At 39.3% G+C, this 72,089-nt stretch overlaps 1 protein-coding gene across 1 annotated transcript; it reads right to left on the reverse strand.

The window, feature by feature from the left end:
• Nucleotides 1–23,438: 23,438 nt before the first annotated feature.
• On the reverse strand, nt 23,439–32,372 carry NFKBIZ (NFKB inhibitor zeta). The gene is made up of 12 exons (XM_053707545.1): nt 32,000–32,372; nt 30,212–30,339; nt 30,080–30,116; nt 29,750–29,850; nt 28,939–29,651; nt 28,712–28,817; nt 28,234–28,380; nt 27,397–27,460; nt 26,755–26,915; nt 26,410–26,520; nt 25,123–25,290; nt 23,439–24,232 (listed from the first exon to the last, which is right to left on the reverse strand). Exons 1-12 carry the CDS (start codon nt 32,232–32,234, stop codon nt 24,185–24,187), a joined length of 2,019 nt encoding a protein of 672 aa, XP_053563520.1. The 5' UTR covers nt 32,235–32,372; the 3' UTR covers nt 23,439–24,184.
• Between the last annotated feature and the right edge of the window lie 39,717 nt (nt 32,373–72,089).

Genomic DNA, 72,089 nt, shown 5'->3' on the forward strand with positions numbered 1-72,089 from the left:
GGCACAGGTTGCAAATGACATCGCTGTTGTCAGAGGCAGACACACAAAAAAAATGCCACACTGCTGAGCTCTGCAATGACGGCATTCTGGTGGTGGCAACAGCATGCGTTGATTGGCGTGCTGTCTGGCTGACCCCGGGTGCTGATGCATGCTGTCTGACTGTGCCACTAGCTCCTTGCGACGACCTCCCCCTCCTTCCAACTCGTCTCCTCCTCCTCTCTGTCTCCCCATCTGAACTTTCCCCCTCTTCTTCTTCTCTTCTAGCTGGCACCCACGTGACATCCACGGACGCATCATCATCATTAACCGCTTCACTTGTATCTGACAACTCAGCAAAGGAAGCAGCAGCGGGTACAACATCATCATCATCATCACAACGTACGTCCATGTGTGTAATGCTTCCTGACTGAAACATATCCCTGTTATCTACATCCTCTGTCAATAATGGTTGCGCATCACTATCACTCATTTCTTCCAACTGATGTGTAAATAACTCCTCTGACAGATCAAGTGAAGCAGCTGTGGTGCTAGTGTTGGTGGTGGCGGCAGGTGGGCGAGTGGTAACTTGAGAGGTGCCCGAAGCTAAGCTGGAGGAGGATGGTGCGTCAAGGTTCCGAGCAGAAGCTGTAGAAGATTGGGTGTCCTGTGTTAGCCAGTCAACTATGTCCTCAGAACTGTTCGAGTTCAGGGTACGTGGCCTCTGAACACTGGCCATTATTCTAGGGCCAAAGGGAATCACAGCACCACGACCACGACGGCCCCTGTGGGGTGGCCTGCCTCTGCCTGCCATTTTTTTGTCGATTAATGGTACTATGCGTGCAAGCTACTGTGACAACAGATATGAGTGGCACTGTGCACTGGCAGAAGTTGGCAGAGTAGACGCTGTAGGCCCGACACACACGCTTGCAGACAACTAACTGCTATTCAATCTATTACAGTCAAAATTGTATATTTTTTTTTAATGTACACTACTGTTACACCAGATATGAGTTGCACTGGTGTGACACTGTGCCCTGGCAGGCCCTGAAACGCACATGCGTGAAGGAAACTGACTTATTATTTCACAGTCAAAAAAGTGTTGTTTTTTTTAAATGTACACTACTGTTACATCAGATATGAGTTGCACTGGGGTGACACTGTGCCCTGGCAGGCAGGCAGTTAAACGCACACGTGTGAAGGAAACTGACTTAACACAGTCAAAAAAGTGTTGTTTTTTTTAAATCTACACTACTGTTACACCACATATGAGTGGTGGCACTGGGCAAGTGGGCACAGTATACGCTGTGAGCCTGACACACACGCTGGCAGGCAGGCAGGCAACTGCAATTAGATTACAAAGGAAAAAAAAAAAGCAGATGTTCTAGCCCTAAAAAGGGCTTTTTGGGGTGCTGTCCTTACAGCAGAGATCAGATGAGTCCTTCAGAACTGTAGTGGACACTGAATACACTAGCCTAGCTATAGATTTCCCTATTCAATCAGCAGCAGCTACACTGTCCCTCCTCTCACTAACAATGCAGCTTCCAAATGAATCTAAAATGGATGCTGTCCAGGAGGTAGGAGGGTATGCTGCTGATTGGCTGGAATGTGCCTGCTGACTGTGAGGTACAGGGTCAAAGTATTACTCAATGATGACGAATAGGGGGCGGATCGAACATCGCATCGAACATGCTATGTTCGCCGGGACCTATTCGCCGGCGAACTATTCGCAACATCACTAATTATTAACCCCTAATCTGCCGGCCCTAACATTTACACCACCTACCTACATTTATTAACCGCCCCCAACGTCGCTGCCACTACATTAAAGTTATTAACCCCTAAACCTAAGTCTAACCCTAAACCTAACACCCCCTAACTTAAATATAATTAAAAGAAATCTAAATAAAATTACTATAATTAACTAAATTATTCCTATTTAAAACTAAATACTTACCTGTAAAAAAAAGCCTAAGCTAGCTACAATATAACTAATAGTTACATTGTTGCTATCTTAGGGTTTGTTTTTATTTTACAGGCAAGTTTGTATTTATTTTAACTAGGTAGAATAGTTACTAAATAGTTAATAACTATTTACTAACTACCTAGCTAAAATAAATACAAATTTACCTGTAAAATAAAACCTAACCGATTGGCTGATAGAATTCTATCAGCCAATCGGAATTGAAGGGACGACATCACTTAAAGGTACCTTCATTCTGTGTTAGCCCTGGATTGAAGAGGATGCTCTGCGTCGGATGTCTTGAAGATGGACCCGCTCCGCGCCAGATGGATGAAGATAGAAGATGCCGTTTGTTAGGGGGATTAGATTAGGTGTAATTAGTTTAAAAATCTTGTAATTTGTTTATTATTTTCTGTAATTTAGTGTTTGTTTGTTTTTGTACTTTAGATAATTTTATATAATTGTATTTAATTTAGGGAATGAATTTAATTATAGTGTAGTGTTAGGTATAATTGTAACTTAGGTTAGGTTTTATTTTACATGTAACTATGTATTTATTTTAGCTAGGTAGTTATTAAATAGTTAATAACTATTTAGTAACTATTCTACCTAGTTAAAATAAATACAAACTTGCCTGTAAAATAAAAATAAACCCTAAGCTAGCTACAATGTAACTATTAGTTATATTGTAGCTATCTTAGGGTTTATTTTATAGGTAAGTATTTAGTTTTAAATAGGAATAATTTAGTTAATGATAGTAATTTTATTTAGATTTATTTAAATTATATTTAAGTTAGGGGGGGTTAGGGTTAGAGTTAGACTTAGATTTAGGGGTTAATAACTTTAGTATAGTGGCAGCGACGTTGGGGCGGCAGATTAGGGGTTAATAAATGTAGGTAGGTATCGGCGATGTTAGGGACGGCAGATTAGGGGTCAATAATATTTAACTAATCCTTGTGAGGCGGGAGTGCGGCGGTTTAGGGGTTAATATATTTATTATAGTGGCGGCGATGTCCGGAGCGGCAGATTAGGGGTTAATATTGTTATTATAGTGTTTGCGATGCGGGAGGGCCTCAGTTTAGGGGTTAATAGGTAGTTTATGGGTGTTAGTGTACTTTTTAGCACTTTAGTTAAGAGTTTTATTCTACGGCGTTGTAGTGTAAAACTCTTAACTACTGACTTTAAAATGCAGTACCAGTGTTGACAGGAGAGGGTGTACCGCTCACTTTTTGGCAGACTCGTAATACCGGTGCTATGCAAGTCCCATTGAGAAAAAGAGGATACGCAATTGACGTAAGTGGATTTGCGGTATTTCCAAGTCTGGCCAAAAAAGTGAGCGGTACACCTGTACCTGCAAGACTCGTAATACCAGCGTGCGTTAAAAAGCAGCGTTGGGACCGACCAACCCTGCTTTTTAAGCCTAACGCACAACTCGTAATCTAGCCGATTGTTAATAGAAGGACTAGGCTCCTAAAAGTTAAAAATAACAATTTTTCCTTAACAAAGAACAAAGAATGTTTAAATGAAAAATAAGGAGAATTTTTAACAAAACTGTCTCTGATACAGGATCCTTTGAACCAAAGAAAACCTTCATCAGTAGAATAAACTTAAGTATGCTGTTGGTCAGAACAAAATTAATTAAAGGAACAGTATACACACTCATTTTCATATAACTGCATGTAATAGACACTACTATAAAGAATAAGATGCACAGATACTGATATAAAAATCCAGTATAAAACAGTTTAAAAACATACTTAGAAGCTCTCAGTTTAGCTCTGTTGAAAAGGCAGCTGGAAAGCCTACTGCAAGTGGGAAATAAGACACTCCCCCCTCCCCTTCTTTTGCATATGAAAAGACCCTTTACACAAACAGGAGCAAGCTGGAGAAGGTAGCTCACGGTATTCTCATAAAACTTTAAGGCTTGGTTAGGAGACTGAAAATTAGAGCAATGTTATTTAAAAATAAGCAAAACTATACATTTTTTAAAAAAAAAAACTTTATGGGCTATATAAATAGATCATCTACAAAACATTTGTGCAAAGAAAAAAATGTGTATAATGCTCTTTAAATCTTAAAAATTTTGAAAAGACATAATAGCAGTCATAACCTTTTATGATATAAACAATAACATGTGATGTTTGCAGATGAAATCAAGTACATTAACTGAATAAGTAAAAACAGCAAATGTCATTGTACATGTAGAAACATTACTAGCATAACATATAATAAATAAATGCCACATAATTGAGCTGAATAAATAACATAATGAAAAGAACACACTTCGCTTTGTAGAATTGTGTTTCAGGGCATCATAGTTTCTACAGTAATATCAGAGTCAGGATCAGAATGAGACATCTCGCAAAATGTAACAGAAAAAGAAAAATAACATTAGGCAAAACATTAAATTTCCACAGTTTCAGTAGATAGAAAAATAAAGATAGTATATTGTTTCAAACAAAAAATAAATAAAAAAGCAGGCATAATAGCTTTCAAAATTCATGAAAACAGCGAGCAATAGAGGGAGAGGGGTAAAATAACTAAATTTTGGCGCCAAGAATGACGCATTACGCAAAAGGAAGTTAAAAACTTTTGGTGCAAAACTAACACCAGAAAATGACAACTCGCGATTTCACGCCATAACAACTAGCGTCAACAAAGACGCATGAAATGACAAAATTTGCCCCATAAAAGGTGCAACTTCGCGCCAAAAAATTGTGCGCCAAGAATGACGCAATAAAAAACATAATTTTGCGTCCTTGCGAGCCTAGATTTGCCAGTGAAAAAAATTAAAAACAAGTCAAATTAGAAAAAGACTGAACCACAGGTAAGAAAAAAGATTAAATAAACTTCCCAAACATGATTCCTATACTGAAACTGTTTAGACTGCAAAGGGAAATATACATAGACCTGACTCATGGCAAATATAAGTAAAAACATAATTTATGTAAGAACTTACCTGATAAATTCATTTCTTTCCTATTAGCAAGAGTCCATGAGCTAGTGACGTATGGGATATACATTCCTACCAGGAGGGGCAAAGTTTCCCAAACCTCAAAATGCCTATAAATACACCCCTCACCACACCCACAATTCAGTTTAACGAATAGCCAAGAAGTGGGGTGATAAAAAAGTGCGAAAGCATATAAAATAAGGAATTGGAATAATTGTGCTTTATACAAAAATCATAACCACCACAAAAAAAGGGCGGGCCTCATGGACTCTTGCTAATATGAAAGAAATGAATTTATCAGGTAAGTTCTTACATAAATTATGTTTTCTTTCATGTAATTAGCAAGAGTCCATGAGCTAGTGACGTATGGGATAATGATTACCCAAGATGTGGATCTTTCCACACAAGAGTCACTAGAGAGGGAGGGATAAAATAAAGACAGCCAATTCCTGCTGAAAATAATCCACACCCAAAATTAATGAAAAACATAAACAGAAGATTCAAACTGAAACCGCTGCCTGAAGTACTTTTCTACCAAAAACTGCTTCAGAAGAAGAAAATACATCAAAATGGTAGAATTTAGTAAAAGTATGCAAAGAGGACCAAGTTGCTGCTTTGCAAATCTGATCAATCGAAGCTTCATTCCTAAACGCCCAGGAAGTAGAAACTGACCTAGTAGAATGAGCTGTAATCCTCTGAGGCGGGGTTTTACCCGACTCAACATAGGCAAGATGAATTAAAGATTTCAACCAAGATGCCAAAGAAATGGCAGAAGCTTTCTGGCCTTTTCTAGAACCAGAAAAGATAACAAATAGACTAGAAGTCTTTCGGAAAGACTTAGTAGCTTCAACATAATATTTCAAAGCTCTAACAATATCCAAAGAATGCAATGATTTCTCCTTAGAATTCTTAGGATTAGGACATAATGAAGGAACCACAATTTCTCTACTAATGTTGTTGGAATTCACAACTTTAGGTAAAAATTCAAAAGAAGCTCGCAACACCGCCTTATCCTGATGAAAAATCAGAAAAGGAGACTCACAAGAAAGAGCAGATAATTCAGAAACTCTTCTGGCAGAAGAGATTGCCAAAAGGAACAAAACTTTCCAAGAAAGTAATGTAATGTCCAATGAATGCATAGGTTCAAACGGAGGAGCTTGAAGAGCCCCCAGAACCAAATTCAAACTCCAAGGAGGAGAAATTGACTTAATGACAGGTTTTATACGAACCAAAGCTTGTACAAAACAATGAATATCAGGAAGAATAGCAATCTTTCTGTGAAAAAGAACAGAAAGAGCAGAGATTTGACCTTCCAAGGAACTTGCGGACAAACCCTTATCTAAACCAACCTGAAGAAACTGTAAAATTCTCGGTATTCTAAAAGAATGCCAAGAAAAATGATGAGAAAGACACCAAGAAATATAAGTCTTCCAGACTCTATAATATATCTCTCTAGATACAGATTTACGCGCCTGTAACATAGTATTAATCACAGAGTCAGAGAAACCTCTTTGACCAAGAATCAAGCGTTCAATCTCCATACCTTTAAATTTAAGGATTTCAGATCCTGATGGAAAAAAGGACCTTGTGACAGAAGGTCTGATCTTAACGGAAGAGTCCACGGTTGGCAAGAGGCCATCCGGACCAGATCCGCATACCAAAACCTGTGAGGCCATGCCGGAGCTACCAGCAGAACAAACGAGCATTCCTTCAGAATCTTGGAGATTACTCTTGGAAGAAGAACTAGAGGCGGAAAGATATAGGCAGGATGATACTTCCAAGGAAGTGATAATGCATCCACTGCCTCCGCCTGAGGATCCCGGGATCTGGACAGATACCTGGGAAGTTTCTTGTTTAGATGAGACGCCATCAGATCTATTTCTGGAAGTTCCCACATTTGAACAATCTGAAGAAATACCTCTGGGTGAAGAGACCATTCGCCCGGATGCAACGTTTGGCGACTGAGATAATCCGCTTCCCAATTGTCTATACCTGGGATATGAACCGCAGAGATTAGACAGGAGCTGGATTCCGCCCAAACCAAAATTCGAGATACTTCTTTCATAGCCAGAGGACTGTGAGTCCCTCCTTGATGATTGATGTATGCCACAGTTGTGACATTGTCTGTCTGAAAACAAATGAACGATTCTCTCTTCAGAAGAGGCCAAAACTGAAGAGCTCTGAAAATTGCACGGAGTTCCAAAATATTGATCGGTAATCTCACCTCCTGAGATTCCCAAACTCCTTGTGCCGTCAGAGATCCCCACACAGCTCCCCAACCCGTGAGACTTGCATCTGTTGAAATTACAGTCCAGGTCGGAAGCACAAAAGAAGCCCCCTGAATTAAACGATGGTGATCTGTCCACCACGTTAGAGAGTGTCGTACAATCGGTTTTAAAGATATTAATTGAGATATCTTTGTGTAATCCTTGCACCATTGATTCAGCATACAGAGCTGAAGAGGTTGCATGTGAAAACGAGCAAAGGGGATCGCGTCCGATGCAGCAGTCATAAGACCTAGAATTTCCATGCATAAGGCTACCGAAGGGAATGATTGTGACTGAAGGTTTTGACAAGCTGAAATCAATTTTAGACGTCTCTTGTCTGTTAAAGACAGAGTCATGGACACTGAATCTATCTGGAAACCCAGAAAGGTCACCCTTGTCTGAGGAATCAATGAACTTTTTGGTAAATTGATCCTCCAACCATGATCTTGAAGAAACAACACAAGTCGATTCGTATGAGATTCTGCTAAATGTAAAGACTGAGCAAGTACCAAGATATCGTCCAAATAAGGAAATACCACAATACCCTGTTCTCTGATTACAGACAGAAGGGCACCGAGAACCTTTGTAAAAATTCTTGGAGCTGTAGCTAGGCTAAACGACAGAGCCACAAACTGGTAATGCTTGTCCAGAAAAGAGAATCTCAGGAACTGATAATGATCTGGATGAATCGGAATATGCAGATATGCATCCTGTAAATCTATTGTGGACATATAATGCCCTTGCTGAACAAAAGGCAAGATAGTCCTTACAGTTACCATTTTGAACGTTGGTATCCTTACATAACGATTCAATATTTTTAGATCCAGAACTGGTCTGAAGGAATTCTCCTTCTTTGGTACAATGAAGAGATTTGAATAAAACCCCATCCCCTGTTCCGGAACTGGAACTGGCATAATTACTCCAGCCAACTCTAGATCTGAAACACAATTCAGAAATGCTTGAGCTTTCACTGGATTTACTGGGACACGGGAAAGAAAAAATCTCTTTGCAGGAGGTCTCATCTTGAAACCAATTCTGTACCCTTCTGAAACAATGTTCTGAATCCAAAGATTGTGAACAGAATTGATCCAAATTTCTTTGAAAAAACGTAACCTGCCCCCTACCAGCTGAGCTGGAATGAGGGCCGCACCTTCATGTGGACTTAGAAGCAGGCTTTGCCTTTCTAGCAGGCTTGGATTTATTCCAGACTGGAGATGGTTTCCAAACTGAAACTGCTCCTGAGGATGAAGGATTAGGCTTTTGTTCTTTGTTGAAACGAAAGGAACGAAAACGATTATTAGCCCTGTTTTTACCCTTAGATTTTTTATCCTGTGGTAAAAAAGTTCCTTTCCCACCAGTAACAGTTGAGATAATAGAATCCAACTGAGAACCAAATAATTTGTTACCCTGGAAAGAAATGGAAAGTAGAGTTGATTTAGAAGCCATATCAGCATTCCAAGTCTTAAGCCATAAAGCTCTTCTAGCTAAAATAGCTAGAGACATAAACCTGACATCAACTCTGATAATATCAAAAATGGCATCACAGATAAAATTATTAGCATTCTGAAGAAGAATAATAATATTATGAGAATCATGATCTGTTACTTGTTGCGCTAAAGTTTCCAACCAAAAAGTTGAAGCTGCAGCAACATCAGCCAATGATATAGCAGGTCTAAGAAGATTACCTGAACACAGATAAGCTTTTCTTAGAAAGGATTCAATTTTCCTATCTAAAGGATCCTTAAACGAAGTACCATCTGACGTAGGAATAGTAGTACGTTTAGCAAGGGTAGAAATAGCCCCATCAACTCTAGGGATTTTGTCCCAAAATTCTAATCTGTCAGACGGCACAGGATATAATTGCTTAAAACGTTTAGAAGGAATAAATGAATTACCCAATTTATCCCATTCTTTGGAAATTACTTCAGAAATAGCATTAGGAACAGGAAAAACTTCTGGAATAACCACAGGAGATTTAAATACCTTATCTAAACGTTTAGAATTAGTATCAAGAGGACCAGAATCCTCTATTTCTAAAGCAATTAGTACTTCTTTAAGTAAAGAACGAATAAATTCCATTTTAAATAAATATGAAGATTTATCAGCATCAATCTCTGAGACAGAATCCTCTGAACCAGAAGAGTCATCAGAATCAGAATGATGATGTTCATTTAAAAATTCATCTGTAGGGAGAGAAGTTTTAAAAGATTTTTTATGTTTACTAGAAGGAGAAATAACAGACATAGCCTTCTTGATGGATTCAGAAACAAAATCTCTTATGTTATCAGGAACATTCTGCACCTTAGATGTTGAAGGAACTGCAACAGGCAATGGTACTTTACTAAAGGAAATATTATCTGCATTAACAAGTTTGTCATGACAATTAATACAAACAACAGCCGGAGGAATAGCTACCAAAAGTTTACAGCAGATACACTTAGCTTTGGTAGATCCAGCACTAGACAGCGATTTTCCTGAAGTATCTTCTGACTCAGATGCAACGTGAGACATCTTGCAATATGTAAGAGAAAAAACAACATATAAAACAAAATTGATCAAATTCCTTAAATGACAGTTTCAGGAATGGGAAAAAATGCCAAAGAACAAGCTTCTAGCAACCAGAAGCAATGAAAAATGAGACTTAAATAATGTGGAGACAAAAGCGACGCCCATATTTTTTTAGCGCCAAATAAGACGCCCACATTATTTGGCGCCTAAATGCTTTTGGAGCCAAAAATGACGCCACATCCGGAACGCCGACATTTTTGGCGCAAAATAACGTAAAAAAATGACGCAACTTCCGGCGACACGTATGACGCCGGAAACGGAAAAGATTTTTTGCGCCAAAAAAGTCCGCGCCAAGAATGACGCAATAAAATGAAGCATTTTCAGCCCCCGCGAACCTAACAGCCCACAGGGAAAAAAGAGTCAAATTTTTGAAGGTAAGAAAAAATGATTAATTCAAATGCATTATCCCAAATATGAAACTGACTGTCTGAAAAATAAGAAATGTTGAACATTCTGAGTCAAGGCAAATAAATGTTTGAATACATATATTTAGAACTTTATAAACAAAGTGCCCAACCATAGCTTAGAGTGTCACAGAAAATAAGATTTACTTACCCCAGGACACTCATCTACATGTTTGTAGAAAGCCAAACCAGTACTGAAACGAGAATCAGCAGAGGTAATGGTATATAAATAAGAGTATATCGTCGATCTGAAAAGGGAGGTAAGAGATGAATCTCTACGACCGATAACAGAGAACCTATGAAATAGACCCCGTAGAAGGAGATCACTGCATTCAAATAGGCAATACTCTCCTCACATCCCTCTGACATTCACTGCACGCTGAGAGGAAAACCGGGCTCCAACTTGCTGCGGAGCGCATATCAACGTAGAATCTAGCACAAACTTACTTCACCACCTCCATAGGAGGCAAAGTTTGTAAAACTGAATTGTGGGTGTGGTGAGGGGTGTATTTATAGGCATTTTGAGGTTTGGGAAACTTTGCCCCTCCTGGTAGGAATGTATATCCATACGTCACTAGCTCATGGACTCTTGCTAATTACATGAAAGAAATACATATATTTAAAACTTTATATTAATACATAAAGCGCCAAACCATAGCTGAGAGTGTCTTAAATAATGATACATTCTTACCAAAAGACACCCATCCACATATAGCAGATAGTCAAACCAGTACTGAAAACTATCAGCAGAGGTAATGGTATATAAGAGTATATTGTCAATCTGAAAAGGGAGGTAGGAGATGAACCCCTACGACCGATAACAGAGAACCCTTGAAAAGATTTCCTGTGAGAGAAAACATAAAATTAATAGGCGATACTCTCTTCACATCCCTCTGACAAACACTGTACTCAGAGGAATAGGGTTTCAGAATGCTTAGACGCGCTTATCATAGAAGAAATCATAAAAAACAAGCACAAACTTACTTCACCACCTCCATAGGAGGCAAAGTTTGTAAAACTGAGTTGTGGGTGTGGTATATATAACTGGGAATATAGATAACTGGGAATGTAGCTGTGTTCAGAATTAAGCAATCACATTCAAAATCATGTTAAATAGGAGTCAGCATACACCTACCATCATTTAAAGTGCCTCTGATTAACCCCAAATAAAGTTCAGCTGCTCTAGTTGGTATTTCCTAAAATGTTCTTAGTCGCATCCCACAGCAAAAGCCATGGTCCGCAGAGAGCTTCCAAAGCGTCAGAGGAATCTCATTCTTAAAAGGTATCAGTCAGGAGAAGGGTCCAAAAGAATTTCCAAGGCATTAGATATACCATGGAACACAGTGAAGACAGTCATAATCAAGTGGAGAAAATATGGCACAACAGTGACATTACCAGGAACTGGACGTCCCTCCAAAATTGATGAAAAGACGAGAAGAAAACTGGTCTGGGAGGCTACCAAGAGGCCTACAGCCAAATTAAAGGAGCTGCAGGAATATTTGGCAAGTACTGGCTGTGTGATACATGTGACAACAATCTCCCGTATTCTTCATATGTCTGGGCTATGGGGTAGAGTGGCAAGATGAAAGCCTTTTCTTATGAAGAAAAACATCCAAACCAGGCTACATTTTGCAAAAGCACATCTGAAGTCTCCCAAAAGCATGTGGGAAAAGGTGTTATGATCTGATGAAACCAAGGTTGAACTTTTTGGACATAATTCCAAAAGATATGTTTGGCGCAAAAACAACACTGCACATCACCAAAAGAACACCATACCCTCAGTGAAGCATGGTGGTGGCAGCATCATGCTTTGGGGCTGTTTTTCTTCAGCTGGAACTGGGGCCTTAGTCAAGGTAGACGGAATTATGAACAGTTCCAAATACCAGTCAATATTGGCACAAAACCTTCAGGCTTCTGCTAGAAAGCTGAACATGAAGAGGAACTTCATCTTTCAGCATGACAACGACCCAAAGCATACATCCAAATCAACAAAGGAATGGCTTCACCAGAAGAAGATTAAAGTTTTGGAATGGCCGAGCCAAAGCCCAGACCTGAATCCGATAGAAAATCTGTGGGGTGATCTGAAGAGGGCTGTGCACAGGAGATGCCCTCGCAATCTGACAGATTTGGAGTGTTTTTGCAAAGAAGAGTGGGCAAATCTTGCCAAGTCAAAATGTGCCATGCTGATAGACTCATACCCAAAAAGACTGAGTGCTGTAATAAAATCAAAAGGTGCTTCAACAAAGTCTTAGTGCACACTTATGCAACCATATTATTATATTTTTTCTTCCCTCTACCTAAAACATTTCAATTTGTTTTTCAATTGAGTTGTACAGTTTATAGGTCACATTAAAAGGTGGAAAAAGTTCTGAAATGATTTATCTTTGTCTCATTTTTTTACATCAAAGAAACCTGACATTTTAACAGGGGTGTGTAGACTTTTTAATCCACTGTGTGTGTGTATATATATATATATATATATAGATATAGATATAGATATATATAGATATATAATAAAAGTGAAGGCAGCACTCACCGTTTTGAACAATTTACAATTTATTCAGCAGTAAACATTTTCGAGGTCTCCCCTGTCCTGACCACCTCGAAAACTTTTACTGCTGAATAAATTGTAAATTTTTCAAAACGGTGAGTGCCTTCTTCACTTTTATTCTATATGCAATTTTTTGAAGTGCACCCCGGAGGCAGGCAATAGTGTGAGTGCTGGATCCTAAACTTTATATATATATAAAAGTACAAAAGGATATTTGGGGACTCCTTGGGTAAAAAAGTCTCAAATTTTATTCCATTTATTTGTTTAAAAGCAGATAATGTTAGTATCAATCTTCTACAAACAGCAAAGATATTCAGACCCTAGCGCACAGTAAATGAGGACTGCTGGAATCCGTGCAGCAGACATGTTTCGTGCCCCAACAGCACTTGCTCACAGGATTCCCAGCCTCCTCTGTTCCTTAAGTACTTCATTTTTAAAGGAATATACTCACAGTACAGAATGTCCTCATTATACTCAGAAATTAAAAATATATACCTAGTACACAAAGTATTTATCCTAAGATAAATAGTACATATATGTGACTGGATTCAATAACCAAATGGTATATATATTCTACTTTAGAAAAATACATGTTATTACAGTCCCAAAGATTAAACACATACATCTATGTCCCTTCTGAAGTCTAACCCAAATGGTATAGAAGTATTCAATGTAAAAGTGCCTCCCTCACTTACATACTCACAAGTCTTACAGATATTTTTTTCTGCACTTGAAAAATCCTTTTCTTTGTTTTAGCCAGCAAGCCCTATTTGTCTTTTCTGTACAATCTGAAGGTGAAACATGGTTTCCTATAGTTTTACCCTTTCTAGATATGAAATCACAACCTCCTTTTACGATTTCTTTTAGCACTGGATCAGTGTGTAATATAGGTATACATTGTGTTACGATATTACAAATACTGCTATACTCTAAGTTGTACGTTGTTATAAACTTAGGTTTTTGTTTGATTTCACGATCTCGTATGTTATGTTGTTTCACTTTGTATATCAATAAATCATCTCTGCATAGTATGTCAACTTCATTACGTGCCTTATTTAGAATTTTTGAATTATATCCCCTATCCAATAATCTTATCTGCTTATTATAGTCATCTATATTAGTGCAATTTCTCTTTGCCCTAATATATTGACCCTTGGGGATACCATATATGGTATGTCTTGGATGGTTAGAATTAAATTCTAATATCGTGTTTCCAGAAGTAGGCTTCCTGTAAAGATCAGTTTCTATACATCCCTCAATGTTTTTTCCTGCGGTTATATCCAAAATACAAATTTTGTTTGCATTTTGTTCCCCCACTAATTTGATACCAATGTTGTTGTCATTCAAATAATCACAAAATCTGTCTACATTCTGCTCATCACTATCAATGATAAAACACAATTTATGCTTACCTGATAAATGTATTTCTCTTGTGGTGTATCCAGTCCACGGATCATCCATTACTTGTGGGATATTCTCATTCCCAACAGGAAGTTGCAAGAGGACACCCACAGCAGAGCTGTTATATAGCTCCTCCCCTAACTGCCATATCCAGTCATTCGATCGAAAACACGCAGAGAAAGGAGAAACCATAGGGTGCAGTGGTGACTGTAGTTTAAATGAAAAAATTACCTGCCTTAAAATGACAGGGCGGGCCGTGGACTGGATACACCACAAGAGAAATACATTTATCAGGTAAGCATAAATTGTGTTTTCTCTTGTAAGGTGTATCCAGTCCACGGATCATCCATTACTTGTGGGATACCAATAGCAAAGCTAAAGTACACGGATGAAGGGAGGGACAAGGCAGGTACTTAAACGGAAGGTACCACTGCCTGTAAAACCTCTCTCCCAAAAATAGCCTCCTGAAGAAGCAAAAGTATCAAATTAGTAGAATTTTGAAAAAGTATGAAGCGAAGACCAAGTCGCCACCTTGCAAATCTGTTCAACAGAAGCCTCATTTTTAAAGGCCCAAGTGGAAGCCACAGCTCTAGTAGAATGAGCTGTAATCCTTTCAAGAGGCTGCTGGCCAGCAGTCTCATAGGCTAAGCGGATTATGCTTCTTAGCCAAAAAGAAAGAGAGGTTGCCGAAGCCTTTTGACCTCTCCTCTGTCCAGAGTAGACAACAAACAAAGCAGATGTTTGACAAAAATCTTTAGTAGCTTGTAAGTAAAACTTTAAAGCACGAACCACGTCCAGATTGTGTAATAGACGTTCCTTCTTTGAAGAAGGATTAGGACACAAGGATGGAACAACAATCTCTTGATGATATTCTTGTTAGATACCACCTTATGTAAAAACCCAGGTTTGGTACGCAGGACTACCTTATCCGTATGGAAGATCAGATAAGGAGAATCACATTGTAAAGCAGATAACTCTGAGACTCTATGAGCCGAGGAAATAGCTACCAAAAACAGAACTTTCCAAGATAAAAGTTTGATATCTATGGAATGAAGAGGTTCAAACGGAACTCCTTGAAGAACCTTAAGAACCAAATTTAAGCTCCATGGGGGAGCAACAGGTTTAAACACAGGCTTGATTCTAACCAAAGCCTGACAAAATGCCTGAACGTCTGGAACATCTGCCAGACGCTTGTGCAAAAGAATCTGTCCTTTTAAGGAACTAGCTGACAATCCTTTTTCCAAACCATCTTGGAGAAAAGATAATATCCTGGGAATCCTAACCCTTGGATTCACACCAATAAAGATATGTACGCCATATTTTATGGTAAATTTTCCTGGTGACATGCTTTCGTGCCTGTATTAAGGTATCAATGACTGACTCGGAGAAGCCACGCTTTGATAAAATCAAGCGTTCAATCTCCAGGCAGTCAGTCTCAGAGAAATTAGATTTGGATGGTTGAAAGGACCCTAAAGTAGAAGGTCCTGTCTCAGAGGCAGAGTCCATGGTGGAAAGGATGACATGTCCACCAGATCTGCATACCAGGTCCTGCGTGGCCACGCAGGTGCTATCGAAATCACTGATGCTCTCTCCTGCTTGACCTTGGCAATCAGTCGAGGGAGCAGAGGAAACGGTGGAAACACATAAACCAGGTTGAAAGACCAGGGCGCTGCTAGAGCATCTATTAGCGTCGCCTTGGGATCCCTGGACCTGTATCCGTAACAAGGAAGCTTGGCGTTCTAGCGAGACGCCATGAGATCCAGTTCTGGTTTGCCCCAACGATGAATCAATTGTTCCCACTCTCCCGGATGAAAAGTCTGACGACTTAAAAAATCCGCCTCCCAGTTCTCTACACCTGAGATATGGATAGCTGATAGGTGGCAAGAGTGAGTCTCTGCCCAGCGAATTATCTTTGAGACTTCTAACATCGCTAGGGAACTTCTTGTTCCCCCTTGATGGTTGATGTAAGCCACAGTCGTGATGTTGTCCGACTGAAATCTGATGTACCTCAGAGTTGCTAACCGAGGCCAAGCCTGAAGAGCATTGAATATCGCTCTTCCAGAATATTTATTGGAAGGAGTGTCTCCTCCTGAGTCCACAATCCCTGAGCCTTCAGGGAGTTCCAGACTGCACCCCAACCTAGAAGGCTGGCATCTGTTGTTACAATTGTCCAATCTGGCCTGCGAAAGGTCATACCTTTGGACAGATGGACCCGAGATAGCCACCAGAGAAGAGAATCCCTGGTCTCTTGATCCAGATTTAGTAGAGGGGACAAATCTGTGTAATCCCCGTTCCACTGACTGAGCATGCATAGTTGCAGCGGTCTGAGATGTAGGCGTGCAAACGGCACTATGTCCATTGCCGCTACCATTAAGCCGATTACTTCCATGCACTGAGCCACCGAAGGAATGGAATGAAGAACACGGCAGGAATTTTGAAGCTTTGATAACCTGGACTCCGTCAGGTAAATTTTCATTTCTACAGAATCTATCAGAGTCCCTAGGAAGGAAACTCTTGTGAGTGGGGATAGAGAACTCTTTTCCTCGTTCACTTTCCACCCATGCGATCTCAGAAATGCCAGTACTACGTCCGTATGAGACTTGGCAATTTGGAAGTTTGACGCCTGTATCAGGATGTAGTCTAAATAAGGGGCCACTGCTATGCCCCGCGGCCTTAGGACCGCCAGAAGCGACCCTAGAACCTTCATAAAGATTCTTGGGGCTGTAGCTAATCCAAAGGGAAGAGCTACAAACTGGTAATGCCTGTCTAGAAAGGCAAACCTGAGAAACCAATGATGATCTTTGTTATCGGAATGTGAAGATAAGCATCCTTTAAATCCACTGTAGTCATATATTGACCCTCCTGGTTCATAGGTAGGATGGTACGAATAGTTTCCATCTTGAATGATGAGGAATTTGTTTAAGATCTTTAGATCCAAAATTGGTCTGAAGGTTCCCTCTTTTTTGGGAACCACAAACAGATTTGAGTAAAAACCCTGTCCCTGTTCCTCCTTTGGAACTGGATGGATCACTCCCATAACTAGGAGGGTCTCGTACACAGTGTAAGAATGCCTCTCTCTTTATCTGGTTTGCAGATAATTGTGAAAGGTGAAATCTCCCTTTTGGGGGGGAAGCTTTGAAGTCCAGAAGATATCCCTGGGATATAATTTCCAACACCCAGGGATCCTGGACATCTCTTGCCCACGCCTGGGCGAAGAGCGAAAGTCTGCCCCCTACTAGATCCGTTACCGGATAGGGGGCCGTTCCTTCATGCTGTCTTAGAGGCAGCAGCAGGCTTTTTGGCCTGCTTACCTTTGTCCCAGGTCTGGTTTGGTCTCCAGACCGTCTTGGACTGAGCAAAAGTTCCCTCTTGTTTGCAATAGAGGAAGCTGATGCCGCACTTGCCTTGAAGTTTCGAAAGGCACGAAAATTAGACTGTTTGGCCCTTGATTTGGACCTGTCCTGAGGAAGGGCATGACCTTTTCCTCCAGTGATATCAGCAATAATCTCCTTCAAACCAGGCCCGAATAGGGTCTGCCCCTTGAAGGGAATGTTAAGCAGCTTAGATTTTGAAGTCACGTCAGCTGACCATGATTTAAGCCATAGCGCCCTGCGCGCCTGTATAGCAAAACCAGAATTCTTAGCTGTTAGTTTAGTCAAATGAACAATGGCATCAGAAAACAAAGGAATTGGCTAGCTTAAGTGCTCTAAGCTTGCCAAGTATGTCATCCAATGGAGTCGCTACCTGTAAAGCCTCTTCCAGAGACTCAAACCAGAACGCCGCAGCAGCAGTGACAGGAGCAATGCATGCAAGGGGCTGTAGGATAAAACCTTATTGAATAAACATTTTCTTAAGGTAACCTTCTAATTTTTTATCCATTGGATCTAAAAAAGCACAACTGTCCTCGACAGGGATAGTAGTACGCTTTGCTAAAGTAGAAACTGCTCCCTCCACCTTAGGAACTGTCTGTCATAAGTCCCGTGTGGTGGCGTCTATTGGAAAAAAAATTCTAAAAATAGGAGGGGAAGAGAACGTCACACCTGGTCTATCCCATTCCTTATTAATAATTTCTGTAAACCTTTTAAGTATTGGAAAAACATCAGTACACACCCGCACTGCATAGTATTTATCCAGTCTACACAATTTCTCTGGCACTGCAATTGTATCACAGTCATTCAGAGCAGCTAAAACCTCCCTGAGAAACAGGCGGAGGTGTTCAAGCTTAAATTTAAATGTAGAAATATCAGAATCAGGTTGCATCATCTTTCCTGAGTCAGAAACATCACCCACAGACTGAAGCTCTCCTTCCTCAGCTTCTGCATATTGTGAGGCAGTATCAGACATGGTTCTTAAAGCGTCAGTATGCTCTGCATTTCGTCTAACCCCAGAGCTATCTCGCTTACCTCTAAATTCAGGTAGTCTCGCTAATACCGCTGACAGTGTATTATCCATGACTGCTGCCATGTCTTGTAAAGTAATCGCTATGGGCGCCCTAGATGTACTTGGCGCCATTTGAGCGTGAGTCCCTTGAGCGGGAGTCAAAGGATCTGACACGTGGGGAGAGTTAGTCGGCATAACTTCCCCCTCGTTAGATTCCTCTGGTAATAAAAAAATTTTAAAGACAGAATATGATCTTTATTGCTTAAAGTGAAATCAGTACATTTGGTACACATTCTAAGAGGGGGTTCCACCATGGCTTTTAAACATAATGAACAAGGAGTTTCCTCTATGTCAGACATGTTTGTACAGACTAGCAATGAGACTAGCAAGCTTGGAAAACACTTTAAATCAAGTTAACAAGCAAATATAAAAAATGGTACTGTGCCTTTAAGAGAAACAAATTTTGTCAAAATTTGAAAAACAGTGAAAAAAGGCAGTAAATCAAACGAAATTTTTACAGTGTATGTAATAAGTTAACAGAGCATTGCACCCACTTGCAAATGGATGATTAACCCCTTAATTCAAAAAACGGATCAAAAAAACGATATAGATGTTTTTTAACAGACACAACAAACTGCCACAGCCTGCTGTGGCCCTACCTTCCCCAATAAACGACTTTGGAAAGCCTTTGAGCCCTTTAGAGATGTCCTATAGCATACAGGGGACTCCTGAGGGAAACTGGATGTCACAGTTTGACATTTTAACTGCACCAACTGTAACTTTTATACTACAACAGTTGAAAGCCTCAGGAAACTGTTTCTAGGCAAAATTTAAGCCAGCCATGTGGAAAAAACTAGGCCCCAATAAAGTTTTATCACCAAAGCATATATAAAAACGATTAAACATGCCAGCAAACGTTTTATATTGCAATTTTATAAGGGTATTACCCCTGAGATACCAGTTGCTATCAAATCACTGTATTCAGGCTTAACTTACATTAATCCGGTATCAGCAGCATTTTCTAGCATTTTCCATTTCTAGAAAAAAAATGTAACTGCACATACCTCATAGCAGAGTAACCTGCACGCCATTCTCCCGTAGAAGTTACCTCTCTCCTCAGACATATGTGAGAACAGCAATGGATCTTAGTTACAACCTGCTAAGATTATAGAAAACTCAGGCAGATTCTTCTTCTATTTACTGCCTGGGATAAAATAGTACAACTCTGGTACCATTTAAAATAACAAACTTTTGATTGAAGATAAAAAACTAACTATATTTCACCACTCTCTCTTACTACCTCCATGCGTGTTGAGAGTTGCAAGAGAATGACTGGGTATGGCAGTTAGGGGAGGAGCTATATAACAGCTCTGCTGTGGGTGTCCTCTTTCAACTTCCTGTTGGGAATGAGAATATCCCACAAGTAATGGATGATCCGTGGACTGGATACACCTTACAAGAGAAATATCAAATCATCAATGTATCGTGCATATAGTATTTTTTTTTTAGGGGATTCCCATCTCCATAGACGTGGAACCGCTCCCACCATCCCATAAAGAGATTGGCATAACAGGGGGCAAACTTTGCCCCCATAGCGGTTCCACACCTCTGGAGATAGAAGTTCCCCATAAACATAAAAAAATGATGTGTCAGAAGGTACTCTATAGATGTTAGGATGAATTGTTCAGTCATCTCATCAGCTCATTTGACTCTATAAAAAATACTCCACTGCCTTAAGCTCAAATTGATGTGTTATGGAAGTGTATAAAGAGGTCACATCTTCAACCAAAAATCTGTAACTGGATTTCCATTTTACTTTCTGCAGTTTCAAGATAAGGTCTTAAGTATCTTGTATGAAATGGGCAGTTTACAGACTAGTGGTTGTAAAAATGTATTAATGAGGTCTGGCAACGGTTCGTTCAAGGAATTAATGCCCTCTATTATGGAGTGACCCGGGGGGGGGTTATGTATGTCCTTGTGGACCTTTGGGAAATAGTGATATATCGGGTTACTGGATTGTTTGGTACCAACATCTCTTCTATAGTCTGTGAAATAACTGTTATATCTTGCCATTTTTATTATTTTACATAAAATTTCCTTATATTGCTTAGTGGGATTATCTCTGAGTTTGACATAAACATGAGCATCATGTAATTGTCTATGGGCTTCCATGATGTATGCTATTCTATTTAGTATAACCACATTTCCCCCTTTATCTGAGGGTCTCACAATGATTCTATTATCCATGGTAATTTTATTTAATGCTTCTTTTTCTTTTAGTGAGTGACATATGTTTTGATTTTTTGTGTTTTTGGTCTAAAGTTACTCTTCTTCCTGAATTTAGTTAGATCAATATCACTCTTAGTAACTAGATGTTCTGTATCTTCAATATTTACCTCAAGTAAACCCTGTAGATCTAATACTGAACAAACTTCAGAAAATGCCAAATTCAACTCCTTGGGTCTATCACTATTAATACAAACTTCATCTTGTTCCACCACAGCATTTACAAAATGTTTACGAAGTATCAACTTCCTTACAAACCTATTAACATCCAAAATTGTACTAAATAGGTTAAAATGCTGTGATGGAACAAAACCAAGTCCCTTAGACAATACCTTAATTTCTACATCAGCCAAGACATTATGTTTCATGCATATTTTTTCTGATGTGTCCCTGATCTCGTCACATATGCTCTCTGTTGTGTCTTCTTCTTGTCCTGATGTATACTCTCTACTCATTCTCGCTGTTCTTTTGCCCCTTTTGCCTCTATGTACTTTTTTCGTCTTCCTGAGGGTAGAGTCTTTAGCTGCTCGTTTTTTTAAACACCTTTGCTTTAGGTACTTCAAGAGTAGATTGCAATACAGTTGGCTCCTGTTCTTCTGTATTCGTTTCCCCCTCTGAGGATTCTACCTCATATTCGGTATTAGAAAAGGTGACCCGTTTGCCTTTTTTATTGAGGTTCTTAAACCATCTCCTTCATTTTTTAGATTCCCTGCCAAAACTATCATTGCTATCCCATCTGTAAACAGTTTGATGATCGTAATCATATTTATCCCACAGCATTTTTCTTGACTTAAACTCCCAGAGTTCTTGGCGGAATTATGTCATATTTCTTTCAAACTGTTTATCATAGGGTTTAAATTTAGGATCTTTTTGAACTGCTTTTAATTTCTCTTGTATTATTTTCATTTCCTGCAGTAATTCACCCCTCTGTTTTTGCATGTATTCAATTAAAAGATCAATTAGGGCAAAAGAGCAGGTGTCAAGAATTGTATTCTATTTAGCAATGAATTCAGCTTCCAATACCCTAAATGAGGGAAAATTACGAATATGTAGTCCTCTTGGAATCCTTTTGCTGTGCTTATAAATCAGAAAGGTTTTAATATCTAGTTCCAATTTTATGTCCCTCTTTTTTTAAAGAGTCTATGTCAAAAAACAAGCTATCAATGGTATGCACGATTTCCTCATTAGTATCATTTAGTGTGAGAACATGACTCTTCCTCACTTTCTTCCATATTATGTGTTTTATAAATGTCCCAAAATGGTGGTGAATAGGGAAAATGTAATTTGCAATATATATATATATATATATATATATATATAATATTAAAAATATATATTATGTTTTTATATTAAAGTTGTACCAAAAGTACTCATAATTCACAAAATATCACCTATTTTTACATTCAGCCATATTTTACCTAATACCCATTTTCTATTTCCCCATGCAATAAATATATTAGGTAGGTGATGGCCATTAATCACAGGGGTATAAGACCCCACTTTGCAAAAATGGGGCTAATACCTCTATATATTAAGAGGGTCGAGGCTTTAAAAATGCCCCCAATCAGGAGTGGGATACACCTCATATAAAAGACATATAGGTCTGTCATTTTAATGGAGATCTCCTGCAGAGCGGAGCACACTCCCCCTTTTCAAAAAAGGGGTCTCTTGTCCCTGGAAGATAAAAATGATCAAGGAGAAACATGAATAATATGCAATGGCACTGCAACTATAATTAGTTTTTAGAATAAGGTGCATTTGTTTTTATTGCCCTATAACTACCAGAAGCTGTAAAACGTAGTACTATTAGTAGCCAGTTTGGAAGATAGCAAGGCTTTCAGTGTGCCACTGATCTTGTCCAAGATAGAGAGTAGTAATTCACCCGGTGAGGATATCCCCTTGACTTTAATAATTGAATGGGTATGCATACTCAAAGATTTCATAATCAAGAAGGAGTATAGATACAATTAGAACACTGTTTGATAAGATGCACAATGGAGGTGCTGCTAAAGTTACAAACAGCACCAAAAAAGGAGGAGGGGAGATCTACCCAATGTAAGATTTAACTTGTTTTACCTTATCTTTGCATATAGATTAAAGGCAGAGTGGACATTAGAAGCAGAAATATTCATGAACATGCGTCACAAATAGCTGCCATATTTTTACCCCCCTTACACATGCTGCAGGTATAGTTTCACTGGTATTTTAGTCCCTTTGGTAGCTCTTTTACTCTCTCTCTCTCTCTCTTACCCCTCATCCTTCCAGTACTGCAAGCACATGGTGCCCCTGTCCCCAGCAAACATAAAGGTGTTTTACTTCTCTACTTCATTTAGTGTGGCTTTGCCCAATGTCCCTTAGCTTCCTAGTATGGCATGCGTTTGACATAACTACAAGTTACCTTGTAGTTGCGTTACCTCCCTTGCCATTGATATACTGGCCTGGGACATGAAGTTTCCCAGTCTAGACTGCCTAAATGAAAAGAGATTTGCCATGTTAAGTGAGTAAAATGCCTGGTTTGTGTAAGGAGATTGTTTTTGTAGCTTGCTTATATATGTATATAAAATTATAGGTGCTGTGTTCTGGAAATTAACACATTCAATTATATTACCGAAATGCATTTGAAGCCTGTTTTATCAAGGATGTGGTACATTAGATAAACTGGACAGCATTTCATTTAGTCAAAAAAGGATGTCTTTAATAATCAATTTTATTTATAACCAAAAAAGGTAAATATGCAAGTCAGTTTACACTCATTTGTGAATTCCAGATTTTTCAGTAATTTGTCTACAAGACATACTATATGGAATTTACTAATGTAACTACACAAAAGTCATTATATCACTACTTTACCTAAAATAAAACATGTAAAATACCAACAACAAAAAGAAAAGGTTTCAGTTCATTATGCACATATTATAAAATACAAAAAAATAAAATAAAACCAAATAGTTTGAAACTGTAAATCTCTAATTCATACAATTTCTAAATAAAAGTTTAATTTCACTTATTACATATTTATATCATTACAGCAAGTACATTTTATCGACCACCATAGGTAACTTAAATCAGAGTACATTCCAAACTGGAAAATAAGTGAACAAAAGATTTTAAATATATTACTTTAGCAAATTAAAAATTATAATATTACTTAGCAAGTACCAAAAAATAAGTTTTTGTAAGTTGATTTATCGTGAGTGCGTGTGTGTGTGTGAGAAATAGGAAAAATCTTCAAACCCAAATCTTGCTTTTCAACTACATAATGGAAAAAAGCATTTAGTTTGTGGATGGGTTTGTTAAGTCACTATATAATAGTGAACACAATATTACGATTTCATAGAAACCAACATATATTTGTCAGTTGACAAATCTATTTACAGATTTGACTGCTTAACTAGCAGTGAGTGTTGAGAAAAAAAAATTGACTTTAGTGGAGCCCTAGTAAGATCGGTGTTGAACTGTCTTCCCCTTCAGAACACGCCTTATCTGCAAAGAGACAGCAAAAAAAGTAAGCCAAACCATACCAAAGAGGGATACAAAAAAAATAACTGCTTGCAATGCTATTTCAACTTCAGCAAGTTTAGTTTAAAATCTTATAACTTTACATTACAAATATATGTCCTAAATATTTTTGAGGCTGTACAAATACTTGTGTTTAATCCCTCAAAGTCTAAAGTCTTTAAATCTGATTCAAGAGAGGCTATGTAAAAATACTTGTATAAATAATATTCTAAAAAAAAAAAAAATCATAATAGCTTTCGGCTTTGTGTTGCTCGAGTTTTGAGAAAAGAAAACTGTTATGCACTACAGAAGATAAAACTTTGAAGGGACATTAAACTCTAAACATTTCTATCATGCATATCAAAGGACATTATGTATGTTCAAGGAAAAAACATGTTAAGTTAAAGCTATTTCTTTTGAATGAATATATATATATATATATATATATATATATATATATATTTATATTAAAAAAACCGCAAACAATATAGATAGACACAAATCAAATCACAGAAGGGCAATCCACATAACTTAAAATTACTTATTTGCCAAAATGTCGATTTTATATGAGTAGTCAATAAAAAGAAGTAATTTTAAGTCCTGTGAGTGCCCTTCTGTGATTTATATGAAAAAATAAAGGATAGCACCAAGGCAATACAATTTAACAAAGGAACTAAGTGCTTGGTAATATATATATATATATATATATATATATACACACACACATACATACATAGATACATACACACAAATAAATAAATACACACACACTTTAAAATGTCCTTTGTTAAATGTAAAATCTAGAGGAATTAGTCTTTGTACAATGTGCCTTAAAATGGAAAACTAGTTTATTAGCCATTTCTGTTGGTGATTACCTGCTCCCCTAAAGGTCCATCAGGTACCAGATGGACAGGCTGTTCGTTTTCCAAGTTTCTAACACTTGGATCTGCACCCCTCCTCATTAGAAGCCGGACAGCATCCAGATGAGAAATTCTATATTGCAAGCTGGCGGCTACATGGAGAGCCGTATTGCCATTAAAAGCCTGCAAAGTATTAAAAAAAATTACTTTGTTAAAGCAAATTTTCATTAAAGTTTTACACAATGTTTGCAATTATGTAAACCTTGAAACCCAGACTGAACAAAATCCATCCATCCATCCTGCACAACAAAAAGATTTAATCGATAAGGAAGTGAAGTCGAGTATATCCTCAAATACCAGTACTCAGTGTTTATAGAATACAAATAATAATAAAAAACCCTTTGTAAAAGCTTTTAAAAGTTTCATTTTAGAAGTTCATCCAATATTATGTGACCCAGAGTAATTTCAATGTGTTGTGAGCCAAAATAAAAATAAATACAATCTCCAGTTTAAAATGGGGGATACTCTTGCATCGAGTATAACTAAACTAGTTTTAAAGCTGCTAACCAAAAGGTTATACCAGAAGACTTAAAAAAGGGACAATAAATATCTTGTAATTACAAATCATTTTTGTCGTCTTGCTATAGAACTACATATCAGCCAAGTCTAAATGTTTTTAAAGCAAATTAACATGTCTGCTACTACTAATTTTCAATAGCCAAACTCCACCCATGATTTGCTTTATTTGGAGGAGCCAATCCAGGCATGAATTTGTAGACTGGACTAGTCACACTCACAAATATAAATGTTAGTTTACAATGCATTGCTTTTCAGACTGTTATGAATTAAAGCCAGATATGGAAAGATAAGCAGCAGGGTTAGCCTTGAGAAGTCAGCAGGGTGCATTTCAAGTTGTGAGAATCTGACCGCCCCATCCCAATTTACAGAGCTACAGGACATGAAAATGGGGTAAACTAAACAATTGCAAAGTTGTTTCCTTGCGCACCGCTAAACATTTTATATAAAAATCTCAAAGCATTTACTGTCCCTTTACCTGAATTAAAAAAAAAAAAAAAAAACATTGACTCCTAGATATGCTGGAAGAGACTCCTACAGATAACTGAATAGGTAAGCAGGGCAGCTTTTGCTTCTAAGTTAAGCACCCACATCTATATTTTACCAAGGACAGGTATAGCGCAAAGAAAACATGCCCCATGGCTCTACAAAAGTTAAGGTACAGTGGATTTCGATAATAAAAAACACAACCTGTTTGCAGTAGCGTAAAGAGAAATAAAAACACACCTTTATGTTAACAAACGATAAACAATTAGGCAAATCAAGAAAAATACGAAGTAGTTCCAGGTTTGCTTCTTCAGCAGCCAAATGCAATGCTGTGCGCCCACTTTTACGATCCTATAACAAAAAAAACAACAACAAAAAACACCTGTTAGAGAAAATAAAATGGTAGAAAAAGATACATCATAAACAAGAGAACGGTAACTACTAAGAGTATTTTTATTAACTATAACCTGTGCAAAATGGTTATATATTTTTAAACAAAAAGGTGGTCATTGTAAAAAGTGTTTAAACTGAACATTGCAAAAAATTAAGAAAAAAAAAAACACAACCACACAAATATGCACTTACTTTTGCCTCCACAGAGGCTCCCATCTGAAGCAGTGTTCTGACAGTTTCTACCATTGCTTTATTCTTGGGCATCAGTTTTTCTCTCTCGGAAGAGTGAAGGTTTTGTAACTGCTGGACCACAGCATTGTGGGCAATTACTGCACAGTGTAGAGCAGTTAAACCTTTAAATTAAAAAAACAAAAAACTCCATTAGGGACAAATAAAAGTTTATAAAGAATTATATAGATACAGATTTTATAGCATTAAACAAAAAAAACAAAAAACAACAACAACATATCCATTAGTAAACATCCTGCAAGTAAAGCTTAACTTTCACCACTTTATTAAAGGCACAAATAGAAAACACAATTTTTCTTTAGGGCCTGATAATCAAAAACTTGCCAACATGAAGAGAAATCATGCAAAGTTTTGGGGGGCTTTTTTGAGCACTATATTTTAAAGGGTGTTACTCTTCTTCACATCCAGGACTCTGCTTGGCTAGATAAGCAGCTCTAGCTGTTCTTTGAAGGACTTTGCAGAACTGACCAGACTTCTTAGATAATCTCGCCATAGCAGAGAGCTTTATATCAACTGGCCCCTAGTTTAAAGGATCACTTGTTAAGTAATAAATGTTAATGTGCAATAAACTAACACTGAAGTTACCTTCATAATTTGTTGCATTCACATCGACATACTGATTGTTCAGAGCTGCACCTTTTTGAATTGCCTATAAGAAATGTATACAACATACATTATACAGGGTTAACAGCATAAGGGACAAATAATGGCTGAAGAATACGCCAAAACAGGTATGTTCACATGATGTTGAAAATGTACATGGTCTAATTTGTTAGAGCATTTAAAGGGACAGTCTAGTCCAAAATAAACTTGCATGATTCAGATAGTGCATGTAATTGTAAACAACTTTCCAGTTTACTTCTAATCACCAATGTTGCTTTGTTCGCTTGGTATTCTTAGTTGAAAGCTAAATTTAGAAGGTTCATATGCAAATTTCTTAGACCTTGAAGGCTGCATCTTATATGAATGCATTTTGACAGTTTATCACCACTAGAGGGTGTTAGTTCGTGTGTGTCATATAGATAACACTGTGCTCATGCACATGGAATTACCTAGGAGTCAGCACTAATTGGCTAAAGTGCAAGTCTGACAAAAGAACTGAAATATAGGGGCAGTTTGCAGAGGCTTAGATACAAGGTAATCACAGAGGTAAAAAGTGTATTAATATAACTGTTGGTTATGTAAAACTAGGGAATGGATAATAAAGGGACTATCTTTTAAAACAATAAAATGCTGGTGTAGACTGTCCCTTTAACTTTAGACTATCAACCCTGCTATACTGTTAGAGCATGTCATTTTTCGATTATTATGGCTCTTTAAGCATTAAAAATTTGCTTAAAATCATTTACCATTGCTGATGACCAACTACATTTTTTCATATAAATTCATGCACCAAGCTAACACTGGCTTCCCGAATCTCACCTGAACAACCTGGGAGTAACCTTTCACAGCACACACATGAAGAGGTGTCCTTCCCCAGCAATCTGTAGTGTTTACTTGGGCTCCAAGGCTGATTAAGTCTTGCACGATAAGATGCTGGTTGGCAGCCACAGCTACTTGTAAGGCACTCTGTAAAAGTTCAAAGTGAGCAATTTATTCAGACTTTATCTGTAAACAAGGAAACAGCCAACAAATATTTAATGAGTGCTAAGTGGAGGGAAGGTACAAGTCTCACCCTACATAGGAGCAAAGTAACAAACACTTTATCTGAACTTTGATTTATTGCAGTAATTAAATTGCTCGTTATTAGTGAAACCTTACAAATGTCAAAAATGAAAAGTGAACTGAGATACACAGAAGCAAAACAAGATAACAGCAATCAGACAAAGCGAAGGTCTGTGAATTATCGTAATCCGCAATAAAGGACAACTGCATGCCACTTATGCAGGTAACAGCTTACCTGATTATTATGTTCCTTGATATCCAATGCATTCAAGGCTGCCATTTCACGAGCAAGGACGTAACAAAGTGCTCGCCTTCCTTGTGCAACAGAAATGTGAAGCCACCTAAAAGTGTAAGAATACGTTTTCATATTTAGCAATGTATTAAACATAAAAAAAAATAAAAAAAAAAATAAATTAATAAAAATATACCACAATCTATATTTTCACAAACAAAAATACTTACGTATCACCATCTGCATCTTTGAAAAGCAACTGTTTAGGAGAAAGGTGTCCAAGTTTATTTTGTTCCTGCTCAATTTGCCACTGAAATAAAGTTTTAACAGTCTGTGGAATGCTTGAATTGTTTCCAACAGAAACACACAGCTGTGCTGACACATTTGCCGAAGTCTGGATCATGTTAGGGTCCCCAAAAACACTGTTGCTTTCTCTTATGTTTGGACTAAAAGTCTGAGCTGGTGAACTTAAATCTGTGGCACACGTTTCAGTAGATGCGCCTGTGCTTTCAAGAAGTGATACATAACTAGAAACAGCACAGCTATGTAAATCTTGATTAGAAAACATAGCTGGTTGATACTCTGTAAGCTGTTCACTGAATATGCAGTCTCCGTTAGAATGTGGAGAAATACCTGGACTTTGTGAAGGAAATGGATAATGATCACTTTTTGGAGGCGAAGGGAAATGATGGCTTGTCTGGATAGCTTGATGAGATGTAAAAGTACCGACTATAGGGACATTTTGATAATGCTGCTCTTGAGAATGGTCATTTTGAGGCAAATTGGTCATCCAGTTAACTTGTACAGTGTTCAGAGAAACTGGCTTGGATTCATTCTTAATATTAATTAAGGTCTGCAAAGTATCTACATTAGACTCCATCTTCATCTCATTTATTGACATTTCTTCCATGTTATCAACTGATTTTGGTGTACTTGGAGGGGTCTGAAATAGAGAGAAAAAAAATACACATTTAAAAAAGGGAGGAATTGGAGATTATAAAGAAGAAAATCAGTAAAGGTTTTTAGAGAGCAGATTATTACCAGAAATAAAGAATTCTGAGGAGACCACGTTTTTCTCTCAACTGTTCCTTCCAAAATACAATCAGTAATTTGTTTTTTGCATTTTAATATGTTCTTTAATTCTGCAGAGTAAAAAAAAAACAAGGCAACAAAATGTTAACACTATGGGTATTTAATGTAAATGATACAGTAAAAGTTTTAAGAACTATGTTAAAAAAATATTTTTTGTTTTATAAAAAGACTTATAATCTTGTAGATGACTTATCACAAACTAAATTTTTGGATTTAGTATAATTAATGAGAAAAGCACATCTCTGTAGAATAAATTTTAACAGAAAGACAAACACATACCTGTATACTGCTCACATTTCATTCCAGTTTTCAATTTCTAACAAAGACAGGAAAAAAAATACACAAAGTGAATGGACTTGCAAACCTATATGTACATACACATAACAAAACACTCAAATATATATATCTTACCTCAAACGCATCTGCTCTGTTAGCAGTTTTACTTCTACGCTGCATAAGTAGCTCCCTTACTGAATTCTTCACACGTACTCCTTGAAATTTTCCTTTATTCTGCCGTTTTATTCCCATGTAGTCCCTGGCTAAAGGGGGAGAAAGAAATGCATTATAAATATGGACACAACATCTCTCAAAATGTTACAGTAACAATTTTTTTATTATTATTATTGTACACATATAAAAACAACTGTTTGCCTCTTAAAAATAAGTGTGGTTGGTTCCTCCTAATTATTATTGCTTGCTCCTAAATGCTTAATACATTTGTTAAAAGCTGCATCTTTATACAATATAATTTTAGAACCACAGAAAAAAAACTAAACACTTTTGGAATGGTTAACAAAAGAGGGGTAACACTGTATTTGGTTACAAGTTTCCATAAGCACCAAACTGAATGCAGCACAAACTGTTGACAAGTGACAGGTTTCATGGAACAATGCCAAATCTAAACCAGTTTAACTACATAACTTGGACACACCTAACCTCTTGTGCACCTGCACTGACGTCAATTGGGCACAAACTTTTTTTTTATTATTTGTTTGTACAACAGTAATATGTTAAAGGTTAAAGACTGGATTAATACAATAAAAAGTACTTAAAGATTAAACTGAACAGTCTTTATTAAAGTATTAAATAAATCCAATTAAATTAAAGGGACACTAAACCCAAAAATTCTCTTTTGTGATTCAGATAGAGCATGTTAAGCAACTTTCTAATTTACTCCTATTATCAATTTTTCTTTGTTCTCTTGCTATCTTTACTTGGAAAAAAGGCATCTAGAATATTTTTTTGGTTGAGTGACCTGGACAGCACTTGTTTATTGGTGGGTAAATTTAGCCACCAATCAGCAAGAACAACCAAGGTTGTTCACAAAAATGGGCCGGCATCTAAACTTGCATTTCAAATAAAGATACCAAGAGAATAAAGAAAATGTGATAATAGGAGTAAATTAGAAAGTTGCTTAAAATTGCATGCTTTATCTGAATCACGAAATAAAAGATTTGGGTTTAGTGTCCCTTTAAAGAAATCACACTGTAAAGCTAAAGTGATACAAATACAGGTGAGGAGTATTCATATATTATTGATGTATTATTTCTAATTAAGATTGGTACAGATATTGATGTACTAATAGGTTTATTTGCAAAAAAAAAGCCTTTGTTTCATCTAAGGTGCTTACAAAATATGCAATATATATAAGTATAGTAGAGGACAGTTGACTAGATTTAAAATATGGAACAAATTCTTGCAAGGCACTAGAGCTTATATGCAGCAACATATTAAACAATATTTTGCCTCATTTATTTGCATTAGATACACCAGATGAGTGTTGGGAAGCCCAATACTAAGAGTACATGTTTTTGTGACAACTGCTTAATTACAATAGAATAAAAATATATCAGGGATAAAACGTTAATGAGAAACCAAATAATTTACACAACAGCTGTGGATTAAATACTAGTGTATTAGGAGGGGATACCCTTCACACACATGGAACCCATGTACATCGTAGTATAGCGCTTCACATATGATTTAAAACGCCCCATAGGAAATACTATAAAGTGGTGACAAGCTCTCTAATAAACGTAACCCCTTGCTAGGTTTTAAATGCGAAAACGATCAATTGGTTTACCCAAAGCTCCAATTAGAGATATGCGTTCAAAACATGACGTCTTACTAGCTACTACATTCGACACACGCAAACACTGAGCAACCGCATTAGGCAACAGGTCTAGCGGCAGCTTTTACCTTTATTGCTTCTGGGCGACGACTGGCTCAGGTTCAACGTTTGCTCGTTGTCTGAAGTTGGGGAGCAGGGTCCGGAGGAGGAGGTGGTGGTGGAATATGTCGGGGACGAGCCAGACTCAGACCCCTCAGAACCTGAATAATCCCCGTAAAAATATCCCAGATACATGGGGCTGCCCATCATGAGTTCCTGGTCCAACATCTCTAGTTTTTCCTCAATGTGCTGCTCCACAAGCATCTTGCCTACAGGCAACAACTAACAACAACAACCGCGTATCAGACTCTACTTTACTATACACTGCGGAAGGTGACGTCTGTCAGGTTCTCACCCGAAACTAAACAAAATCCCACACAAATCTGGCACAAAATTAATTCCGGGAAAGTACGCTGTGACTAGATATATATAGCGTCAATTGAGCCCCGCCCACAATTACAGTCGCCAACCAATTGGGGCAAATAAAGCAAAAAAAAATGCTTCGTCTATTGACAGATAGGCGGAAAAGGGCGGGGTTATAGAGTAGGGCGGTATTTACCGTAACAGTGAAATAAATATTTCGTAATAATAACCAGCCCACATCCTGCGGCTTACAAGGAGGGTGTGAGAGCTCCTACTGACACGCACATCAACGCAGTCAACAGGAAATACATTAAAAAAAAAACAGGTTTAAAAGTAGAGCTTTAGGTTGTAATATAACCTTATACGTATTAGTAATTAAGTATAACAGAAGTCATAAATTCCTAAAAAGAAAAAAAGAAGTAATATTGGAAGTTAAAATATATATGAATACATGACAAGGTTGAAAGATTTAGCCTACAGGATTTACATCATAAAGTTGACAGGTAGTAGTTCTAATATGTTAGTAGCCCTTCCTTCTCCCTAGTGTTTTCCTTCTCCCTAGTGTTTCTCAGTTTTTGCAATAGGAGAAAAATGTACAGTACTAGTGAAAAAATAAAACACGTACCACTGCTAGGTAGGGTTGCCAGCTGCCCTTCAAAAAAACACTGGCACACACACCAAAAAAAATTTGATATATTTATATTTGTGTGGGTAGGTAGGTATATATAGATAGATAGATATAAATAAATATATGCTGTGGAATCTGTTGGTGATCTGCAAATAATTGATTTTATATAAGCACAAAATATAGAAAAAATAACCCATTGTGTAGTTCATGAACAAATCTAGACAGGCCCAGAGGCTTGTTTTCCCATAGAAAACCTATGAATTACACTGTTTCCAATGCAGCAAAGGATTCTGGGTAAGATATGCAAATTAAGTACACAATGACACACCTTTTTGGAAACAGTGTAATTCAGAGGTTTTCTGTGGGAAAACAAGCCTCTGGGCCTGTCTAGATTTGTTAATGAACTACACAATGAGTTATTTTTTCTATATTTTGTGCGTAGTGGAGGATTTTAAACTTAACTTTTATCTCCCCCTAATTTAAAATGTTGTTGTATTCTGCCCGGAATCAACTTCACCCAGCAATGATTCTAACCTTCTCCCAGCTGATGAGTGGCAAAAACCACAAAACAGTCTGTTCTGGGATGGTTATGAATCACTGCACTAACCCTAGCTAAGTTTATAAGCTGTGTGAACAGCGATACTTTGGCGTAAAGGGAACCTGCTGAAAAGCAGACTGAAGTAAAAAGGTGAGTCATTGTGTACTTAATTTGCATATCTTACCCAGAATCCTTTGCTGCATTGGAAACCGTGTAATTCAGAGTTTTTCTGTGGGAAAACAAGCCTCTGGGCCTGTCTAGCTTTGTTAATGAACTACACAATGAGTTATTTTTTCTATATTTTGTGCGTAGTGGAGGATTTTAAACTCTCCTTTTATCTCCCCCTAATTTAAAAATGTTGTGTGTATATATATATAAAAAAAGAATTTTATTTTATTTTTAAATCAATGTATACTAGACTGTGAACTGGGGCCCACCTATGTTCAATGTAGAGATGAGACTCCAGGTGCAAGGTGGTTTAATTAAATTAATAAATTCTGTAAGAAAACAGTAAACTACACATAAAGTCAAAAATTAAATATGGAGAAGGAGCTATGACCTTCTCATAACTAAACACATTGCCACAGTAGTCAAAAGATAATGCAATATTGTTTATTGCTATTGCATAAAAAAATTAATGTGCAACAATTGAGACAAAAGGGATACAATTCATCTATCCTAATTCAAGCATATGCAATTCATTCATTACCCATCTCACACAAACAAACATTAATGGCTCAGTGTGTCCACTGTTTGAAGCAAGAGAGTTATTGCAAATACAGGGAGTGCAGAATTATTAGGCAAGTTGTATTTTTGAGGATTAATTTTATTATTGAACAACAACCATGTTCTCAATGAACCCAAAAAACTCATTAATATCAAAGCTGAATATTTTTGGAAGTAGTTTTTAGTTTGTTTTTAGTTTTAGCTATTTTAGGGGGATATCTGTGTGTGCAGGTGACTATTACTGTGCATAATTATTAGGCAACTTAACAAAAAACAAATATATACCCATTTCAATTATTTATTTTTACCAGTGAAACCAATATAACATCTCAACATTCACAAATATACATTTCTGACATTCAAAAACAAAACAAAAACAAATCAGTGACCAATATAGCCACCTTTCTTTGCAAGGACACTCAAAAGCCTGCCATCCATGGATTCTGTCAGTGTTTTGATCTGTTCACCATCAACATTGCATGCAGCAGCAACCACAGCCTCCCAGACACTGTTCAGAGAGGTGTACTGTTTTCCCTCCTTGTAAATCTCACATTTGATGATGGACCACAGGTTCTCAATGGGATTCAGATCAGGTGAACAAGGAGGCCATGTCATTAGATTTTCTTCTTTTATACCCTTTCTTGCCAGCCACGCTGTGGAGTACTTGGACGCGTGTGATGGAGCATTGTCCTGCATGAAAATCATGTTTTTCTTGAAGGATGCAGACTTCTTCCTGTACCACTGCTTGAAGAAGGTGTCTTCCAGAAACTGGCAGTAGGACTGGGAGTTGAGCTTGACTCCATCCTCAACCCGAAAAGGCCCCACAAGCTCATCTCTGATGATACCAGCCCAAACCAGTACTCCACCTCCACCTTGCTGGCGTCTGAGTCGGACTGGAGCTCTCTGCCCTTTACCAATCCAGCCACGGGCCCATCCATCTGGCCCATCAAGACTCACTCTCATTTCATCAGTCCATAAAACCTTAGAAAAATCAGTCTTGAGATATTTTTTGGCCCAGTCTTGAGATATTTTTTGGCCCAGTCTTGACGTTTCAGCTTGTGTGTCTTGTTCAGTGGTGGTCGTCTTTCAGCCTTTCTTACCTTGGCCATGTCTCTGAGTATTGCACACCTTGTGCTTTTGGGCACTCCAGTGATGTTGCAGCTCTAAAATATGGCCAAACTGGTGGCAAGTGGCATCTTGGCAGCTGCACGCTTGACTTTTCTCAGTTCATGGGCAGTTATTTTGCGCCTTGGTTTTTCCACACGCTTCTTGCGACCCTGTTGACTATTTTGAATGAAACGCTTGATTGTTCGATGATCACGCTTCAGAAGCTTAAGAGTGCTGCATTCCTCTGCAAGATATCTCACTATTTTTGACTTTTCTGAGCCTGTCAAGTCCTTCTTTTGACCCATTTTGCCAAAGGAAAGGAAGTTGCCTAATAATTATGCACACCTGATATAGGGTGTTGATGTCATTAGACCACACCCCTTCTCATTACAGAGATGCACATCACCTAATATGCTTAATTGGTAGTAGGCTTTCGAGCCTATACAGCTTGGAGTAAGACAACATGCATAAAGAGGATGATGTGGTCAAAATACTCATTTGCCTAATAATTCTGCACTCCCTGTATACAATTGCGTTAAAGCTTAAGCAGTGTTCCTCCTGTTGTGTGTATCTGACTGGAATCAATAAGAGGGAAGTCCAGCGTGGTACAGAGCGTGTTTGCTGGTGTTCATTTAACACTGTCGGGGCAGGCATATATGTTAAAATCCCTGTATCAAGTCCCCACCACTCAGTCTGTTTATGAGCGAGCTGAACAAGTGCCAAAGGGTCCGAGTATGTCACTCAGCATGGATAGCAGCGTCTTACTCCATGTCGGGTATAGTGCTTAGTCGCTATGTGTTATTTGTATTACCTGATTCTTGAGTGCTTGTAATTCTTCACCCCCGTGTTAATGTTAAAACAGGATAACCACCGCTCACCACATTTCCAAAGATGTCCCCAGAGAGTTACCAAGGATTTACAATTACCTCTGACTGGATCCTTGGTAACTCTCTGGGGACATCTTTGGAAATGTGGCGAGTGGTGGTTATCCTGTTTTAACATTAACACGGGGGTGAAGAATTACAAGCACACAAGAATCAGGTAATACAAATAACACATAGCGACTAAGCACTATACCCGACATGGAGTAAGACGCTGCTATCCCTGCTGAGTGACATACTCGGCCCCTTTGGCACTTGTTCAGCTCTCTCATAAACAGGGTGAGTGGTGGGGACTTGATACAGGGACTTTAACATATATGCCTGCCCCGACAGTGTTAAATGAACACCAGCAAACACTCTCTGTACCACGCTGGACTTCCCTCTTATTGATTCCAGTCAGATACGCACAACAGGAGGAACACTGCTTAAGCTTTAACACAATTGTATATTTGCAATAACTCTCTTGCTTCAAACAGTGGACGCACTGAGCCATTTATTAATAGAGCTCTAATGTTTGTGTGTGGGGTAATGAATGAATTGCATATGCTTGAATTAGGATAGATGAATTGTATCCTTTTTGTCTCAATTGTTGCACATTAATTTTTTTATGCAATAGCAATAAACTATGTTGCATTATCCTTTGACTACTGTGGCAATGTGTTTAGTTATGAGAAGCTCATAGCTCCTTCTCCATATTTAATTTTTGACTTTATGTGTAGTGCTGGATAAGGTTTACTGTTTTCTTATAGTATATATATATATATATATATATATATATATATATATATATATATATATATATATATATATATATATATATATAATTATTATTATATTACATACCTCCCAACATTTGAAAGTGCCAAAGAGGGACACTTTTCTCCTCGCTAACAGACCCCCCCCACACACACACAGTTTTCTCCTGGCTAACAGACCCCCACACACACACACATTTTTCTCCTGGCTAACAGACCCCCACACACACACACAGTTTTCTCCTGGCTAACAGACCCCCCCCCACACACACACACACACACCCCTTACACACACACACACACTTTTTTTTCACATCATTCACCATCTTACATAATGTTGCATTGTTTCAGAAAGAGTGTTCTCGGAGATTCTACCCCCTGCACCTGTTCAGATATGACAGGAGCTCTGCTTAGGCTCCCTATAAAAAAAACTTTAGTAGACCCATGCATGCCACTGTCATCAATAATTAGTTATCCCATGCAGAAAAAGGAGGTTGTGATTAAAAAGAACAAAATGAAATATGATGGGGGTTTTTTCTTAACTATCCTCCTGTCTGACATATATAGATAACACTAAAGGGTTACAAAGGAACAGTAAGGTAAAAATCAAAATGTATTTGATTTAGATAGAGCATGCCATTTTAAACAACTGTTTCATTTACTTATTTTACCTAATTTGCCTTGTTCTGTTTATTTCATTTGTTGAAAAACATATATGCCTCTTGTCATTGTCTCAAATGATGCACTAGCTAGCTCTCAGTAGTGCATTGCTGTTCCTTCGTAATAAGGATACCAAGAAAATTTGATTAGCAAATCAATTTGGAAAGTTGTTTAAAATTGTATGCTGTCTAAATAATTTTAAACAATCTTTTGAGTTTGATGTCCTTTTAAAATACTGATTCAAGTACACCAAACATGCAGCAAAGACTTAAAGGGACACTGAACCCAATTTTTTTCTTTTGGGATTCAGATAGAGCATGCAATTTTAAGCAACTTTCTAATTTACTCCTATTATCAAATTTTCTTCATTCTCTTGCTATCGTTATTTGAAAAAGAAGGAATCTAAACTTTTTTCTTGATTCAGAACACTGGACAGCACTTTTATATTGGTGGATGAATTTATCCACCAATCAGAAAGGATAACCCAGGTTGTACACCAAAAATGGGCTGGCATCTAAACTTACATTCTTGCATTTCAAATAAAGATACCAAGATAATAAAGAAAATTTGATAATAGGAGTAAATTAGAAAGTTGCTTAAAATGTCATGTTCTATCTGAAATCCGAAAGAAAAAAATTGGGTTCAGTGTCCCTTTAAGTGATTTAACCCATGAATGTCTACATCATGTAGTATTTTTAACCCTTACCAGTATAGGAAAGTGGTAAGGAAAGCAAGAGAAGAGTAGCTGTGAGGCTGGCATATACTGTATTTTAAGAGGAAATATAAAAGCTGCTATAAACTTGTCCCCACTCCCTAGCAAGCACGTCGGGTTTAGGGGAACCTAGTACGTATAAAAACCCATATTTAATACAGCACACACATTTTATATACATACACAAGTTTAGGCTTTGGTTTCAGACAATGGAAAAAATGTGCATACAATTGTGTACCTGCAAATGATTAGGAATGTGAAGAATGTAAGCTCAGTGTCACTGACCTATAAGACTGAGATATAAGAGAAATCCAGGGAGAAGAAACATGCTAAGGACCATTTATTTATCATCTTAGTCTCACTGACCCCCTGTGATGGAGGAAGACCTCAGTGGGTCAGAGGTCAGCCAATAAGAAGAAGTAGCAGGGGAGGTAAAGCTAGAAATCGGCAGCATGAAGAAGCTGAAATAGTCTGGCAGCTCCTGCAGTCACAGCTGAGAGTTTACAAGTTTACAACTAATTGATTATGTTTTTGTGCCTCACTGAAACCAACTATTAAGCCTGCTTATCGGAACACAGCCTGGCCAGGAGCAGCTGGGTTCATTCTGCAACATGTGGGACTGGTGGAACAGCAGTGACAGAGTCTACAGAAGGGAAACTCCCTTGTTGTGTAGCCTGGTCTGCTCTGAGCCCGAGTCTGTGTGCTGGGAGGGATGGGCTTCAACTAAAATTACACCATCAACAATGCAAAGGATAGTTCTTTATAAGAACTATCTAAGCATTGTACCTGGTGTAATTTAGCAAAGCGTTGGCAGAGCTAAAAAGTAAATCACTCACCCTGCACAAAAATCAGCAAACACTGCCCTGGCTGCAGCAGTCACCCCCTAGATTGATCTGATGCCACATGAGTCACACAGTCACAGTCTCAATAATATGCCCACAGTGACATTATCTAACTTGGACACCTCCTGTTTGTCGCTGCCCGCACTCACACAGAGAGTGAGACTAGTAACCACGTGCAGTCATGCACTGTGCCAGTATTGGGTGCAATTTTTGTCATAGGGTGATCACATGGTAAGGAGGGCTCAATAGGATTTAAAAAAATAAAATAACTAAAAATTAAACTTTGCAGCAGCTCGGGGGCTTAGGGGAAATGCGGGACGGACAGCACTCTTCCCAGGACAGCGCGACAGACCCTTAAAGTAGGGAGTGTCCCGCGAAAACCGGGACAGTTGGGGGGTATGATATTATTGTGGGGTTATATGCTATTTAGGCGCATTGTTTTGTTCACTTCGTTTGGTTTGAGGAAGGGGACAGCTGGCTCCCCGAAACATCACTTGTCACAATAAATCATTGTTGGATTAAAGTCCAGTGAGTGCGATTCTTCAACTTGTATATTGATCTACTTTGTTCCTGACACATTACATTTTTGGTGAGAGTGTAAATCCCCTATGAACTCTTTGTATATATACAGGATTACTTTATTGAATTTATACCAAGCAAGCAAACAAAGTATATCAGATTGTTTTTGTGGGTAGTAATTTGCGATAGGTGTTCTGTGCAGTGGCATGTAACACAAACATACCTAGGGTTACTACTTTTTAATGATATTATATATTGATCTGGCATAAATAGTAGGAGCTTATATAGACTAAAAACAATACGAGACAGTGCTTGGTTACATAAAAACTAAAGACTAATCTCTTAAATAAAAATAGCGTAACTCTGTGTAGCCATGAATTCAGTTTTCTAACAATTACCGCTTTCAACTCCTATGTAATGAATGTTGAGGCCCTGTGTGCCAAAAACAAAATTTATGCTTACCTGATAAATTTATTTCATTTGTGGTGTATCCAATCCACGGATTCATCCATTACTTGTGGGATATTCTCCTTCCCAACAGGAAGCTGCAAGAGGATCACCCACAGCAGAGCTGTCTATATAGCTCCTCCCCTAACTGCCACCTCCAGTCATTCGACCGAAGACAAGCAAGAGAAAGGAGAAACTATAGGGTGCAGTGGTGACTGTAGTTTAAAAATAAAAAACACCTGCCTTAAAATGACAGGGCGGGCCGTGGACTGGATACACCACAAGATAAATAAATTTATCAGGTAAGCATAAATTTTGTTTTCTCTTGTAAGGTGTAACCAGTCCACGGATTCATCCATTACTTGTGGGATACCAATACCAAAGCTATAGGACACGGATGAAGGGAGGGACAAGGCAGGCGCTTAAACGGAAGGCACCACTGCCTGTAAGACCTTTCTCCCAAAAATAGCCTCTGAAGAAGCAAAAGTATCAAATTTGTAGAATTGAGAAAAAGTATGAAGCGAAGACTAAGTCGCCGCCTTACAAATCTGTTCAACAGAAGCCTCATTTTTAAAAGCCCATGTGGAAGCCCCCGCTCTAGTGGAATCAGCTGTAATTCTTTCAGGAGGCTGCTGGCCAGCAGTCTCATAAGCTAAGCGGATTATACTTCTTAACCAAAAAGAAAGAGAAGTTGCTGAAGCCTTTTGGCCTCTTCTCTGTCCAGAGCATGAACCACGTCAAGATTATGTAATATACATTCCTTCTTTGAAGAAGGATTAGGACACAGTGACGGAACAACAATCTCCTGATTGATATACTTATTAGATACCACCTTAGGAAGAAACCCAGGTTTGGTACGCAAAACTACTTTATCTGCATGAAAGATCAGATAAGGAGAATCACACTGTAAGGCAGATAACTCTGAAACTCTTCGAGCCAAAGAGATAGCTACCAAAAACAGAACTTTCCAAGATAAAAGCTTGATATCTATGGAATGCAGAGGTTCAAACTGAACCCCTTGAAGAACTTTAAGAACTAAATTTAAACTCCATGGCGGAGCAACAGGTTTAAACACAGGCTTGATTCTAACTAAAGCCTGACAAAACGCCTGAACGTCTGGAACATCCGCCAGACGCTTGTGCAAAAGAATAGACAGAGCAGAAATCTCTCCCTTTAAGGAACTAGCTGACAATCCCTTCTCCAATCCTTCTTGGAGAAAAGATAATATCCTGGGAATCCTGACTTTACTCCATGAGTAACCCTTGGATTCACACTAATGAAGATATTTACACCATATCTTATGATAGATTTTTCTGGTGACAGGCTTTCAAGCCTGAATTAAGGTATCAATGACCGACTCGGAGAAACCAGGTTTTAATAAAATCAAGCATTCAATCTCCAAGCAGTCAGACGCAGAGAAATTAGATTTGGATTGTTGAAAGGACCCTGAAGTAGAAGGTCATGCCTCAGCAGCAGAGTCCATGGTGGAAGGGATGACATGTCCACCAGATCTGCATACTAAGTCCTGCGTGGCCACGCAGGTGCTATCAAAATCACCGAAGCTCTCTCCTGCTTGATCTTGGCAATCAGACGAGGGAGCAGAGGAAACGGTGGACACACATAAGCCAGGTTGAAGGACCAAGGCGCTGCTAGAGCATCTATCAGCACTGCCTTGGGATTCCTGGACCTGGATCCGTAACAAGGAAGCTTGGCGTTCTGACGAGACGCCATGAGATCCAGTTCTGGTTTGCCCCAAAGTTGAATCAACTGTGCAAACACCTCCAGATGGAGTTCCCACTCCCCCGGATGAAAAGTCTGCCGACATAGAAAATCCGCCTCCCAGTTCTCTACTTCTGTGATATGGATAGCTGATAGATGGCAAGAGTGAACCTCTGCCCATAGAATTATTTTTGAAACCTCCAACATTGCTAGGGAACTCCTTGTTCCCCCTTGATGGTTGATGTAGGCTACAGTCGTGATATTGTCCGACTGAAATCTGATGAACCTGACCGCAGCAAGCTGAGGCCAAGCCTGAAGAGCATTGAATATCGCTCTTAGTTCCAGAATGTTTATCGGAAGGAGTGCCTCTTCCTGAGTCCACGAGCCCTGAGCCTTCAGGGAGTTCCAGACTGCACCCCAGCCCAGAAGGATGGCATCTGTCATTACTATTGTCCAATCTGGCCTGCGGAAGGTCATACCCTTGGACAGATGGACCCGAGATAGCCACCAGAGAAGAGAATCTCTGGTCTCTTGATCCAGATTTAGTAGAGGAGACAAATCTGTGTAATCCCCATTCCACTGACTGAGCATGCAGGCGGGCAAACGGCACTATGTCCATTGCCGCTACCATTAAGCCGATTACTTCCATACACTGAGCCACTGAAGGGCGAGTAGTAGAATAAAGAACATGGCAGGAATTTAGAAGTTTTGACAACCTGGCCTCTGTCAGGTAAATCTTCATTTCTACTGAATCTATCAGAGTTCCTAGGAAGGAAACTCTTGTGAGAGGGGATAGAGAACTCTTTTCTTCATTCACTTTCCACCCATGCGACCTCAGGAATGCCAGCACAATGTCCGTATGGGACCTGGCGATTTGAACATTCGACACCTGTATCAGAATGTCGTCTAGGTAAGGGGCTACTGCTATACCCCATGGCCTTAGGACCGCTAGGAGTGACCCTAGAACCTTCGTAAAGATTCTTGGTGCCGTAGCTAACCCAAAGGGAAGAGCCACAAACTGGTAATGCCCGTCTAGGAAAGCGAACCTGAGAAACTGATGATGATCTCTGTGTATCAGAATGTGAAGATAAGCATCCTTTAAGTCCACGGTAGTCATATATTGACCCTCCTGGATCATAGGTAGGATGGTTCGAATAGTCTCCATCTTGAAGGATGGGACCCTGAGAAATTTGTTTAGGATCTTGAGATCTAAGATTGGTCTGAAAGTTCCCACTTTCTTGGGAACTACAAACAGATTTGAATAGAAGCCTTGCCCCTGTTCCTCCTTTGGAACTGGGTGGATCACTCCCATAACTAGGAGGTCTTGAACACAATGTAAGAATGCATCTCTCTTTATCTGGTTTGCAGATAATTGTGAGAGATGAAATCTCCCTTTTGGGGAAGAAGCTTTTAAGTCCAGAGGATATCCCTGGGACACAATTTCCAATGCCCAAGGATCCTGGACATCTCTTGCCCAAGCCTGGGCGAAGAGAGAAAGTCTGCCCCCTACTAGATCCGTTTCCGGATCGGGGGCTGATCTTTCATGCTGTCTTAGAGGCAGCAGCAGGTTTTTTGGCCTGCTTTCCTTTGTTCCAAGCCTGGTTAGGTCTCCAGACTGGCTTGGACTGGGCAAAATTTCCCTCTTGTTTTGTATTAGAGGAAGTTGAAGCTGCACCACTCTTGAAGTTTCGAAAGGAACGAAAATTAGTCTGTTTGGTCCTCAATTTGTTGGACCTATCCTGAGGAAGGGCGTGACCTTTTCCTCCAGTAATATCAGAAATGATCTCCTTCAGTCCAGGCCCAAATAGGGTCTGCCCCTTGAAGGGAATGTTGAGAAGCTTAGATTTTGAAGTAACGGCAGCTGACCAGGATTTAAGCCATAGCGCCCTACGCACCTGAATAGCAAAACCTGAGTTTTTAGCCGTTAGCTTGGTTAAATGAACAACGGCGTCAGAAACAAATGAATTGGCTAGCTTAAGAGCTTTAAGCTTGTCAAGGATATCATCCAATCAGTGATGTGCAGTCACTAGAGGCAGGTGAGACAGTGCTTCACCTCTCATATGGGCAAAAATATATATTTTTTTATTGGCTTTAAAAAAACTAAATTGTAATTTTTTTCCCCAGCATTTTTTTTCTCACAGCTATATGTTGTGCAATGGAGAGGCACAAGCAGGTCTGCCCACCATTACACAACATGCTGCGCCACCTACTGGATGCAAGTGGTTAAGATCATTGCATGGCTCATTAACTGCTTATTTGAGGCAGTCCTATTTGGGCTGAACCAATCCAGCGAGAGGCATTAGTAAGTGGAACATAGGGTTGGGGCTGGATGTTAAATCATATAAAATAAAACAAAACAAAAATGGAAAAAAACAACTTTCATTTATTTTGTTGCTGTCCTGTGAACCTGCTAGCTTTGCTAAAGTGAAAAAGAGAGTTTTGTTCTTCCCCTCTAAGTGCAGTGGAATGTTCCACTGTCACTTCCTGAATCCTTCCAGAGCAGGAGAGAGGCACAGAGAGCAGTGTTTCAGCCACATCTTATTAAAGTAAGATTTTACTGAAAGGGATTCTGTTAGTGAAAATGATAATTTAATGAATGTGGTTTAGTGTTTTTTTACTCTTTTACAGCAGGGTCGTTTTTGTGTTTTGTTTACTCAAACTTTACACCCACTAACTTAGCAGCTTGCCTCTGTACTTCACACTAAATTATAGACTAATTTTCTGAACTCTCTGTAGCTCTGCTGTTTTATTACTTTAAAATGCAGTGGTCCCCCCCCCCCCCTTGTGTGTGTGTGTCTCTCTATATATATATATCCATCTCTCTCCTTATGTGTTGTTCTCCCCCATGGTCTCTTTCTCTCTCTGTCTCTCTTCCTTCCCCTCTGACTCTCATCCCTTATGTAATGAAAGAATCTATACGCATAATTTGCAGCATTAAAGTAAAAAGTATGTTTTAAACATATTTTAATGGGCATGGATTTCTAGATCTCATAATCAGAGCAAGCATTGTGTTATCTGGCAAGAGTTTCTGTTACAATCCTTTTAGACTAAAATCAGATGTTTACTAAGTTGACCAGTTTTCCAAGACACCATTTAAAGGGACATGAAACCCATATGAAACCCATATGCAAATTTAAATAACTTTCCAATTTACATCTAATATCTAATTTTCTTCATTCTTTTGATGTCCTTTGTTGAAAATCATATCTAAATATGCTCAGTAGCTGCTGATTGGTGGCTGCACATAGATACCTCATGTGATTGGCTCACCCATGTGCATTGCTATTTCTTCAACAAAGGATATCTAAAGAATGAAGGCGTATCCTAGCCACTGCCTCACCAGCCTCTGACGTCACTGCATCCAATGGGGTTTCTACATGTAGAGCCTCTTCTAGAGACTCAAACCAGAAGGCTGCAGCATCAGTGACAGGGGCAATGCATGCAAGGGGCTGGAGAATAAAACCTTGTTGAATAAAATTTTTCTTAAGGTAACCCTCTAATTTTTTGTCCATTTGATCTAGAAAAGCACAACTGTCCTCGACAGGGATAGTTGTACGCTTCGCTAGGGTAGAGACTGCTCCCTCCACCTTAGGGACCGTTTGCCACAAGTCCCGTGTAGTGGCATCTATAGGAAACATCTTTTTAAAAACAGGAGGGGGAGAGAACGGTACACCTGGTCTATCCCATTCCTTAGTAATAATTTCTGAAAACTTCTTAGGGATTGGAAAAACATCAGTGTAAACAGGCACTGCGTAGTATTTATCCAATTTACACAATTTCTATGGGACTACAATGGCGTCACAGTCATCCAGAGTTGCTAAAACCTCCCTGAGCAACATGCGGAGGTGTTCAAGCTTAAATTTAAATGTAGACATATCAGAATCAGGTTGAAGTATCTTCCCCGAGTCAGAAAAATCACCCACAGATAGAAGCTCTCCTGCTTCGGCTTCTGCACATTGTGAGGGTATATCAGACATAGCTACTAAAGCGTCAGAGAGCTCTATATTTGTTCTAGCCCCAGAGCTGTCTCGCTTTCCTTGTAACCCTGGCAGTTTGGACAATACCTCTGTAAGGATATGATTCATAACTGCTGCCATGTCTTGTAAAGTATACGCAATGGGCGCGCTAGATGTACTTGGCGTCCCTTGAGCGGGAGTTATAGGCTCTGACACGTGGGGAGAGTTAGTCGGCATAACTTCCCCCTTGTCAATTTCCTCTGGTGATAAATCTTTTAAAGCCAGAATATGGTCTTTATAACTTATAGTAAGATCAGTGCATTTGGTACACATTCTAAGAGGGGGTTCCACAATGGCTTCTAAACATAATGAACAAGGACTGGAGTTTCCTCTATGTCAGACATGTTTAACAGACTAGTAATGAGACCAGCAAGCTTGGAAAACACTTTAATTAATGTGAAAAAGCAGAATATAAAAAACGGTACTGTGCCTTTAAGGGAAAAAAACAAACACAAAAACTGCAAAACAGTGAAAAAAAGCAGTTAACTCTACGAAATTTTTACAGTGTGTATAATAGAATAAAATAGCATTGCACCCACTTGCAAATGGATGATTAACCCCTCAGACTCAAAAACGGAGCAAAAAAACGGTAAAACAGTTATAACAGTCACAAGCAAAGTGCCACAGCTCTACTGTGGCTCCAACCTTCCCATAAAACGACTTTTGTAGGCACAAAAACCCCTTACAGAGGTCCAATATGTCAGGGGACTCCTTCAGGGAAGCTGGATGTGTCAGAATGTAAAAACTACTGCGCAATTAGAGCGCGAAAATAGGCCCCTCCCACCATGCACTCAAAGTGAAAGGGCCATAAATAACTACTCCTAGGAGAAATCTAGTCAGCCATATGGAAAACTAGGCCCCAAATAAAGATTTATCACCCTCAGTAAAAAACGTTCTTTATATATCATGCAAACGTTTTACATACTAAGCCATAAGAGCAAGTAACATGAATATTACCCTTTACTGCAAGCATGATGCCAGTCGTTTGTTAAATCACTGCAATCAGGCTTACCTTAAATATATCAGGCACTGTCAGCATTTTCTAGACCTTATCGTCTCTCTAGAAAAAAATATACTGCACATACCTCAGAGCAGTTAATTCTGCAGGCCGTTCCCCCAGCTGAAGTTTTCCCTTACTCTTCAGTTATGTGTGAGAACAGCAGTGGACCTTAGTTACAACCTGCTAAGATCATCAAAAACCTTAGGCAAAACTCTTCTTCTAATTTCTGCCTGAGGTAAAAACAGTACAACGCCGGTACCGTTTAAAAATAACAAACTTTTGATTGAAGATAAACTACACTAATTGATCACATCTCTCTTGATACTTCCTTTCTTGTTGAGAGCTGCAAGAGAATGACTGGGGGTGGCAGTTAGGGGAGGAGCTATATAGACAGCTCTGCTGTGGGTGATCCTCTTGCAGCTTCCTGTTGGGAAGGAGAATATCCCACAAGTAATGGATGAATCCGTGGACTGGATACACCTTACAAGAGAAATAACACATAAATCACAACCCAGTAACACACTCCTAAGCCCTAGGCGCAACAATCCACCAGAATCCATATACAGCAAACTAACCACTTAAAACCATAACAAGGAGATATTCTTTCCATAACTTACCCAATCCAAGGCTGTACAGGATGCCCACTGACAAAGTGAACAAATCAGCTCTCAAAATCTCACGCTGACAGCCTGCAAGTTTAAACTCAGTGAGATTGTTCTGCAGCCTGCAAGTGTTTCCCGCAGTGCCGGTGCGAGGCGCGTGGGTCTTCTCAAGCTGATGTCAATGATGTATCTCAGTGAGCTGTGCTCCAATTAAAACAGCAAAGCAGTTCAGCCAATTAAGTAGTGGGACCAAGGCTGGTACTTGTCAGTGACAGATTGACAGTAAGTGGGTTACACTGTAGCGTTGCAGCCAGAAGGGGTGCATGAAACACAGGCACAGGCTGCAATAAAATCATTTTGAAAGTTAAGGGCTAAAAAAACTACTGCTAGGCTCCTGGTTTTATCTGTTAATTTAACAGTTATGTTGTGGAGAAAATGGAGGCTCATGCATGTAAAACCTATACTAAAAGTGATATGTAAGGATGGTTCTCATCTTTGTGCTGTCACCCCTGGTATTTCCAACCCAATAAATTACTTCTTGATAAATCACTCTAAAGTAGCAGGCACCCTAGCCTCTAGTTTCTCAGCCTGTAGTACGTGTACACCTGGGGGTACTTAGGGCACTGGCAAGGGGTACTCCAGGGATTGGCCTTCTTATGTTTTTTTCCTGATGACATCTCAAAGAAAACTGTGTTTTTTATTTCTACCCTCAAGCACTTCTAACAGGGCAGAGTGCCTATTTCCCTGCCTAGGTTGAACTCAATCACACAATTCACCTCAAATTAGTAAAACCTTAGATTCTAGCTTGTTAGTGACATATGAGGGCTGGAGTTGAGCTCTACTGATATGAACAGAGAACGTGTATTACTGTGACCAAGTGCCACAGGGACAAGTGGCAGATAAATGTGCCACAGTGAAATAGGTAAAGTGCATCATACTGAAGTTTGTAATATTGCCAAATATTAAATTCTGTAAAACATAAACCAAATAGCAGATTCCTATATATTTACTTCATTAAAATATCTGATATAAGCTTGTGAAATTAAGTGATACACATGATTTCAATTTTTGCTTAGCTAAAAGATCAATATTATTTGTGCAACAGTTGGGGTACATAGAAATCAAATGAATCCCTAAGGGGTTCTTGCTACAAAAAGGTTGAGAAACACTGCTCTAGCCCATGTTCACTTCAGTGATAATCTTTTATACATGACAAGACTCACTTTGGGCTCGTCAGTCAGCTCTGTGTTAGAGCTGTCAACTTTTTTTTGTTTGGCTTTAGACTTTAACTAATTGTAAGCCCTGTGTTATCCTGTAAAGCCACAAGTTTCTTCAAGCTTTCACTTTTGCCCAATCATATTCGGTCTGTTTTTTTTATTTACTTAATTTCCACATAAATTCAGTATAAGACAGGGCTACACTGAGAATTCCTAAGATGCTCATTTAGAAAGAAAGCAAATACAATTGTTTGCTGTTTATTACACAGTCTTTCTTATGTTTATTTCATTTTACATAGTTCTTGTTACAAAAGGAGCACTGCTAGGTTCTTGGCTATTCTTCTTTTCAGTTTCTTGTGCATACGGTATGTTCATGATAAATGTTACTGAGCAGAAGATATTAGCTGTAATGCATGTACACAGTATTGTCCTTTGTCCTGTACATTTGATGTATTTTTAGTAAATATTTTATTCTTATGAGCTACTGTTCCTGTTTTATATGGAGGAAGCTGAGGAGCTAAATACCTACTGGCTTAACCACTTAGGGCTAGATTTATCAAGCTAGGGCAGAAAAGGGGCATACATATGCGCCCCTGTCTGCCCCAGCTCGCCTCTGGCGGGCAGCAATCCGCTGCCGGAATTCAGAATTGCACAAGAGCGCAAAATAGCGCTCTTGTGCAACACTGCTCCCTGCTCGCTCACAGCCAATCACGCGCGGGCAGGAGCTGTCAATCTCCCCGGTCAGACGAGCCCGGGGAGATTGAAAATCTCCACCTAAGAGGTGGAGAAGAGGCTAGGAAGCAGTGATCTGATGACTGCTGCTTGATAAATACTAACTGCAGGTTCTCTTGTGAGAACCTACAGTCGTAGACGGGCGAACAGCTTGATAAATTGAGCCCGATGAGCTAAGTTATAGCTCATTACTGTGTGAGTACCAGTCAATTAGACTATATTCCCCTTGAAAAAAAAATCTTTACTATTGTGTTTTCTGTGTTATTTCTCTGCATAATTGGAAGACATACACTAAGAGGTAGTGCAGATGGGCCTGCTACCTACCTACCTAACCACTAAGAGCTGAGTTATACCTCAAAAGTGTGTGAGTACCTGACCACCCATAAAAACATTGGTTTGTTCAAACGTACTAAACTATAGTGTTAACCCAGCAACCAAAAGAATGTGGAGGAAATCTCAACCTTTAGGATTGAAGGACTATATCCTTTTACTTTCTTTTATACAATTGTTTTGGCAAATACCATAACTGCAAGCTTTCTAAAAGACGTGCATTTTAAAGCTTTCAATAAGCTACTGATATTATTTATTTGTAAAGAGCATACATATTCTGCAGCACTACATACATGAAAGTACAATACAATTATCCTTGGCAATGGGAATGATACAAGATTAGGAGGGCCCTGCTCCATAGAAATCACAAGGTAGGATTTTGACCTCCCAACTGTCCCTATTTGAGAGGGACAGTCCCTGATTCTAAACACACCCATGATCCCTCCCCTTCTGACAAGGCTCCATCCACAAAATGGTGACAGGCACCTATCAACCTTCTTTATCCCTGATACTCAGCCACAAATGTTGGAAAGTATGATTTAGGGTTACGTGAGACATAATGTGTAGGGGTTATTTGAATAAAAAATACAAAAAACTAACCATAATCTATCCTAGTAGCACCAAGCGTTCATATTCCCATAACATCTGACTATGTCATTGTTTCTATGAAATTCACAGAAAGTCACAATGCCATCTAGTGTTTAAAACTGGAAATACATTTCTAAACTCTGCATAACCAACTATGGGGTCAAACACAATCGCTTGGAGATAAAAACAAAAAAACAACCTTATCTAATTATTTTCTATAGAAAAGCACCACTAAAGTCTATAAGGATTTTTGTAGATAATTCAGTTTTTCTAAATTGACCACCATATAAATTGTAAAAAAAAAAACAGTTAACTGCAGCTTCAAAATAAATAATTTCAGTAAACCTCTGAGTGCCAGGGGTTTGAGAAACACTTCTACCTTTGAAAGCCAGACAGATTTTCAAAATGTTGCTATATACGTAGAGTTTTATGTATACAGGAAAACTATGTATTGTTTCTTTCAGTGCCAATCAGATTTCATCTGATGCCTTTTTAACCATATTTTTGTTTTTGGATTATGATATGATGCAATAATTATTACACAGGGTTTATTTAAAATATTATAAAAAAAAAACAAAAAAAAACACACTTTATTTTTACTGGATAAATTCCTTTATTTCTTAATAGTGAGAGTCCACGCATCCTTACAAGACACCTTACACCAGAACGTTAAAGGGATATTAAGCAGTGCTCCTTTTGTAACAAGAAATATGTTAAATCAAAGTAAACTTAAAAAGAAACAGACTGTGTAATAAACAAAAAATTTATTTGCTTTCTTTCTAAATGAACATCTTAGGAATTCTCAGTGTAGCCCTACCCACAGCTAGAAATGGTTGCCACCATTACAAAACCTAAGTTTTGAGGTCATGTGATTTTTGCAGCAAAAGTCTTATACTGAATATGGGCAATAAACTAATTGCAGCTAGCAGAGAGGTATCTCCTCGCAAAACTTAAAAAGACAAACTGCTAATCTGCCTTCCAACAGAGGCCCCCTCCTCTTTGCAGGGCTGTGACAGGAAGTAAAGAACACTGCACAAAAAAAGTAATACAAGGTAAAATTATTCTAAAGTCATGACTAATGCATATTGCAATGATTTCTATTAAAGGGACAGTCTAGGCCAAAATAAACTTTCATGATTCAGATAGAGCATGTAATTTTAAACAATTTTCCAATTTACTTTTAGCACCAATTTTGCTTTGTTCTCTTGGTATTCTTAGTTGAAAGCTTAACCTAGGAGGTTCATATGCTAATTTCTTAGACCTTGAAGGCCACCTCTTTTCAGAATGCATTTTAACAGTTTTTCACCACTAGAGGGTGTTACTTCATGTATTTCATATAGATAACTGTGCTTGTGCACGTGAAGTTAACTGGGAGCAGGCACTGATTTGCTAGACTGCAAGTCTGTCAAAAGAACTGAAATAAAGGGGCAGTTTGCAGAGGCTTAGATACAAGATAATCACAGAGGTTAAAAGTATATTATTATAACTGTGTTGGTTATGCAAAACTGGGGAATGGGTAATAAAGGGATTATCTATCTTTTAAAACAATAAAAATTCTGGTGTAGACTGTCCCTTTAAGTATAATGCACTGCTTAGTGCTTTTTTAAATTAAAACAATGAAGCAAACGTTTTAATATCCCTTTAAGTATCCCTCCTACTCCCCATTTTCCTCCTAGAAGTACGTGCAGCCAACGATAGGAGGAAGTAGTAAGAAATATAGTAGGGTAAAGAGGTGCGAACTACTGCAGCCAACTAGGAAAATGGGCAGGTCCGTGGACTCGCCATCAAAAAAGAAAGGAATTTATGAGGTAAGAATAAATTATGTTTTCTTTCTTAAGGTGGTGATAGTCCACACTTGTGGGAAATAATACCAAAGCTGTGGAGTCAACAAAAACACTGGGTGGGACAAAAAGAAAAGACAGGCACCTATTTACCAGGAACCTTCTTTCCAAAAGCTGCCTCCATCAAGGCAAACACAGCAAAATGAAACAAATTTTTGAGAAAGTATGCAAAGAGAACCAAGTTGCAGCCTTGCATTTTGTTCTACGGATACCTTATTCTTGAAAGCCCAAGAAGTAGACACAGAACGAGCTGAATTAGCAGTAATCCGTAAATGCGGCGATTACCCCCCCCCCCCAAGTAAGTTTGTGAATCAAATTTCTTAACTAAAAAGCAAATGAAAACATAATTTATGCTTACCAGATAAATTCCTTTCCTTCCTGGCAGGGAGAGTACACAACTTCATTCCTTACTGTTGGTAAATACAACACCTGGCCACCAGGAGGAGGCAAAGACACCCCAGCCAAAGACTTAAATATCCCTCCCACTTCCCCTATCCCCCAGTCATTCTGCCGAGGGAACAAGGAAAAGTAGGGGAAACATCAGGGTATAAAGGTGCCAGAAGAAAAAATATAAAAAGGGAGCCGCCTATCAAAAACATAATTTATGCTTACCTGATAAATTCCTTTCTTCTGTTGTGTGATCAGTCCACGGGTCATCATTACTTCTGGGATATAACTCCTCCCCAACAGGAAATGCAAGAGGATTCACCCAGCAGAGCTGCATATAGCTCCTCCCCTCTACGTCAGTCCCAGTCATTCGACCAAGAATCAACGAGAAAGGAGTAACCAAGGGTGAAGTGGTGACTGGAGTATAATTTAAAAGATATTTACCTGCCTTAAAAACAGGGCGGGCCGTGGACTGATCACACAACAGAAGAAAGGAATTTATCAGGTAAGCATAAATTATGTTTTCTTCTGTTATGTGTGATCAGTCCACGGGTCATCATTACTTCTGGGATACCAATACCAAAGCAAAAGTACACGGATGACGGGAGGGAAAAAGGCAGGCTCATTATACAGAAGGAACCACTGCCTGAAGAACCTTTCTCCCAAAAATAGCCTCCGAAGAAGCAAAAGTGTCAAATTTGTAAAATTTGGAAAAAGTATGAAGTGAAGACCAAGTTGCAGCCTTGCAAATCTGTTCAACAGAGGCCTCATTCTTAAAGGCCCAAGTGGAAGCCACAGCTCTAGTGGAGTGAGCTGTAATTCTTTCAGGAGGCTGCTGTCCAGCAGTCTCATAGGCTAAACGTATTATGCTACGAAGCCAAAAAGAGAGAGAGGTAGCAGAAGCTTTTTGACCTCTCCTCTGTCCAGAGTAAACGACAAACAAGGAAGAAGTTTGGCGAAAATCTTTAGTTGCCTGCAAGTAGAACTTGAGGGCACGAACTACATCCAGATTGTGTAAAAGACGTTCCTTCTTTGAAGAAGGATTTGGACACAAGGATGGGACAACAATCTCTTGATTGATGTTCCTGTTAGTGACTACCTTAGGTAAGAACCCAGGTTTAGTACGCAGAACTACCTTGTCTGAGTGAAAAATCAGATAAGGGGAATCACAATGTAAGGCTGATAACTCAGAGACTCTTCGAGCCGAGGAAATAGCCATTAAAAACAGAACTTTCCAAGATAACATTTTTATATCAATGGAATGAAGGGGTTCAAACGGAACACCCTGTAAAACGTTAAGAACTAAGTTTAAACTCCATGGTGGAGCAACAGCTTTAAACACAGGCTTGATCCTAGCTAAAGCCTGACAAAAGGACTGGACGTCTGGATTTTCTGACAGACGTCTGTGTAACAAGATGGACAGAGCTGAAATCTGTCCCTTTAATGAACTAGCTGATAAACCCTTTTCTAAACCTTCTTGTAGAAAAGACAATATCCTAGCGATCCTAACCTTACTCCAGGAGTAACCTTTGGATTCGCACCAGTATAGGTATTTCCGCCATATTTTATGGTAAATCCTTCTGGTAACAGGCTTCCTAGCCTGAATCAGGGTATCAATAACCGACTCAGAAAAACCACGTTTTGATAAAATCAAGCGTTCAATTTCCAAGCAGTCAGCTTCAGAGAAGTTAGATTTTGATGTTTGAATGGACCCTGTATCAGAAGGTCCTGTCTTAGAGGTAGAGACCAAGGCGGACAGGATGACATGTCCACTAGATCTGCATACCAAGTCCTGCGTGGCCATGCAGGTGCTATTAGAATTACTGATGCTCTCTCCTGTTTGATTTTGGCAATCAATCGAGGAAGCAGCGGGAAGGGTGGAAACACATAAGCCATCCTGAAGTTCCAAGGTGCTGTCAAAGCATCTATCAGAACTGCTCCCGGATCCCTGGATCTGGACCCGTAGCGAGGAAGTTTGGCGTTCTGGCGAGACGCCATGAGATCTCTCTCTGGTTTGCCCCAACGTCGAAGTATTTGGGCAAAGACCTCCGGATGAAGTTCCCACTCCCCCGGATGAAAAGTCTGGCGACTCAAGAAATCCGCCTCCCAGTTCTCCACTCCCGGGATGTGGATTGCTGACAGGTGGCAAGAGTGAGACTCTGCCCAGCGAATTATCTTTGATACTTCCATCATTGCTAGGGAGCTTCTTGTCCCTCCCTGATGGTTGATGTAAGCTACAGTCGTGATGTTGTCCGACTGAAACCTGATGAACCCCCGAGTTGTTAACTGGGGCCAAGCCAGAAGGGCATTGAGAACTGCTCTCAATTCCAGAATGTTTATTGGAAGGAGACTCTCCTCCTGATTCCATAGTCCCTGAGCCTTCAGAGAATTCCAGACAGCGCCCCAACCTAGTAGGCTGGCGTCTGTTGTTACAATTGTCCAGTCTGGCCTGCTGAATGGCATCCCCCTGGACAGATGTGGCCGATAAAGCCACCATAGAAGAGAATTTCTGGTCTCTTGATTCAGATTCAGAGTAGGGGACAAATCTGAGTAATCCCCATTCCACTGACTTAGCATGCATAATTGCAGCGGTCTGAGGTGTAGGCGTGCAAAAGGTACTATGTCCATTGCCGCTACCATTAAGCCGATCACCTCCATGCATTGAGCTACTGACGGGTGTTGAATGGAATGAAGGACGCGGCATGCATTTTGAAGCTTTGTTAACCTGTCTTCTGTCAGGTAAATCTTCATTTCTACAGAATCTATAAGAGTCCCCAAGAATGGAACTCTTGTGAGAGGAAAGAGAGAACTCTTCTTTTCGTTCACTTTCCATCCATGCGACCTTAGAAATGCCAGAACTAACTCTGTATGAGACTTGGCAGTTTGAAAGCTTGAAGCTTGAATTAGAATGTCGTCTAGGTACGGAGCTACCGAAATCCCTCGCGGTCTTAGTACCGCTAGAAGGGCACCCAGAACCTTTGTGAAGATTCTTGGAGCCGTAGCCAATCCGAATGGAAGAGCTACAAACTGGTAGTGCCTGTCTAAGAAGGCAAACCTTAGATACCGGTGATGATCTTTGTGGATCGGTATGTGAAGGTAAGCATCCTTTAAATCCACTGTGGTCATGTACTGACCCTCTTGGATCATGGGTAAGATTGTCCGAATAGTTTCCATTTTGAACGATGGAACTCTTAGGAATTTGTTTAGAGTCTTTAAATCTAAGATTGGCCTGAAAGTTCCCTCTTTTTTGGGAACCACAAACAGGTTTGAGTAGAACCCTTGTCCTTGTTCCGACCGCGGAACCGGATGGATCACTCCCATTAAGAACAGATCTTGTACGCAGCGTAGAAACGCTTCTTTCTTTATCTGGTTTGTTGACAACCTTGACAGATGAAATCTCCCTCTTGGGGGAGATAATTTGAAGTCTAGAAGGTATCCCTGAGATATGATCTCTAGTGCCCAGGGATCCTGAACATCTCTTGCCCAGGCCTGGGCGAAGAGAGAGAGTCTGCCCCCTACTAGATCCGGTCCCGGATCGGGGGCTCTCGGTTCATGCTGTCTTTGGGGCAGCAGCAGGTTTCCTGGCCTGCTTGCTTTTGTTCCAGGACTGGTTAGGCTTCCAGCCTTGCCTGTAACGAGCAACAGCTCCTTCCTGTTTTGGTGCAGTGGAGGTTGATGCTGCTCCTGTTTTGAAATTCCGAAAGGGACGAAAATTAGACTGTCTAGCCTTAGCTTTGGCCTTGTCTTGAGGTAGGGCGTGGCCCTTACCTCCCGTAATGTCAGCGATAATTTCTTTCAAACCGGGCCCGAATAAGGACTGCCCCTTGAAAGGTATATTAAGTAATTTGGACTTAGAAGTAACATCAGCTGACCAGGATTTTAGCCACAGTGCCCTGCGTGCCTGTATGGCGAATCCTGAGTTCTTAGCCGTAAGTTTGGTTAAATGTACTACGGCCTCCGAAATGAAAGAATTAGCTAGTTTAAGGACTCTAAGCCTGTCCGTAATGTCGTCTAGCGTAGAGGAACTAAGGTTCTCTTCAAGCGACTCAATCCAAAATGCTGCCGCAGCCGTAATCGGCGCGATACATGCAAGGGGTTGTAATATAAAACCTTGTTGAACAAACATTTTCTTAAGGTAACCCTCTAATTTTTTATCCATTGGATCTGAGAAAGCACAGCTATCCTCCACCGGGATAGTGGTACGCTTAGCTAAAGTAGAAACTGCTCCCTCCACCTTGGGGACCGTTTGCCATAAGTCCCGAGTGGTGGCGTCTATTGGAAACATCTTTCTAAATATTGGAGGGGGTGAGAACGGCACACCGGGTCTATCCCACTCCTTAGTAACAATTTCAGTTAGTCTCTTAGGTATAGGAAAAACGTCAGTACTCGCCGGTACCCGCAAAGTATTTATCCAACCTACACAGTTTCTCTGGTATTGCAACGGTGTTACAATCGTTGAGAGCTGCTAAGACCTCCCCTAGTAGTACACGGAGGTTCTCCAATTTAAATTTAAAATTTGAAATATCTGAGTCCAATCTGTTTGGATCAGAACCGTCACCCACAGAATGAAGCTCTCCGTCCTCATGCTCTGCGAGCTGTGACGCAGTATCAGACATGGCCCTAGCATTGTCAGCGCACTCTGTTCTCACCCCAGAGTGATCACGCTTGCCTCTTAGTTCTGGTAATTTAGACAAAACTTCAGTCATAACAGTAGCCATATCTTGTAATGTTATCTGTAATGGCCGCCCAGATGTACTAGGCGCCAAAATATCACGCACCTCCCGGGCGGGAGATGCAGGTACTGTCGCGTGAGGCGAGTTAGTCGGCATAACTCTCCCCTCGCTGTTTGGTGAAATTTGTTCACATTGTACAGATTGACTTTTATTTAAAGTAGCATCAATACAGTTAGTACATAAATTTCTATTGGGCTCCACCTTGGCATTGGAACAAATGACACAGATATCTTCCTCTGAGTCAGACATGTTTAACACACTAGCAAAAAAACTTACAACTTGGTTATAATCTTTTTTAGCAAAAAAACGCACTGTGCCTCAAAGAGGTACTAACGATTAAATGACAGTTGAAATAATGAACTGAAAAACAGTTATAGCATCAAACTTTAAAACAACACAACTTTTAGCAAAGGTTTGTTCCCATTAGTAAAAAACAACACTAATTAAATTTGTACATAAGAAAACAAAACAACGTTTTTTATTCACAGTCACTATAAGAATTCTCACAGCTCTGCTGAGAGAATTTACCTCCCTTCAAAGAAGTTTGAAGACCCCTGAGATCTGTCAGAGATGAACCGGATCATGCAGGAAATATAAAAGTAGCTGACTGGAATTTTTTGATGTGTAGCAAAGAGCGCCAAAAACGGCCCCTCCCTCTCCCACACAGCAGTGAAGAGAAACGAAACTGTCACAATTAAAGCAAAAAACTGCCAAGTGGAAAATAATGCCCAAATATTTATTCACACAGTACCTCAGCAATGTAAACGATTCTACATTCCAGCAAAAACGTTTAACATGAGAATAGTTATTAAAAGGATTAGTGACCTTTAACACAGTAGTTCCGGTGAAATACCATCCCCAGAATACTGAAGTGTATACATACATGTCATTTTAACGGTATGGCAGGCTTTTCTCATCAATTCCATTCAGAAAATAAAAACTGCCACATACCTCAATGCAGATTCATCTGCCCGCTGTCCCCTGATCTGAAGCCTTTACCTCCCTCAGATGGTCGAGAACAGCAATATGATCTTAACGACTCCGGTTAAAATCATAGTAAAAAATCTCTGTCAGATTCTTCCTCAAACTCTGCCAGAGAAGTAATAACACGCTCCGGTGCTATTTTAAAATAACAAACTTTTGATTGAAGTCATAAAAACTAAGTAGAATCACCATAGTCCTCTCACACATCCTATCTAGTCGTTGGGTGCAAGAGAATGACTGGGACTGACGTAGAGGGGAGGAGCTATATGCAGCTCTGCTGGGTGAATCCTCTTGCATTTCCTGTTGGGGAGGAGTTATATCCCAGAAGTAATGATGACCCGTGGACTGATCACACATAACAGAAGAAACATAAATTACAGGTGGGGTCATGGACTCTCCCTGCCAGGAAGGAAAGGAATTTATCTGGTAAGCATAAATTATGTTTTCCTTCCAAAATGCAGGGAGAGTCCACGACTTCATTCCTTACTGTTGGGAAATCTATACCCAAGCTCCAGAGGACACTGAATGAATGACGGGAGGGAACTGAAGAAAGAGGCAGACCCTGTACTAAGGGCACCACAGCCTGCAAAACTTTTCTCCCAAAAGATACTTCAGCCGAAGCAAACACATTAAACTTGTAAAATGTAGAAAAAGTGTGTAAGGAGGACCAGGTAGCCGCCTTACAAATCTGATCCATTGAGGCTTCGTTCTTAAAAGCCCAGGAGGAAGCCACTGCTCTAGTGGAATGAGCCGTTATCCTCTCAGGAGGCTGCCCCTTAAGCTTCCCCGCATAGATGACAAACAAACAAAGAAGATTGTCTGAATTCCTTAGTAGCCTGAAGATAGAACTTCAAGGCACGAGCCACATCTAGATTGTGAAGCAAATGTCCCTTCGCTGAAGGATTAGGACACAAGGAAGGAACAACAATCTCTTGATTAATGTTACGATCCAACACCACCTTAGGGAGAAACTCTAATTTAGTGCGTAAAACCGCCTTATCAGCATGAAAAACCAGAAAGGGGGGATAACATTGCAAGGCAGAAATCTCGGATACTCTGCACGCAGAGGCAATAGCCAGAAAAAAAAAGAACCTTCCAAGATAACAATTTAATGTCAACAGTATGCATAGGCTGGGGTTGTTGCTTCCCTTGTTCAGAGAAGAATTGCCTGGTATTTCCGCGCTGGACTGTCATTGGTCAGGATCAGACTGATATGCTACAGGATATTTTTTGTCTGTGAAGGGGCATAGTGTGCTAAAAGAACGTGCACCCTGAGTTGCAATTTAAATGAACAGGCATGGAAGTTATTCTAGCTTTTGTTCTATCTCAGGAGTGCTGTTCGCTTTCTCTTTTTTCACAAGTATGCATAGGCTCAAAACGGAGCCTGCTGCAAAACACTAAGAACAATATTGAGGCTCCAAGGCGGAGCCCCAGATCTAAAAACAGAATCTGTTGGCACTCTACAAATAACCGATAATAATGATAATATTAAATAATAATCCTAGTCAGAGCCTTAACAAAGGACTGTACATCCGGAAGCTCAGTTAATCTTTTGTGCAGGGCCGATATCTGTCTCTTCAGGGAACTAGCAGATAAACCCTTCTCCAGTCCATCCTGGAGAAAAGATAAAATTCTGGCAACCTTAACCTTATGCCAGGAAAAGCCACACTCTTCACACCAGTACAAGCAAGTCCTCCACACTTAATGGTAGATACGACGAGTAACTGGCTTACGAGCTTGAACCAGAGTGACGATAACACTCTCAGAAAACCCTCTCTTGGCTAAGATTAAGCGTTCAATCTCTACGCAGTCAGCCTCAGAGAATCTCGATTTTGATGAACGAAGGGACCCTGTATCAGATATCTGCGACATGGTAACCTCCACTGAGGATATCCCCACCAGATCCGCAAACCACATCCATTGCGGCCACGACAGAGCAATCAGAATCACTGATGCTCGCTCCTGCTTGATGCGAGCCACCACACGAGGGAGAAGCAGTAATGGAGGAAAAAGATATAGGAGTCTGAACCTCCAAGGTACTGATAGGGAATCTATCAGTTTCGCCTTAGGATCCCTTGACTTCGACCCATACCTGGGAAGCTTGGCAATGAGGCGGGATGCCATAAGATCTATATCTGGCATCCCCCACTCGCTGCATATCTCTGAAAACACCTTGGGTGGAGAGACAACCGGAATGTTGATAGCTGACAGCGTACATCTGAGAGTCTCCGCCCACTTCTCGTTCCCCCTGATGTTTGATGTAGGCAACCGAGGTTATATTGTCTGATTGGAATCTGATAAACTGGGATGAACCCCGAAAGGGCCAAGCCTTCAAGGCATTGAAGATTGCCCGGAGTTCCAATATATTGATCGGAAGGTAAGATGACTCCTGAGTCCACAGCCCGTGTCTTCTTGGCACTCAGGAGCGAAGTTCGCAGCAAGATTGTTGGAAAAACAAAGAGACTGCACCCGGTCACGTAGTGCATAGGACAGCCTCTCAAGTGTGACAGTCTTGCAGCAACGCCTCTTACATGGACTTGAGTGTGTAACAGCAAGCAGTGAAACTCATCAACACTGATTGCCCAGGAGCTGTTAGGCGGCAGTCTGGATGGGTTCGCAGAAAAACTTTCCCTGCATCTCCAGACTCTAACTTTCATCAATACTCTCACTGAGAGTTTGATATGACTACTTAAAACTCCAGTCCTCTCTTGAAGGGAACATACCCATATCTGCCACTTCTCTGCCACCTCCTATAGTGACGAAAGGCAAAGAATGACTGGGGGATAGGGGAAGTGGGAGGGATATTTAAGCCTTTGGATGGGGTGTCTTTGCCTCCTCCTGGTGGCCAGGTGTTGTATTTCCCAACAGTAAAGAATGAATTCTTGGACTCTCCCTGCCTTATGAAAGGAAAATGAAGCAGCTTTTTGACCCTGAATACAAAACAAACAAACAATCTTAAAGACTGACCTTAGTAGCGTGTAAATAGACTTCAATGCCCTGACAAAATCCAAATTATGCAATAATCTCTCTTTTGATGAGTTTGGATTGGGACATAAAGAAAGTACCATTCATTATCTGCTGGTTATTAGTATGTGGAAAAAAATTGCCTTAGAGGACAGGAGTAGGAGGTGGGATGGAATGGAAGTCACATTTATACAGGTAGATAGGGGAGTGGTATTTTCTGTCCAGAGAGGAGTTTCTCACTGGTAAGCATTACCAAGGAGGGTCAAGATAATTTAAAATATAACAGAACTCTTATTTTGAGTACTCATAACAAAGGAACGTAATACTCAAATGTTGAGTTACTTGAAGCAGCATTTCTATAAAAAAAAAGCTGAGCAAAAAATATCACAAACATCTCTACATAAAAAAATATCCTACCTCAAAATATCCCCAGTAGCCACATCTCACGTTAAGCATCCAATCAGGATGTTTGTCCCAGGACCACAAGGAGTGTGCATCTGGCATGTGCAGTTACAGTCACTTTATTTCCCACCACAGTGTTAAGTATACTATGAAATCTCACAAGATTATGGTGAAGCTCTGTTTTTACATTTTAAATGATGAAGAGTTTTGATGAAGTGTGTGCATTATTAAGATTATCATTTATTTGTAAAGCCAAATAAATTATTAGTGTGTAACTTGTATAAAAAGGGGTTTGCAGTAACCCAATCTTCCAAATGCACTATTCACGATATTAGTGTGTTCTGGATTCATCTCCAGTACACTATTACAAAGACTAGTTCAAGTGATATTATCAAAATACTTTTTTACACTTATGCTGCATCATTAACTTGCAGCCTATGGTCAACATTTTCTTTTAAGACACATTTCTGCTACTTAGAAAAGGTAAGTGTAATTGCAGCAAACACAACAGAGGGTGCTCAATACTTTTGAAACTATATCAAAAGTAAAAGAGATCAGTTTACAGCAAATGTAGTAATTTCTTTGTCAAATACTAAATTTCTCAGAACGGCAGAGATAGTGTAAATAATTGTGTAATTTTCCTAAAAAATCATTAGCAATGGCACCCCAACACCTCTGAGGGGCCCTCCCTTTCCTTTTCAGGTGTGTGTTTTGACATCAGATGCAATGAGGAAGTGCAGCTGATGACTGCCTCACTTACAGGTAGGGTTACCACCTTTTGCCCAGAAGATTCCTGGACACTTTTTAAATGGGGGTGGAGAGGGTGTGTCTCAGGGCGTGGCTTCTCGCAGACCTCAAATTCAATATGAAATCAAATTTATGTATCTACACATGTATGTATGTATCTACACATGTATGTATGTATGTATGTGTATATATATATATATATATATATATATATATATATATATATATATATATATATATATATATATATATATATATATATATATATATATATATATATATATATATAACATAATTTATGTAAGAACTTACCTGATAAATTCATTTCTTTCATATTAGCAAGAGTCCATGAGCTAGTGACGTATGGGATATACATTCCTACCAGGAGGGGCAAAGTTTCCCAAACCTCAAAATGCCTATAAATACACCCCTCACCACACCCACAATTCAGTTTAACGAATAGCCAAGAAGTGGGGTGATAAAAAAGTGCGAAAGCATATAAAATAAGGAATTGGAATAATTGTGCTTTATACAAAATCATAACCACCACAAAAAAAGGGCGGGCCTCATGGACTCTTGCTAATATGAAAGAAATGAATTTATCAGGTAAGTTCTTACATAAATTATGTTTTCTTTCATGTAATTAGCAAGAGTCCATGAGCTAGTGACGTATGGGATAATGACTACCCAAGATGTGGATCTTTCCACACAAGAGTCACTAGAGAGGGAGGGATAAAATAAAGACAGCCAATTCCTGCTGAAAATAATCCACACCCAAAATAAAGTTTAACGAAAAACATAAGCAGAAGATTCAAACTGAAACCGCTGCCTGAAGTACTTTTCTACCAAAAACTGCTTCAGAAGAAGAAAATACATCAACATGGTAGAATTTAGTAAAAGTATGCAAAGAGGACCAAGTTGCTGCTTTGCAGATCTGGTCAACCGAAGCTTCATTCTTAAACGCCCAGGAAGTAGAAACTGACCTAGTAGAATGAGCTGTAATCCTATGAGGCGGAGTTTTACCCGACTCAACATAGGCAAGATGAATTAAAGATTTCAACCAAGATGCCAAAGAAATGGCAGAAGCTTTCTGGCCTTTTCTAGAACCGGAAAAGATAACAAATAGACTAGAAGTCTTACGGAAAGATTTCGTAGCTTCAACATAATATTTCAAAGCTCTAACAACATCCAAAGAATGCAACGATTTCTCCTTAGAATTCTTAGGAGTAGGACATAATGAAGGAACCACAATTTCCCTACTAATGTTGTTGGAATTCACAACTTTAGGTAAAAATTCAAAAGAAGTTCGCAACACCGCCTTATCCTGATGAAAAATCAGAAAAGGAGACTCACAAGAAAGAGCAGATAATTCAGAAACTCTTCTAGCAGAAGAGATGGCCAAAAGGAACAAAACTTTCCAAGAAAGTAATTTAATGTCCAATGAATGCATAGGTTCAAACGGAGAAGCTTGAAGAGCTCCCAGAACCAAATTCAAACTCCAAGGAGGAGAAATTGACTTAATGACAGGTTTTATACGTACCAAAGCTTGTACAAAACAATGAATATCAGGAAGAATAGCAATCTTTCTATGAAAAAGAACTGAAAGAGCAGAGATTTGTCCTTTCAAAGAACTTGCGGACAAACCCTTATCTAAACCATCCTGAAGAAACTGTAAAATTCTCGGTATTCTAAAAGAATGCAAAGAAAAATGATGAGAAAGACACCAAGAAATATAAGTCTTCAAGACTCTATAATATATCTCTCGAGATACAGATTTACGAGCCTGTAACATAGTAGTAATGTCAGAGAAACCTCTTTGACCAAGAATCAAGCGTTCAATCTCCATACCTTTAAATTTAAGGATTTCAGATCCTGATGGAAAAAGGGACCTTGTGACAGAAGGTCTGATCTTAACGGAAGAGTCCACGGTTGGCAGGAGGCCATTCGGACAAGATCCGCATACCAAAACCTGTGAGGCCATGCCGGAGCTACCAGCAGAACAAACGAGCATTCCTTCAGAATCTTGGAGATTACTCTTGGAAGAAGAACTAGAGGCGGAAAGATATAGGCAGGATGATACTTCCAAGGAAGTGATAATGCACCCACTGCCTCCGCCTGAGGATCCCGGGATCTGGACAGATACCTGGGAAGTTTCTTGTTTAGATGGGACGCCATCAGATCTATTTCTGGAAGTTCCCACATTTGAACAATCTGAAGAAATACCTCTGGGTGAAGAGACCATTCGCCCGGATGCAACGTTTGGCGACTGAGATAATCCGCTTCCCAATTGTCTATACCTGGGATATGAACCGCAGAGATTAGACAGGAGCTGGATTCCGCCCAAACCAAAATTCGAGATACTTCTTTCATAGCCAGAGGACTGTGAGTCCCTCCTTGATGATTGATGTATGCCACAGTTGTGACATTGTCTGTCTGAAAACAAATGAACGATTCTCTCTTCAGAAGAGGCCAAAACTGAAGAGCTCTGAAAATTGCACGGAGTTCCAAAATATTGATCGGAAATCTCACCTCCTGAGATTCCCAAACTCCTTGTGCTGTCAGAGATCCCCACACAGCTCCCCAACCCGAGAGACTTGCATCTGTTGAAATTACAGTCCAGGTCGGAAGCACAAAAGAAGCCCCCTGAATTAAACGATGGTGATCTGTCCACCATGTCAGAGAGTGTCGAACAATCGGTTTTAAAGATATTGTTTGAGATATCTTCGTGTAATCCTTGCACCATTGCTTCAGCATACAGAGCTGAAGAGGTCGCATGTGAAAACGAGCAAAGGGGATCGCGTCCGATGCAGCAGTCATAAGACCTAGAATTTCCATGCATAAGGCTACCGAAGGGAATGATTGTGACTGAAGGTTTCGACAAGCTGCAATCAATTTTAGACGTCTCTTGTCTGTTAAAGACAGAGTCATGGACACTGAATCCATCTGGAAACCCAGAAAGGTTACCCTTGTCTGAGGAATCAAATAACTTTTTGGTAAATTGATCCTCCAACCATGATCTTGAAGAAACAACACAAGTCGATTCGTATGAGATTCTGCTAAATGTAAAGACTGAGCAAGTACCAAGATATCGTCCAAATAAGGAAATACCACAATACCCTGTTCTCTGATTACAGACAGAAGGGCACCGAGAACCTTTGAAAAAATTCTTGGAGCTGTCGCTAGGCCAAACGGCAGAGCCACAAACTGGTAATGCTTGTCCAGAAAAGAGAATTTCAGGAACTGATAATGATCTGGATGAATCGGAATATGCAGATATGCATCCTGTAAATCTATTGTGGACATATAATTCCCTTGCTGAACAAAAGGTAAGATAGTCCTTACAGTTACCATTTTGAACGTTGGTATTCGTACATAACGATTCAATATTTTTAGATCCAGAACTGGTCTGAAGGAGTTCTCCTTCTTTGGTACAATGAAGAGATTTGAATAAAACCCCATCCCCTGTTCCAGAACTGGAACTGGCATAATTACTCCAGTCAACTCTAGATCTGAAACACATTTCAGAAATGCTTGAGCTTTTACTGGATTTACTGGGACACAGGAAAGAAAAAATCTCTTTGCAGGAGGTCTCATCTTGAAACCAATCCTGTACCCTTCCGAAACAATGTTCTGAATCCAAAGATTGTGAACAGAATTGATCCAAATTTCTTTGAAAAAACGTAACCTGCCCCCTACCAGCTGAGCTGGAATGAGGGCCGCACCTTCATGTGGACTTAGAAGCAGGCTTTGCCTTTCTAGCTGGCTTGGATTTATTCCAGACTGGAGATGGTTTCCAAACTGAAACTGCTCCTGAGGATGAAGGATCAGGCTTTTGTTCTTTGTTGAAACGAAAGGAACGAAAACGATTATTAGCCCTACTTTTACCTTTAGATTTTTTATCCTGTGGTAAAAAAGTTCCTTTCCCACCAGTAACAGTTGAAATGATGGAATCCAACTGAGAACCAAATAATTTGTTACCCTGGAAAGAAATAGAAAGTAAAGTTGATTTAGAAGCCATATCAGCATTCCAAGTTTTAAGCCATAAAGCTCTTCTAGCTAAAATAGCTAGAGACATAAACCTGACATCAACTCTGATAATATCAAAAATGGCATCACAGATAAAATTATTAGCATGCTGTAGAAGAATAATAATATCATGAGAATCCCAATGTGTTACTTGTTGCGCTAAAGTTTCCAACCAAAAAGTTGAAGCTGCAGCAACATCAGCCAAAGATATAGCAGGTCTAAGAAGATTACCTGAACACAGATAAGCTTTTCTTAGAAAGGACTCAATTTTCCTATCTAGAGGATCCTTAAACGAAGTACCATCTGACGTAGGAATAGTAGTACGTTTAGCAAGGGTAGAAATAGCCCCATCAACTTTAGGGATTTTGTCCCAAAATTCCAATCTGTCAGACGGCACAGGATATAAATGCTTAAAACGTTTAGAAGGAGTAAATGAATTACCCAATTTATCCCATTCTTTGGAAATTACTGCAGAAATAGCATTAGGAACAGGAAAAACTTCTGGAATAACCACAGGAGCTTTAAATACCTTATCCAAACGTTTAGAATTAGTATCAGGAGGACCAGAATCCTCTATTTCTAAAGCAATTAGTACTTCTTTAAGTAAAGAACGAATAAATTCCATTTTAAATAAATATGAAGATTTATCAGCATCAACCTCAGAGACAGAATCCTCTGAACCAGAGGAGTCATCAGAATCAGAATGATGATGTTCATTTAAAAATTCATCTGTAGGGAGAGAAGTTTTAAAAGATTTTTTACGTTTACTAGAAGGAGAAATAACAGACATAGCCTTCTTTATGGATTCAGAAACAAAATCTCTTATATTATCAGGAACATTCTGCACCTTAGATGTTGAAGGAACTGCAACAGGCAATGGTACTTTACTAAAGGAAATATTATCTGCTTTAACAAGTTTGTCATGACAATCAATACAAACAACAGCTGGAGAAATGGCTACCAAAAGTTTACAGCAGATGCACTTAGCTTTGGTAGATTCAGTACTTGACAGTGATTTTCCTGTAGTATCTTCTGACTCAGATGCAACGTGAGACATCTTGCAATATGTAAGAGAAAAAACAACATATATATAAAGCAAAATTGATCAAATTCCTTAAATGACAGTTTCAGGAATGGGAAAAAATGCCAAGAACAAGCCTCTAGCAACCAGAAGCAATAAAAAATGAGACTTAAATAATTGAGGAGACTAAAGCGACGCCCATATTATTTGGCGCCTAAATACTTTTGGCGCCAAAATGACGCCATATCCGGAACGCCGACATCTTTGGCGCGAAATAACGTCAAAAAAATGACGTAACTTCCGGCGACACGTATGACGCCGGAAACGGAAATAGAATTTTGCGCCAAAAAAGTCCGCGCCAAAAATGACGTAATAAAAAGAGGCATTTTCAGCCCCCGCGAGCCTAATAGCCCACCGGGAAGAGTCAAATTTTTGAAGGTAAGAAAAAATGAATAAATCAAAAAATGCATTATCCCAAATATGAAACTGACTGTCTGAAAATAAGGAAAGTTGAACATTCTGAGTCAAGGCAAATAAATGTTTGAATACATATATTTAGAACTTTATAAACAAAGTGCCCAACCATAGCTTGGAGTGTCACAGAAAATAAGACTTACTTACCCCAGGACACTCATCTACATATAGCAGATAGCCAAACCAGTACTGAAACGAGAATCAGCAGAGGTAATGGTATATATAAGAGTATATCGTCGATCTGAAAAGGGAGGTAAGAGATGAATCTCTACGACCGATAACAGAGAACCTATGAAATAGACCCCGTAGAAGGAGATCACTGCATTCTAATAGGCAATACTCTTCTCACATCCCTCTGACATTCACTGCACGCTGAGAGGAAAACCGGGCTCCAACTTGCTGCGGAGCGCATATCAACGTAGAATCTAGCACAAACAAACTTCCATCGGAGGCAAAGTTTGTAAAACTGAATTGTGGGTGTGGTGAGGGGTGTATTTATAGGCATTTTGAGGTTTGGGAAACTTTGCCCCTCCTGGTAGGAATGTATATCCCATACGTCACTAGCTCATGGACTCTTGCTAATTACATGAAAGAAATATATATATATATATATATATATATATATATATATATATCACTAATCTATACAATATAAACTCAAAGTTCCCATGTTTACACTGACAGAAGTTGATAAAAAAGTCATACCTTTTAAACTATGGTTACCCAATCCAACAACCCCTCCTACTAGCTCTTACGGCATTCACTCCAAAATATCCGCACTTTGGTTACAAACTGACCGGTTGTGGTAACATCACAAATCTCCACACTCACTCACCCCTAAGCACCGTCAGGCACAGGCACGCTTTGATTGAACGGACGTCTGGCTTTCAGAGATCATGGCGCAAACAGTGCACCTGGGAGTTGTAGTCTTTCGCCTCCGGCTCCAGGGCAAAGATTAGGCTGCAATTAACTCAACCCTGCTCGCGGAACCCCGCCCCCGGGCTAAGAGCTCCCCTGGCCAGCTAAATTTTTTTAATTCTGTGTTCACTGCTGCTTGCTGCCAGGGGAGCTCTTAGGCCGGGGCATTTGAGGATAGTTCCGGTACACGGGACATGCAGTCCCAGACCGGGTCTCTCCCGGTGATACCAGGGCGGGTGGCAACCCTACTTACAGGAGACCCTGTCATTTGAAAAAGGAGTCTCATGTCCCTGTAAATTGCAAGTGCTCACTGTAAAAATATCAATCAATCACCAGCAGCAGGTGATCAGGTCATGGAAACCAAAATTAAGTCTTTCATGATACATATACAGTGTTCAATTGAAAAAAGAAAAAAATCCTCTTTTTCTTGGTTTTCGTCTCATAGCAAAAATTCTAACAATGTTTAGCAATTGTTAACAAGTTTTTCTCTGAAATTCCCAGAGTTTAAATACATGGTCACTGCTGTGCTCCTGCGCCAGCCGAGATTAGGATACAGCTGTCAAGGAAATCAGTCATACAGTGCTATTATGACAAAAAAAAAGTGTTGCAATGTGATTATTATAAAGTAGGTGGGGCAGCTAGCAGAGAAAAAAATATCTGCAATCTTACAAAAAAAATAATTGGACAGCTAAAGATTAAATAGGATGTAATGACCTGGATGGCATTGTAGCTACTTAAAATGGTAGCTACTTGAAAAGTTCCTGTTCAAACCAACAAATGCTCCTACTTACAGACGCTGCAGGGTCACAAGGCTATGTGACTTACTTGGAAGGTTAGAGGTGTGTTGGCCTAAGGCCTCAGGACTAAGTGCAGGATGAATGCTTAATCATGCTAGAGCTTTTTCCAACTGCAGTTTCTATTTAATTATGATATAATGAATTTGCAAACAAGATGGTAGTTTCCTGAGCAAACAATGGATGATTAGTACACTGTGTTAGCAGCACATAACATCACTTTCACTGCTACACCTGTGCCTGGCACCAAAAGCATCATAGCACACACACACACATCTGAGTTTCAAACGTAAGGCATTCAGGAACACATGGTCGGTTAGCACAAATTCGTTTTCATATTTGTGGCATGCTGTGAAACCCCAGTAATCATCAAGGGAATAATTAGGTAAGCTCCCCAAACTTGGAATAATTATAAGAGCTATAGGAAGGTATCGGGCCAATTTTGCAATAATCATCAATGGGGATAGGGGGGACAGAGAAGAGGTATTGAGCAAAATAGGTCTATGACTGCCGAATATGAAAAAGGGAGGTCTGTCAGTGGGAGCAGTGAAAGCTACATTAGCCATAGATTAATTCTTTGGTCAGATCCATAAAAAACATGATTGGATAGATATGAGTAGCCATAAAACTCAAATGAATCAGGGAACTAATTACAAAGGGCAGGTAAAAAAGATGATAGGTAAAATTCACCAGGTATACAGGGATTAATATGAGGAGAAACTAATCAAAACTGCCTTTAAAAACAAGTCAGGCAGTTAAGATTCTGGTGAAAAAGTCAAAAACTCATCAAGACGAGAAAGAGCCATAAGTGATTTTACACACACAAAAAAAGAAAACGAAAGAAGGTCAGTGTTCCCAAATAGCCATAAAAAGATACAGAGGAAAGAAAAAAAAAAAAAAAGATAATTGGTTAGCCTTATTGAGGCACAAGTATGGTCCCCTCTCGCCTGGTTCCACATAAGAATTTTTATTTATTTAAATAAAAAATAAAAAAACTGTGGTGGTACTGAAATAAATTCATAACCCACTCATTCAAGATAGGAATTCCAACAGCAGCAACAGTTGAGGGGACATTCCTTAGCACATATGAAGGAAATCTCAATGTTATATGACATAGATAAGGCCCCATATAAACAAACCTTTTCAACATGTACCTTTGTGCGTTACAGGAGGACCTGTAAGAGAGTTCAGGACATCACACAAGACAGACTACCCATAACCATAGCCAGCTTACACTGACAGTCCAACGAGGAAGTGGAAGCACCTTATTCCTGGTTTACGCTGGGTCTAGATCAGAGGAGACTCTACAGTTGGCCTTATGCAAAATTCAAATATGAGGCTTCTCTAATACTTAATTTGTATTGCCCAATGAACATATTACTGTATACCTGGTTGTGTACAATCTTGTACACTCTTTTCTTTATATCATTTATGTTCTGAAGTTCCATTGCATCAAATCTCATAATAATAATAATAATAATAATAATAATAATAATAATAATAATAATAATAATATTAGAGAGAGAGAGAGAGAGAGAGAGAGAGAGAGAGAGAGGGGGGGGGGGGGGAGAGTAGGAAAAGAGAAGAACAATATAAGAAATTTGACTAGCAGCTTTTCACCTCTGGATGCAAAGGGGTTAAAAAAATAAAAACCAGATTAAGTGTAGCCTCAGTGCCCCCCTTAATATATTTATTAATGCCTGTGTCCTCCTGCCTTCTGATTACGATGAGGCTGACAGCATTGTTGTATGGTAGGTAGAAGGAGTAGGGAAGGGAGAACCTGCACTTTACAGCCAGAGAACTTACATTTGGGTCTGTGATAGTGAGACTCATATGTTTCTTTTATAAATGACCAATGCTTTTTAAAATTATGGAATAAAGTGATTTTTTTTTTTTTTTTTTTTTTACAATACCCCAGAGTGCAAGTCTTTCATTTGTATTTATGGTTAGAATATCTGGGTAATACTGGAGGCAGCTAGTGGGGGCTGGGCCACTATACTACAAAAACAAACTGTCCCCAGGACAAAACAAAAAAAGTGCTAATTTTTTCCGATGTGCTTGGCTGAGGCCCCAATGTGAGTGAGGCCTTAGGCAGTCTCCTATTTGCTCTAACACTAGAGTGGCCTATGATTAAAAGCAATTGCAACACATATTTAGTGCCTGGCATGTTAATTTATTGCAAGACAACACTGAAGTCCTATAATTGCAAGGTGTTTTTTTGTTTCTTTAAGAACAGCTAAAGGCATGTTTAGAACTGTAGCAGACTAAAGGTAGGGCAATAAAAGAGATAGGGAGTGGTCAGGAAGGTTGCTGTCATTTTGCTTTGTTTCATTGAGCACTGAATTACAGCATTTATAATGTCACATGTAATACTGGAGCAACATTTGGTGTACTTTCCCTTTAAGAGTTTAGGAACTGTAGATATCAATCCTCTTTTGCACAGCTG

This window comes from Bombina bombina, chromosome 3 (assembly GCF_027579735.1).
Source record: "Bombina bombina isolate aBomBom1 chromosome 3, aBomBom1.pri, whole genome shotgun sequence".
In the NCBI taxonomy this organism is placed as follows: Eukaryota; Metazoa; Chordata; class Amphibia; order Anura; family Bombinatoridae; genus Bombina; species Bombina bombina.

Coding starts and splice junctions, on each gene's coding strand:
- NFKBIZ (XM_053707545.1), bottom strand. CDS start 32,234: ATGCTTGTGGAGCAGCACATTGAGGAAAAACTAGAGATGTTGGACCAG. Junction 27,461..28,233: donor GTTACTCCCAGGTTGTTCAG/GTGAGATTCGGG, acceptor CATTTCTTATAG/GCAATTCAAAAAGGTGCAGC. Junction 25,291..26,409: donor TATCGTTTGTTAACATAAAG/GTGTGTTTTTAT, acceptor AATACTTTGCAG/GCTTTTAATGGCAATACGGC.